Source organism: Vanellus vanellus (assembly GCF_965231255.1).
Source record: "Vanellus vanellus genome assembly, chromosome: 7".
NCBI classification, from domain to species: Eukaryota; Metazoa; Chordata; class Aves; order Charadriiformes; family Charadriidae; genus Vanellus; species Vanellus vanellus.
Genome location: NC_138912.1, coordinates 31,097,882 through 31,169,329, shown reverse-complemented (window position 1 = coordinate 31,169,329; position 71,448 = coordinate 31,097,882). Strand labels below are relative to the sequence as shown.

General features: G+C 41.6%; 3 protein-coding genes and 1 long non-coding RNA gene across 4 annotated transcripts in view; 3 read left to right on the top strand and 1 right to left on the bottom strand.

The window, feature by feature from the left end:
* Positions 1 to 3,892: 3,892 nt before the first annotated feature.
* LOC309674525 (uncharacterized protein) lies at positions 3,893 to 7,104 on the top strand (the record flags this gene model as incomplete). Its single annotated transcript, XM_082486589.1, has 3 exons — positions 3,893 to 3,953; positions 5,620 to 5,682; positions 6,998 to 7,104. 3 exons carry the CDS (start codon positions 3,893 to 3,895, stop codon positions 7,102 to 7,104), a joined length of 231 nt encoding a protein of 76 aa, XP_082342715.1.
* Positions 7,105 to 14,944: 7,840 nt separating this feature from the next.
* On the top strand, positions 14,945 to 18,449 carry LOC309674625 (uncharacterized protein). The gene is made up of 3 exons (XM_082486712.1): positions 14,945 to 15,176; positions 18,061 to 18,123; positions 18,268 to 18,449. Exons 1-3 carry the CDS (start codon positions 14,951 to 14,953, stop codon positions 18,363 to 18,365), a joined length of 387 nt encoding a protein of 128 aa, XP_082342838.1. The 5' UTR covers positions 14,945 to 14,950; the 3' UTR covers positions 18,366 to 18,449.
* Positions 18,450 to 21,427: 2,978 nt separating this feature from the next.
* On the bottom strand, positions 21,428 to 51,980 carry GLUD1 (glutamate dehydrogenase 1). The gene is made up of 13 exons (XM_082486452.1): positions 51,472 to 51,980; positions 39,500 to 39,580; positions 38,604 to 38,659; positions 37,654 to 37,717; positions 35,911 to 36,005; positions 31,236 to 31,415; positions 29,356 to 29,493; positions 28,258 to 28,395; positions 28,053 to 28,133; positions 27,068 to 27,191; positions 25,748 to 25,839; positions 23,437 to 23,499; positions 21,428 to 22,796 (listed from the first exon to the last, which is right to left on the bottom strand). Exons 1-13 carry the CDS (start codon positions 51,905 to 51,907, stop codon positions 22,677 to 22,679), a joined length of 1,668 nt encoding a protein of 555 aa, XP_082342578.1. The 5' UTR covers positions 51,908 to 51,980; the 3' UTR covers positions 21,428 to 22,676.
* A 16,819-nt stretch (positions 51,981 to 68,799) lies between these two features.
* LOC309674302 overlaps positions 68,800 to 71,448 on the top strand; it is a 9,150-nt gene continuing 6,501 nt past the window's right edge. Inside the window, exon 1 of the long non-coding RNA XR_014269381.1 lies at positions 68,800 to 68,922. This is a non-coding gene — a long non-coding RNA (uncharacterized lncRNA). The remainder of the gene's footprint in view (positions 68,923 to 71,448) is intronic.

Below are 71,448 nucleotides of genomic sequence, written 5' to 3'. Positions count from 1 at the left end.
GTGTTCACGTTACTGATATGCGAGAGGGTGCTCAAAGATGCCATAGAAGAGGTAGGAAAGGAAAGGAAACCAGAACAATTTCTAATTTCTCTGCAGTGCCTTAGATTTAACTCACAGCTATTTGGGCTGCAGCTTTGGAGTTGCCAACTGGCTCCAGAGCCGTGGGTCACGGAGTCCTCCTAGCACTTAAGGAAGCAGTTCTGGGGTTTTTTGCCCCTAACACAAATGACTGCTCATCACAGAGAACAGACCGAGAAAGTGCAGAACGCAGAGAAAAAGCCCAGGGAGTCAGGCATGGGCGAAGGCTGTCGGTGAGACAAGGTACTCGCTGGAGGTGAGCAGACAGTGCTGCTGGCGATGGTCACGCTTTTTGACATCTGGATTCTGGCCAAACAATGTCAGTGATGTGCCCTGACATTACCAGGTGGGATAACTTTTGGAATAGCCTGAAATTTCAGGGGCACCCTGGCATACACAGCGTGGTACCCACCCCAGATGGCCTTAACCAAGATTTCCGTCTGCAGCCTCAGCAGATACCGAGAGCTGAATGGAGTAAAAGTCCAAACTAACTTTCCACCTGTAGATGGTTTGATTTAGGACACATCAACTGATGCAATCAAAAACCAGGAAACCCATTTGGAAAGAAGCAATGCATAGGAGGAACAAGAGTAGAAACTGTAGATGTACTTTGAGGCTGGAGCTTTGGGTAATACTGTGGAGACGTCAGGAGACAAGGAGCACACAGGCCGTAGTGTTTTGGCATTTAGCTTTCAAAATACACCATAATGTCCCGCCCCACCCCTATCTTTTCTTGTCATGAGACAACGTGATTGAGAACTGACAATGGCAAAATGAACAATCCCACAATACTTGCCCGCCAGGTCCATCAAGTGATGATTAGATCCTCTCTGAAGGTGGTGACAGACTATTGAAAAGCATAAAAAAGTCAAAGCAAAGGCTGGGATTCGTGAGAAGGAACAACTTCTTGAAAAAGCTTGTTTTTTCACCCAGATGTTCAGGATAGCGTAGATACTGCATTTCAGAAGACCACACGTTTGAATGCTGGCTTTCTTGAAAATGTAGCCACGCATTTCCCAGGGCAGCCATGAGCGTGTAGAACTCCCGCTGAAGTCATGGGAAGCGCTGATGCCCAGCTGGGGCATCCAGCTCATCACGAGCTCAAACATTTCCTGTGACACTTGCAAGAGGCCCATGGAAACCCATCATGGATACCCAGCATCAGGCAGTGAAATGTCAGTCAGATGACCTATAGCTTGGACCAGGACAGGAATGAATTTAAAGCCATATGGTTAGTTGGCTTAGTTCATTGATCTATAATTAGAAATAAGTTACTATTTTACTTTTACTGTTCCTTAAATAGTCAGTCTCAGGAAAAGCTTTCAACCGTTTCTCTCATGATATTATTCTCTTTAGAGGCCAAGAGAAGGTTAAATTCTTTTGAGAAATAGTTTTTTACAAAATCCAGGAATAGATCTTATCTAGTTTAGTAGTTTCAATATTCACAACAGAACAAAATGAAAACTCAGGCATAAATTGCTGCAAATTTCTGAGCAGATGACATTAAAATCCTCAGTTTTGATCAGGTCAATCATCCTTTTTATATCTGAGTGGTCCAATCTACATCAGTTCAAAATGCTTCATGTTAGCTTTAAAAAAGTAATGTTAACTCACAAAGTGAATAAAGACGATGCAATACATTCCATTAACTTTCTGAAGTGGTTTTGTAACTCTGCAAGCCACCTGATGCACAGACTATTTGTCCCATCATATGGGAAAAATACATACTATACCAAAGGTCCTTTTCCCCTCTGCTCTGGGCTGCATTATAACAATCACGTCATGTCAGTTTGCCGGGAAAGTGTAATTGGCTTTCTTTGCCTTTTTTTTCTTGGAATCAGGATAATGGTATTCGTGCTAAGGATAGGATTACATTAGATGGGGAGTCACGCTGCTATGCTAACAGTGGTGTAGGTTTTACTCACGAATTCACGGTACTTAATGTTTTGAGCAGGAGGTAAAGCAAGCAGTGGCACAGATCAGACACCGTATTGAGTCCAAAGTCTCAAAAAAAGCTCTCCACTTAGAAGAAAAATAGTGGGAGCTGGGGTAATCTCGGTAGGCATCAGAGCAGAATTAGAGCACAATATTCACCTGAACTGCTCAGGAGCCTCTAAAATGTTGCTATAATGTGGTACGTGTTTAATGCTCGGTGCAACTGCGCATCAGTTTGAAATGTTCTCCCAAACTCCCGTCCTCCCTTTCGGGCAGAATACCCCTGCCAGCATCAGCGGGACCCTGGAGCTGAAAATCCAGCAGCAGAAAAGAGCTGGGAGGGCAGCTGGAAGGTGTTTGCCGCTGGAGCCTGGGCACGTCCTCTCTCGAGCCGTGACAAGCTGTCTGCTGGGTGCTGGAGAGCCTCCGCCTTCCTCTCACAAACACTCGGCACAAAGTTCATGGAGGCAGCAGCGGTCTGGCTAAGGGGGCTGAGAACGGCTGAAATCCGCCTGTTTGTGATGTTTTTGTCGTTGCTAGGTTCTCAGGTTTGGGCAAGAAAGATAAGTAGGTCTATGTTAGTGGTTTTGTCCAAAAAATGCCAGAGCCCCAGAATACTGGGTGTCTTTTGTCTGAGTTTTTGCAAATCCAACTAAGAAAATCATCCCGAAAAGGAAATCAGCAAGGAATTGAAAAAGATACCTGATGTGAATGTATAATGAAAATGCTAATTGACCCGTCGAGGGGGAAAGAGAATTGCTGTTTGAAATAATAAAGGAGCGGTGCCAGCGGTGCAAAAGTTGAAAAGAGCTCTGTGAAATGACAGACTGAACAGGGGCCGCAGAGGAATGCGTTTAACCTTGTTTTCTGCTGCTCTTCCTCACTTGGGTACTAATGAAGTACTAAACTTATGAGCACTGTCACTTCCCACCCTAGTTTATTGGCGGCATCTTGTTCTCGTGCCCGTTTCTCAGCAAAAAAGCTTTCCCCAGGCAGACGAGTACGGGCACATCTGAGCCGAGGTGCTTTGTACCCTGGAAAATGGCGATGAGGAATCCGAGCGGCACATTTTAAACATTATTTCCGTGCTAACAAAACCCGTAATACAAAGCCACAACAGGAGAAGGTGGTTTTGTTAACTTGGCTTCTTTTTTTCCCTTCCCCTGACAATTGCTCGCGCTGGCACTGGTTACCTGCCGGACCCAGGAAAGGCCTTCAGTGATGCTGGGCTTTTGCAATCCGACTTGAGCAGGCAACTGGAAAGGTGACCAGATTTGCAGTTTCTTATAAAAATACAGGTAAATGATTAGTCTCCCCATCTAACAGTATCCCACCAGACAAGAAAAGGGGATCGTGATTAAAACCGCTAGAAACTGGAAGAATTTTGGGCTGGTTTCTATCCTCGGGAGGTTCAGCTTTGGGGATGAAGGAAGGAGGAAGAAGCCGGCCCGGCGGGGATAGAAGTTGGCCATACCCAGGCACTGCCACTTCAGTAGTTTTCCAGCACCCTTTACAAGGCTCAGTTCAGTGGCTTTTCTCTGTCTGTGATGGTGGAACAGGTTTTCTTGTGGTTTTGATTTAAAAAAAAAACCCCAACAAACGTAAACAAAGACAGTGTGATGAAGCAGAAATCTCTACCTGGGCACACCCTCTTATTGGGGAGGGTAAATAAATGGCTTTTCTGTGCGTATTTTCAGCTCTCATTCCTCACATTCAAACTCCACCCATTGTACCAATCACCCCCAAAAGCATCAGCAGGTCTCCTGGCACACGTATAAAGCCAGGACAGGCCAGGACACCCCTCACTTAGTGTGCTATACATCTCCCGGCACTTAATTTTACTGAAGCAGGGGCGCATTGCCAGGCGTCAGAAGCCGCGATGTCGGGTAAAAACTTCCAGGGACTGAAGGAACAGGCTGAAGGTGCAGCAAAAGATGCTGGTAAGAAGGATTTAACATCGTTTATAGCTGGGGGAGGTGGGCTTAGCTGCTGCTTTTGCTTACAGAAACCACTACTAGCTCCATCGGTGCTACCAGGGCATATCTTTTCCTTTTCTTTCATTTCCTGGGGCCAAGTTTTGGCCATCGCCTGGAGAAGGCCCCAGGCTGGCCACAGCTCTCGGCTCGGCATCAGCAACCACCTCCACCCACCCACAGCTCCCTCAGCGGCGGCTGAGCATCATCCAACCTTTATCGCTCCCCAAACTTGATGTTTTTAGAGCAGCGAAGCCTGTCCTGGTAGCAATAACCTTTTGTATCTAGCATTTATGTTGCACAGGGTGGTCCTTTCTCGTGCTCTGCAGAGGTCTTTGAACTGCTCTCCTTTTAAGAAGTCGGAGTTAACCTTAGATTAACATTTGCTACTTGGCCTGACCATCAATGCCTTCTGGTAATAACTACATTGATTGCAATGGGCTGTTTGTAATAAGTAGTGCAAGTATGTTTCTGTTATATTCTTCTCCAGCAGTTGCAGGGTTCTCCAGACTTTGCAGGGTTTAAAAAAAAAATCTGTGCACACATTTCCATCATACAACATGTGCCCATGTTGTAGGGCCAAGCTCTATATTATTATTAGTGCTCGGCACTGAAAACCAATTTTTCGATGCAAAGTATAATAGCTTTTCCTTTAAATGAAGAATCTCAATATGTGTATATCTTAAGCTAGCGTTTTATAGTATATTCCCTGCGGTGTTTGTGCGCAGCTCATTCCTAACAGGGTATAATTTGTATCGGTCCCGGATTCTGATCCTGCAAACACTTTGTTGTATAGCTGAAACATGTGCGTAACCTCACTGACTTCGTTGGAGTTACAGTATGTTTCCATACATCTGGGAATAAATGTATAGTAGACTCAGAAACATGACAGTACAGCCTTCTGAAAAAAAAAGTAGTCCTTGCTACATCCTGAATACATTCATGCCATCAAGGGGTCACTACTTCTTCTAGCAAAATTATACAGGACGGCTATCGCGCTTTCATAAACTGTCTGACATCTTACAATCATAGGGCAACTCATTTTTTTAATGCTTTATATTCTGGAGTTGATCCATTACTCTTCCAGCTTCTGCTCCTCTTCTTCCTCTAGTTATATCTTATTTGTAAGTTGTCCCTTTCCCTATCCTGCTCTGTTTAATGCCTTTGTTTCCATTTTGGAAAAGGCACTAATCCCAAACGGCCCGCAAAGAAAATGCGTGCTGAATGGCCACGCTTCTCCAAGCAGAATGCACGAGAAAAATCCATAAAATCAAGTGTAGTGTAAAATAAGCAACTTGCAGCTAAATGTCATCATTCCAACTCACTGCTAATCTTTGCTTCTTTCTCTCCTCCGTATTTTATCTTCTTATCTGTCATCGATTTGCTCAGCTGACCGTAGGTACTAGGTGAAGGCTAATCTCATAGCAAACTGCTCTGGCAACACAGGTGGTTCCCAGGGTGCCCACGAGCAAAGCATACAGCCTCCACCTGCTCCGTACCGGCCTTATCTCTTGCCAGGGGCATAACCTCCTCTGGACATACAGAAAAGCCGACCAACAGAGGGAATTCCTATAAGCTTAAATATGAACAGCTGGAAACATTTTTGTTTGTTTGTTTTTGTCCTTAATTACAGCGAACACGTTGGGACAGGCTACTCAGGACGCAGTCAACCAAATTACAGATGCAAGCCAGAAAGGTAGGAGAAACGAGGTGCAAAACAAGAAGCGCTGGATCAGCTCAACGCAAGCCAGCAGCGGGCAGTGCTCATCCCCCCTCTTTCCTGCGGGAGTTTGCAGCCTGAAAGTCCTCAGTTTCAGTGGCAGGTTTTGGCCTTTTACAAACCATGTGGGAAAGCATTTTAGGAGCTGTTGCTTAAGTAGCTCCGTAGGTTTACCGGCAGATGTACCGTGATAGCTGACACCCCCCCAGCCACGGCATTCAGGTTTTGACTGCCTTTATAGAAAACTTGTGGGAGCAGCGTGGACAAAACTTTGCTCTTCTTTCTTGAGGATTTGAGAGGCATCTTGCCTCCCTGGCCCGGCAGGTAGGGCTCCGTTCAGGTCCAGCCCCCTCCGGACCTGGCGGCATTTGTGTGACATTAATGTCAAACATTAATGGTCCCACAGACAGAAAGGTGCCATCAGGAAAGCGTTGGCATCTTGTTTCTGAGGTTTTGGAAAGAAGTTAAACTAAAAAGTAAGCTCATTTCTCCCTTAATTTTAATAATTTTTTAAGAGTGAAGGGAGAATTAACAACTTTAGGGTCTAAGATATTTAATGAAAGCCAAAATGCATTGGTAATATCTCCTTAGAGCAGATACCCTCTACAGCTCCAAGATGTGATGGGAAGGAAGGGCTTGGGCACTTGTTGAAATTAGATGGGGAGGCAGCAAAATTGCTAAAATACGGCCAAGATCCCAGAGAAAAGAGAGAGGCTGTGCCCCATTGGTGAGCGTCTCCTCTCCCCTGGTGAGACCCTGCTGTGGTTTCCCACCCTGGCTGCTGTCGGGTCCCACGCAGGAGCGACCCTGTAGCTATGGCCCACAGCTGAGCACAGCTCTCGCTGGTGGTGCCTCAAATACACAAGCTGAGGGGAAGGGAACAGAGGGGGAAGCGTCCTTCACCTTCCCCATCACTCGGTACGGTTGTCTTTCCCGAACACCCCAGCATTCACAGCACTTCCTACCCCAAAGCACCATCCTCCATCAACCAGGCCACACGTACACCAAAATCGATCTAATCCAGCTGTGTCCCATCGTTCATGTCCTACTGCTTCAGCTCAGCACCCAAAACTTCTCAGTGACCGCTCCAATTTAGCAACGCCTTACAGCCCGTCCTAAATATATCCTGCCAAACACAACTATAACCAGCTGTGGAGAACCTTTCTTTTTTAAAGATATATCCCTATATTTTTATAGTTTAATCATTTTCACGCCTCCACCTTCCATCATAAATATTAAACCATGTTGCATTTTTCTAGCTTTTGGCTTATGTTTTTTCCCTCTCTTGCAGCTATTGACAAGGCTTCCAAGACGGCGCAAGATGGGGTAGAAAAAGCAACCGGACAAGCTGCAGAAGCATTGTCTGGCCTTGGGAAAAAATGTGGATTTAAGAAATGATGCTAAATTAAGCAAACAGTATTGCATGTAAAAAAAATCTCTCTTTGGTCTGCAGTTCCCTACTCCTCTGTGTAGAAAAAAAAAAAAAAAAAAAGCTGTTTGAGATCTAGATAATTTCTTCGTCTCCAAATACAAAATTTTAAGGCAGAAGGTCCCCCCTCATCCTTCATATAGGAAAAATACATCTTTTAGCACATCTTGTAACATGTTCACAATGTTCAGCATGGCTCATAAGGCTGCAGCAATGCTATTGCCCTGCTCTTACAACAGCGCTGTAATTGTTGCTACATTTGCTGAGTGTATTTCCAAAACCAGTGAAATCGTTGGTACTCCAGGACACCAGAACATTCCTGTGATGAAACTGAGTTTCCTTCCAGTAATCAGAAGCTAAGCTGAGGTTATATTTCATGTCCGGCTCTTCATTTGTTTCCATTTGCTGTATTTTCAGATTAAGATAAATAAAAGGTATTGTAAGATTTCCACCACCCAGAAATACATCACCTTGTCACGTACTCTTGTTATTTCATTTTATTTCATTGGCCTTTCAGTGAAGGATCGCCCAATGTCTTGCAAACCTCTTTTCCTTTCTGACTCAAAGCCCAGTGAGGTCAGTGACCGTCCTGTAAGGGAGGTGAGTACCGGATCGTTTGGCAGGTTGGCAGACAGACACACGGAAACCAACAGCCCCGCTCCCCAGGGGACCCCCGTGGGAGTTTTCCTGTCCACCCCTCCACCCCCATGTCCTTTCTCTCATATGCCTGTTGCCATCTAGACTTCTTGTCAGCCACAACACGTCCCCTGTTGAATCTCACAAGGGGGGAAAAAATAAGAGGGTTTTGTCTCAATGCACACTTGCAGCAGCAACCCTAAAAACAACTGGTAGCGCTGACGTGAGAGACGGCACCCCGGGGTGCTCAGTGCATCTCTTCAATCACGGCGGAGCTGCAGCCTCTGTGCAGCCCTCCCCGGTGGCCCCGCAGGGGCGGCACGGTGGCCGTCCGCTCCCCGGGGTGGTGGTGCTCAGGGACGGAGCCGGGGCGAGAGAGGCAAGCGGGCAATCTTCTTGCCTAGGAGATGGAAATATTTATTTTAGATTGCTGCTTGCTGGGCAATCAGAGGCTGCTGCAGCCCGGCAGGGTGCCCACTTAGTGCGGTCTCTGTCAACAGAAGGCACTAATATCCACTTATTCACAGTAAGTGCTCTTACTGTGGTCTCTGGGTCTTTCTCATTGCTAGGCAATATTTCCTTTCTTTTCTTTCTTTTTTTTTTTTTTTTTTTTTTAATCCTGGTTTGAAGCCTTACCAGCCTGATTTCAGCAAAAAGCCAATCTGGGCCTCACGAAACAAAGAATAACCAAAAGCATCTAGTTTTGATGAAACAGAGCAATCCAGGCCAGCTTGAGATACCGCTAGCTCTCACCCGTTGACCAAGAGCTGTGGTTGGCCAGGGGTTTTTGGAAGCTGATCTTTGAGAATGCAGTCCTGGGAGAGACAGACTCACCACTGAACCCAAAGACCTCTACAATTCGCACAAGGACTGCACAAACTGAAAAGCCTTTAGAGGACCCCATAAGTAATAGACTATCTGTGAGCAAACATAGTCCAGGGCTTTCCACAGAGTGTCTCAATGCAATGTCCACCATCTTTTAAAGCTTTAAAAGCCTAAATATTTACCCAAGTACAAGTTTGCAGAAAAAGCATTAGACTATTGCACTCGCAGTTACTGGGCAACCCTCAATAGTACTTAATTATTTAGGGCTTTCCATGGTTACTTGCCCGATGGTGAAATATTCAGAGAACGAGCCCTTCAGTCTTGGTGATTAAGATACATGGGCTGTGTTTGTGGGTGATAGTGGTCCATACACTGGTCTCCATCACACCTTTTTTTTTTTTTCTGCAAACTCTTTCTTAGTTCATGTTACAAAAAAAAAAAATCAGAGTTGCACATTTTTGTCCAGTAAAACCTGTTATCTCCTTACATGACTGGTTCTACTCCTGCTGCTTTGTGGAGCACAGCCCTGACTCCTGGCGGGCTGTTTTTATGTTGCCTTATTCCAATCACAGGTGATGTCTTCAGTGTAACTACAGCAGTTGTCGCTGCTCTCTGGCCCAGTGTTGGCAGCAGCACTGGTAGGGGCTGGACTGCCTGGCTGGAGGGACCACTGCAGGACATCCACTGAGTCAAGAGAGGAGAAGGACCTTTCTCCATCCGTCCAAGGAGCACCAGGAGGCAGGTCCTGACTCCTGGTCCCCAGCGCAGGGATGCCCTTGCTACTTCAGCACCAATCCCAGGAGCTTGATGAGAGGATTTCACATCTGTTTTTGTCCCGAGAGCAGATGCTGTGCCATCCGCACCCGTGAGTCTGAGTCACTTGCTGGCAAGTGTTTCCAGGTCTAAACTTTAGAGCTTTGCTCCACAAATAAGGTCACCGTGTTATTCACAGTGCTCTTTGGCCTTGGAGTATTTGGGATTGTCCCTCCCTCGTGCGTTGCGCAGGGAGCTGTGTCCCAACACAGGACCGTGCCTGCCCGTCCCACCTGAAGGCTCCAGATGTTGTGTAAAAGCAAACTGGACATCCTTAAAGCTCCGACCAGCTCACGTTCTGTCAGGCCTAGAGACACTTTAAGTTATCTAACACCTGAGTTCTCAAATTTCCTAAAATTTGCTTCTGGGTGTGTCCACAGCTGCCTGAGCCGCGAAATGCTGAGCAAAGGGGATTCATGTGCCGGCCTGGCTGGGCTGCCCAGTGTGAGCTCCATCTGCCCGGTGCCCCGCTCCAGTGTCCCGGAGACCTTCCTTGCGGGGGGATGGATGGACGGGGACATCTCCCCTTTGCAGCTCAGCATGGCAGGGGCTCAGGGGGCACAGGTTTTACCAGATGTGCTCAAACCAGGGCACCAGACTGCTCGGATGCCATCTTCTGCTCCTTTCTTTGCCCAAGAAAACGTGAATCCTCATTTTGGGTGAATGCTTTGAGCAATGCTCTGCGGCTTATTAACAACCCAGCCTTTCCAAAACCTGTCTTTGTGGCCGTAGTTTCCCATCACGTGGCAAAATTCACAGGTGATTACTTTTTTTTTTTTTAAATCCCCACCACCTCTCACCCAGCCTGGTGCCCTTTCCCAGATTCTGGGGCAGTTTCCAGCCCCGCGGCTCAGCTCGCCTCCCCGCCGACATCATGGAGCTTCGAGCCGGGCTGAGCTCCGCACCCCCGCACCGCCGGGACCAACAGCCTCCGGAGAGATTTGCATGAGCCATTTTCCCTTTGCTCATAAGCCCTGCCCTAATAGATGCTTCTCCTGCTTTGTGTCAGCCCCTCGGCCGCTGCTGGTGCCGCAGCAGTACACATGCACACACACACACACACCTGTGACGATTCTTTAATTTCCTTTTTGCCTTCAGATGGGAAATTACCAGGAATTTCATGCAAACAGTCCTGTTGCATAGGTAGCTACTTCTTCCCATTTAGCAACAGTTCACATCAAATATATTTTTTCATTCCTTTTCTTCCCAACTCCCAGATGCAGCCCAGGCAGCGGACAGTGCCCGTTCAGCGTTTCCAGCCCTCCTGGTCAATTTTAAAAGCTGGGAGAGCAGAGCCTGTGTAAGAGCTGGCCAGCAGAGCGCATGGCCGCTGTGATGGACCCCCCCAGGGCCCGTCCGCATCAGCTCGCCCTGCCTCAGTTTCCCCCCAGGCCCCGCTCTCACACCGCGTGGCTGTAGCCGCCATTTCATTCCCCGTGCCTAACTTAGGCAGCATTTATGAAACACGGCCTCTTTTGTCCTTTATGACTAACCCTCTGCCTTTTTACCTCTTTACCCAAGTCACCCTTTTTGCAGTTAATCAGGTTCCCGCTTCCCCCCGCCATGGCACACCCCGTGTCCCTGACCCCGCAGGCTCCTCTCGGCCCTCCATGGGCTGGGGGGCTGCTGCCAGGGGGCTTTCCTGGCCCTGGGGCTGACAGATGGGACATGGACAGGACAGAGGATGGGACACGGGTGGCTGCTGCAGGAGGCCAGTGGGTGCCGGGAAGGACCTGGAGCCGCGGCCATGCCAGGCCTCATGGAGCACTCGCTGCTCCGTGAGGATCCCACGGAGAAAACCGCTCACCGTGAGACAGGGCAGCACATCTGCATGAGGAACGTCACCTGCCCAAACCTAATGCCAAGGAACATCACGTTGGACCAGCTGTTGCTGCGTTGGATGCTATTCTCCACGTGCCGCTGGTACGCACTGGGGGTGACGCTGCCGCGCCGGCTGCATGTTTCGACTGCGTCGCGCCATTATGCCACGACCTGAAAAATTGTCAGGTGCCGCCCCCAGCCCCTGTCCGGCCCAAAGAGCAGCAGCAGCGAAGGGCAGCAACAGGGCAGGTGACATGGGGACCCTCAGCAGGACAGGTGATGAGGATGGAAATATTTGACACGGTTATGTCTGTGCTCTGCACCGTTCCCCTCACGCTCCCAAGCAACCGTGGCCGCTGGATTAATGATGTTGGAGGGCACATCCCGGCTGCTCACTGGAGTCACCGGTTATGAACGGATCTATTGTCCGTGATGTTGTCTGGCTTCTTTTTGGAGCTGCCAGCACTGTCTGCTCCCAGAGCCTGTGGCGGCAGCGGGTTCACTGGGGTGTGCTGCCTGCGGGACAAAAGCAACTTTCCTTTCGTGTTTTAAATTCATCTCCTATCTGTGCTGTAGGTGGCCCCTTCACCTGAAACCTTGCAAGGTCTGACACCTAAGGGCCCAGCTGCGGGCTGGGCTGGGGTGGAGGAGCCCTTCCCCAAATCCTGCCAGCACCTGGGCTGGGGCTGCCCAGCTGTGCCGGGGAGGCTATAAAGGGGCTGTGGGAGAGGGGCTGTGGAGCTCCTGGCTGCAGACATGGTGGGCAGGTAGGAGTGGGGCATGTGAGGTGGCAGCGTGCTTTGCGGGGAGGGGGATGTTGGTGGCACATCGCGTGGGTGGTGCGGTTGCTGTGGGGTGGTTACTGTGGCTTTGCCGCCGGTGCTGTGATTCCTGTCCCCCCCTGGGTAGGAGAGGCTGAGATAGCTCCCGGTGGTGGTGTTTGGCCAGGCTGGGGTGACCGTCCCACAGCCTGCCCTGGTGGCAAAGGACGCCGGGTCTTGTCTCTTCTCTCGAGCTCTGTGTGTTTGCCCGTGCTGGCTGGTGGCTGAGCTGAGGACGTGTATGTACTTGTGCCTTGGCAGCTTTAATTCGTGTTGTCAGCAAGCTGCGCTGGCGTCGCTGGCTCTGGGCAGCAGTCCTGGGCTTTGGCTGTACCATCAGCCAGGCACGGGGAGGGGAGCGGGGGCCTGTCAGTGTGTGGAGATGAGCCCTGCTCTCGTTATCCCTGGTGCACTAATGAGCAAAGTTCACCGGGACGTGTCACTGGGCTGGGGGTGGCTGAGGGAGGAGAGGAGATGTAGCAGCAGAGAGGCAGCTGGTGGTGTGGAAAGCCACAGTGCCGTGTGCCTGCTCCGTATGTGTGGTGCGAAGTCAGGAAACACAGTTGCTGAGACATATGCTGCTGTGATGATGGATGGCACAGGCTAAGGCACTGAGTATGGGACTTTTTACAAGCGTGTGTAGTGATAGGGCGAGGGGTAGTGGCCTCAAACTGGAAGAGAGGAGACTTAGATTGGAGATATTAGGAAGAAACTTCTCACTCTGAAGTGTGGTGAGGCACTGGTACAGGCTGCCCAGAGACGTTATGGATGCCCCATCCCTGGAGGTGTTCAAGGTCAGGCTGGATGGGGCTTTGAGCAACCTGGTCTAGTGGAAGATGTCCCTGCCTATGGCAGGGGTTGGAACTTGATGATCTTCAAAGTCCCTTCCAACATAAGCCATTCTGTGATTGCAATCAAATGTAGGTTTAAATGTGTATGTGATGAAAATGCTGGTGCCTGTAGAGAACTACACCTCTTCACTGGTCTTCTATGGTTTTAACCTATATGCAGTAAAAGGAAAATATGTCCTTTTTAATGTGAAAACTGTGGTATTTTAATGCTGTATATTTTTTACTCCTGTGAGGCAATCATCACCTTCACCTGTTTGTAGGGAGTGCTGTAGTGGCATGTACTCTCCAGTGTTACAACTCAGTATGTATCCGTAGTGCGTCAGTGTCATATAATGAGGATTGTATCTGTAATTTTGTTTCCGCACTCATGTTCATTGGGAATTCAAAGCACTGGTGCTGTACCGATCTGCTTTTGTGAATGTTGCTCATGAGCTGGTGATGATGTGGCTTTTGGGGAGAAAAAAAAAAACAAACAAACAACAAAACTGTATTTGCAGTACCAGAGTGTGGGAGAGAAGGAACTGTCCTTCACTTTGCACTTAGAGAAGGATGCAGAGGGGTATTTCTAATGCCGCTTTACAATGTAAATGGTCACCTCATCGAATACACAGCCTACTGCTGACTCTGAGTCTCGCTGCCTTCACGCATCTCCGCCTGTCAGTAACTGAGCAGCAGCCGGGCAGGACAGGGAAACTGCTGTTTCCTGCAAGCAAGGCCAGCTGTGGGTAACTGAGGATGTGACAGCGAACAATGGGTGCATTTTACCGCCCGCCTGCTGTGTGATGGATTTCCATGGGTCAAATGCTGCTCTGAGTTATCTGAAATATTTCAGGGCTTTTTTTTTTTTTTTTTTTTTTTTCCTGCATTGTAGGTCAGTTCTGAACTTTGTCGTTGCCCCTTGACTTCACATCAAGGAAGACATTAATTTTAAACCAAAATTATTTCTTTCCTTCTGTTTTTTGTGAGCATGTTTTGGTAGAATTTGCTTTCGGATATGGCGAGTAATCCCTTCTCTGCTGTCAGAAGATAAAATGGTGCAGAGAAGCCCTTACCCACCCCCAGAAACACCTCCACATCATATTTAACTGACATAAAGTATGACTTTGGGGTCAATAAGAAACTGCAATGGTTGGAACAAAGCAGAACTTTTGCTGTGATGCTGGAAGGGACATTGTGGAGCAACTGTTGTTCGTGAAGTGACATGTCTGGATTAGGAGAGGTATTCCTGGCCTGGGGAACAAGGCGGCAGCTCTGCTTTTTGTGGAGTGCTTAACTCTTAGAAAACAACCCTACCTGTAACTTCTGCGCGGTTTTGGTGAAATAGTTGGATGAGCTCTTTGGTTATGCAACTTTTCACCTGCCTGCTGTGGTGGCTCAGCGCTACCCGGCCCCTGGTACAGGCAGAGGCTGTGGGGCTGCACCCCACCGGCCCCGGGGGCCACGCTGCGTCCTGCTGGTGGTTCCCATGGGGACAGAAGGGAAGGGCTCACATATCCTCTCTTTGCTCTCCTGAGCCAGGCGTTGGAAACAAAGGGTTAAAGCGTTACTGATGACACACCACAAAATTATTAGCTTCGTCTAACACAACAAAGATTTCATCAGATACTTTAAAAAGCAGGGTTAGCTCCTCCCATTTCTTTTTATAACCATGAGTTTTAAGTCCCACTGGGGAGAAAAAAAAAATGTGGGCAAGAATCATCTGAAAGTGGATACTTTTCTATGTAAGGTTTTGAAATGCCGAAGTTGATTTAAGCAATTCTTCAGTGGAGTGTTTTGCGATGCAATGTTTTTGTGCCCGCTTCACAAAAGTGCTTGCCTGTATCCCCCCCCGCCTCCTGGCATGGGCTGGGGAGCCTTCGGTGGGGACAGCTGCGGCACACACGCTGTTTACCAACTCCTCAACATGGAAAAACAAAGCTCGCATTCCTGGGCCATGGAAAAACTTCTGCTGATTAACCCACGCCCTCTCTCTGGGGAGGAAAACATAATAAACACTAATGTCTCTTCACCCTTTTATGCCTCGTATATTAATCACCCGACAAGGGCTCATGGCTGTCCCTGTTCCAGTTTGCATTTGCCCCGTAACTACTGGGAGGAGTCCTGCTTTGTCTATAAAAAGCTGCACTTTGCCAAACATTGTAACAGAACCCGATTTAGGGAGTCGCTTACCCATCCTCTGCGGGGAGAGAGAACCGAGCAGAGCCATGTTTGGGATTGGGAAGAAGCTTGCGGAGGAAGCCACGCAACAAGCTGAGAGCGCTGCGCAGGTGGCAGGTAAATACAACCCACTGCTCTCCCTCCTCCTGTGCCTTCGGTGTTATAGTACATGCCCTGCTCCCACCCCTGCAGCTGGAGCACATCTGTCTCCTGGGCATGAACGAGCTCCACCGATGATGTCCTCAAGGGTGCAGTCAGTACGTCCTGTGAGCTCCAAACCCTCTAACACTATAGTAAATGAAGGACAGATATTAACTACTGGTTTCCCACAAATTCTCCCACTCTGGCTTTTACTGCGTGGGTGTCTAGATGAGGCACTGGAGAGAGGAGGGTGGGAAGCTGAGAGGGGAGGCAGGGCTGTTTATTTAGGGCTTTGTTTCCAAACATGAACAGCCATGACAAACCTGAGTTTTGTAGCAGTGTAGTGGATTAGTTTCCTGAAGCCCTGAGGTCTTTGGTCTGCTCGGCGCTGCACAAACACACGCAGTTCAGTCAGCTCCACCGAATCGCAGCCGCTCACCCGGCCCAAAGCACCAGCGCAGTCATGGGGGCTCAGGGCACCTGAGTCGAGGTTATTCGTGCAGAGAGCCTTGCTGAATGCGCCCCGAATTTCAATAACGTGCCACTTAAATAAGCCACTGTTAGTGAAGCCTGAACACAGAGATCCACAACGGTGCGAATCCTGAAATGTTTGTGCATAGTGTAATGCGTGAGCAGCGGAGGCTGTTTCATATTTCTTTGCATGACACTTGGGTAAACGGGTATTTCGTCTGTGACTTCAAGTGCGGGAGAAATATTGCTTGCAGGTTATATGCCCAATGAAGCAAGTGGAAAGCCTGCTGCTTATTTACTATTTCTCCTTCGTCCCATTTGCCAGGAAGATGAAAGGTGCCTAATCCCAGACCCACTGCCTCCTTTTTCCAAAGTTAGTTCTTAAATCAACTATTTTTACACTGAAGCATGAAGGAGAAACACTAGGGCATGAGCAATTGGAGGGTAACCATCAATTTTTGTTTTCAAATGAAGACTTCTTCATTTTGCTTTTGCTGTACAGCAGCCCTAGAAATGCATATTTCTGGAGGCTTTCTGACATTCCTAATGTGGTGGGTTTTTTTTTAATATTGTGGAAGCATCATCTATGGCTTCTCATGCTAGAAGACTGATACGGATCTTTTAGAAGCTATATTTGTCATCTTGATGGAACTGGGTAGTAATCTTAATGTTCAGCTGATTGAACTAAGCGTTTAGGAGTCAACAAACTCAAAGAGCTCAGTTTTCAAATAGTAGCATCAGTCCTTCCCTGTCTATGCCAATCACTTGAAGCCGAATCTGTTCTTCGGACACCCGCAGTCGGAAGCCCTTTGCCTGAACCACCCCCCTCCCCATCTTCCCAGTAAGCCCTGTGCTACAGCACAGCCTTTCCAGCTGCAGTTGGGTCCTGGAACAACAACAGGAGCTCCCAGGCACTGCCCTGGCTTTGGCCACTTCCTTCTGTGCCATCAGCATGCACCTTGATGACAGGCAGTAAATAGACAGTGTGTGATGCTGAACTCGTGTCATATCAGTGTCAGCATTGCACCCGCTCCCAGGAGTATTATAAATAGAGGCACCTTCCAAATTCCCATTTTTAAATGAAAACAAAGTGTGATTTTAATGCTAGCTTTTAACTAGAACAAGATTGTTCAACTGGTGGCTGTACAGCTATTAATTACCTCATTTCTGGACTACTTCTGTTGTGCCTGCATGTGCCCTGAAGGCGCAATGCCATGAGCCATTCCTAAGTGCAGAGTGACACAACTGGGCTTTGGAAATACTTAAAATTAGCACCTACCCCATGGTTCCTGAAAGGAGGCACAGATGTAGCCGTGACCTAAGATTGCTGTGGGAAGCATTTTCCTCAGCTGTACCTTAGGAGCAGCGTAGACCACTCACCAGTTAGGAAACTGCAACAAAAGATGATGCATGGTGATAATTAGCACATCTTTTAAGCATTATAAAGTGTCCTACAAACCCAAGGTGAAATAGGCCACTGGTTTTTACAAGACGCTTAATGAAACAACTAGTGTTGGAAAGTCACTCAATTCAAGCTTGGACACCTTTGAAGTTTTAGACACTCCCAGTCCACTTAAATGTCCTTCTTCACCTCAGCACTTCTCCATACAATGTCCATGAGAAATCTGGCTTGCGCAGTCACCTCCCCCTCCTCCTTCAATGTCTGTTCTGTAGAACACACTTTTAAAAGACAGTATCTGGAGCCAGGGGGAACAAAACAAATGCAGGTTCAGCTGAAGGCTGTTAAGCTGTTTGCCCCAAACTTTTATTTTACTCTTGTGAGCAAGACATCAGAGGCTGATCACCCAAATATTTATCATTATTTTGGAGGCTGCAGTTCCTCCACTTTAAGACAATATGTTCTCTTGCTCTTCATGTCTCTAAGTCTTCTCTATTGACCATCTCCATAACTTTAAAACTAGTCTGGTCTCCTAGAGAACATAATTGTCTGTAGCTACAGGAGAAGTATTAGAGTGTACACTGAACTTTGATGTGCTGCCCTTGCAGCATGCTGCTTCCAGGGAATGAGCATCAAGCTTATGCAGGTGTTGGGAGAAATCTTTGCCAACCAAAGTGCCCAAGCCTACCCAGATGCAGTAAAAGAAGGTTTCATTGCACCCAATTCTCTACTAGGGTTTGTTCCCTGACACTGTAGGTTACACAGGTTGTATCTTCCATTATCTTCTTTTGTACCAAGACACCTGCGAAGGTGGGGAACTACAGGCAGCTTCCTAAGAGCATCTCTCCCACTAGACCAGGGTGCCCACCCTTATAGGATAATTTTTCATCTTCTAGCCCTGAAACATTTAGCAAACCCTTCTAAAATGTGATTACTGAGTTTAGGGCGAGGGTAAAGGCTGCTTGATTTACACTTTTCTCCTATTTCCAGTTAACACAGTGGGCCAGACTGTGCAGCAAGCAGTGGAACAGGCTAAGGATGCTGGTCAGAAAGGTAGGGTAATGTTTCTGTTCATTTCAATAATGCCATGTCAGTGAATACCCAGAGAAGTCCCCCAACCCTGCCTCACCCCTTCACACCAGGTGGTAAAGGGATTGCAGTGATGCTACAGTTACCTCTGCTTTTCTGTTTTAAAAGCTCTTGATGAAGTCTACAAAGTTGCTGAAACCGGTGAAAAAGCTGTAAAAAACGTAGCGAATCAAGCGACTTCGTGGGGCAAAAGCTTTGGACAATGAAGATAAAAATATAACACCACTGAAATTTTTGTAAACAAGTTTCTACTACATGTACTCTTAAATAAAGAAAATACTTATACTCTACCTGGCTTGTATGTATTCCTTAGGAATCCTTTGGTTACATGTACTAAACAAAACCAAACACACTTACAATCAGTGGTCTGGAAAGACTGGATTACTTCATAGAGCAGGCAGCTAAAGCTGTGCTATGCTATTAGCGCAGCCAAATGCTGTCTCTTTTTTTTTTTTTTTCTTTTATTATAATCTAAGGGATGGTGCGGAGCAGGCACGATGTAAAGCCAAGCACTTATTTGGTCTCTCTCCCATTTTGTCACTGAGTCGGTCATGATCGTGTGTGTGCGAGTCGCACAAGCTGAGCACCTAAACAGCCCTGACAGGACAAGGTAAGCACCTGTGCACTGCTGTGACTGCTTTTACTTCTGGTCTTAGCTGTAAAATTGCAATGAGATACTGTGCTGATGAAGACTCAAGCGTGTTTAAGGTACACATAACCACTGCACAGAGCACTGTGAGACTCTGATGCTAACAGCAGAACAAGGCATTACTGCCAGCAGAGCACTTAGCTCACCGTCGGACTGCTTAACGCTGCCTGAGCTGCATCACGGGTACCGCTTCAACAGCTCTGCACAGCGAAGTACGGATGTGTAATGCAGCACATAGTGTGGCAATGGAGTCATTTACCATGCTTGCGGGGCTCTTGTCAAACACGTAGATGGCCAGTAGCCAAGCGGGAGCTGGAAGAATGAGAACTGACCAAGCCTGGGCTGTGAATAAACAAAACCAAACCAAAAAATCTTGCACGCACATGAGAAGGGAAGAAACAACTTGCTGCTGCAATGAGTAAGGAATCTGGTATTACAGACTCACCAATTGCTAACAGTGACTCAAAGGTCACTTACTTGGCATCTTGAAATCACAGCAAGAATTATCATTGCTCCAATGCTTCTTCCTGATGGGGGCAGTTCCCATCAGCAAAAACAGATGTAGGTCCAAGTTCTCTGCTGGGATGGAAAATTATTGTTCTGCTTGCTCTTCTGTATAATAGAGATACTTTTGTGTTTAGTAGTTTGCAGGAGGCATGCAATGCCAAATGTAGTTGTGATCCTTATGAAATTCATTTGCAGCTTCAGAGTATTTACTGAGACACTATTCAACACAAACTATCTATGTAATCAGCACTTAACACTGCATGAGAGATTACAAAGACCCGCTATGGTAAGGCTGCGTGTTGCTGTAGGTAGTATGTGTGATTCCGAGCAGCTTCAACTCTGTGCTTAAATGCAAGTTCTACTGGCTGGCTCCCTGCCTACCATCCTAGCGTGCGTCTTGGTGAATGTCTTGGTGGCATGTGAGCACAAGCACTGGCAATGTCGTTAGCTGGAAGATAAAACTTGTGTGTGTTGGTACATATACGTAAAGAAAGGAGCATTGCCCAAGATATTTGGTTTAACACCTAGCTGGAGTTACATTTATAACTATACTGGGATATTTTACTGTATGTCTCAGAGCGAGTGCTTTCTTCAGCTGGGGCAAGGGAAAGGCCAGAGCTGCTTTGCACCCAAGCCTCTAAAACCACATGAACTCACAACTGTGTGAAATCTTACCGCTTTCTTCTCTCTGTTGCTGTTGCCAGGTCTTGAGAGGTATGTGCTACAAAACTTTATTTTTTCTTAACTGTCTGACTGCATTAGGACTGAGCTCAAGCACCAGGGCAGCTTCAATGTACAAGATCACTTCAGAACAGGGTTTCTATCAGAAGTAGTCTGGATTTGCTGATAGTTTGGTTCTCATGTTTAGCTACAACCAAAGAACAAATCAGCTGATGTGCTCTAATCTGACGTCAGACTCCAAGCATCAATCTCCTCAAGAATCTTAACTCTTTGATTGAAAGTACCCAGAGTTCTCCTTATACCAGCCTTTGGATGTGCTCAGATTGGTGCCTTGCAGGTCTCCAATACTGACTCTGCTCACAAGAGGTCAGTAACTATTGCCATCAAGCTGGTTGAGGCAAAATCCAGTCAATCTTGAGGGCTCATCTCTGGGTTTGGTAAAATTGTACCTGGTAGTAGGTCTGCTTTCTTTCAAGATGTCCTGAGAAGTGTTAATGTGTGGGTGTACAAGAACATAAGACTCTAATTGGGGAATTTGGGCATTGTGCAGCTTTTTCCTTCGAAGTGGGTAGGAGGTAGAAGATATCCCAGTTAGCTAGCTATGCCAGCTTTCCACATGCTCCAACAGCGAACGGGTCCCGTTTTTCAAGTCTGCACAGCCAAACTAGAGGTGCTTTACTACCTGGAGAGAAGGAAAGGAAATGTGGTGGGGGATGGAGGGAGAACAACAGTAACTTAGCCAAGTCTCCTCGCTGCTACTGCACCTTGCTTTCAACTTTGCTGCCAGATAATGCAACTCAGTTTTTATGATTCTTTCTCTTTTCAATAATACAACTACTTATTTGTGAGCTTTTAGCCTCCAAGTCTTGGTGGAAGCAGGTTACAATCTTAGTTTCATTTTACTATCTAATAAATGTTTACATAAAAACTACACTGAAAAATATGATCCAAGATACAGATCTCTAAACATGAGATCCACGCTTTGATCACAATAATTCTTTCATGCTCAAAGGGTTTTCTTTTTTTTTAATAAATTCCAGTATATATATATATATACTCTCTGCAGTTAGGTGATCTGTAGTACTTTTATAGCCCTAGATATCAGCATATATGATGGAGTAAGCCACTAATTAAATGCATCACACATGTTTATTGCTCCATGCTAACTATTAGAATAGTTCTTCACACAAATTTGAGAGGACGCAGTAAAGACCCAAAATGATTTACCAAATATGCCCAACTTCAAAAGTCTTGCTGACAGGCAAGTTCAAGAGACAGATCTGTATTAGTGAGCCCCTTAGGATAACTCGGAGACAGTATCTTATCAGTAGGCATGTAATGAATAAACAAGTGTGCTGTGAAGATTCACAGACTGATTGTAACTACAGAAAGCTATTGAATGAAATAGAAAACAGTAATACACCAGCATAGTAGGTTTGGAAAGGTCAACTTTTTTTAATAACTGCTCTTCTCTCCAGGTTATGTCATGCAGTTACAAAGTAGTTAGAAAAAAAGCATGAGTTTCTGGGAGGGACTAGTTGTCTTTTAAAAAAAACATTCATATTCATTACATAAATAACATCTGGCACTTCAAGGGGACTCCACTGGACAAAAGCCTTACACTTTAAAAACTGTGCTTGATCCAATATTGTGTTGAGGTCCATTTTGTTGTCCTCCAATACATTCAAAACTTTCAAGACCTCCTGATGACAAAAAAAAAAAAAAAAAAAGGCTGTGTGTGTTAAGACAGTGGATTAAGTTTATAGCAGCATTCTAGCTCCTCTGTAGTTCGGCCAATGATTTCTGGGTTCCGTTTCACTTTAGTTGTTCACTGAGGCAGTATCTAATTTTCAGAAAGCCTCTGAGAGGACAAGACTAAAAAAGAATTCCAAAAAACCTAAGTATGATTGCTTACTAAATTCAGACTAACCCTTTTTTTAAAAAAAGAAAACAACCTATAGTCAGAATAGTTATGTAGGTACTTGATTAAAAACTTAACTAGAGTTGCTTGATAGTTTCAGCTTATAAAAATATTAGTCTGTCACCTCTACATACTTCATGGTGATAGTCAAGCTAGCTTGAACAAGCAATAAAAGGCAGTCCTATAACAGCAGCACAGTTAAAGATAAAACATTGCCCAAAGAGAATCAGGCCTGAAGCTTTACTACAAATAAAAATTAGACTCCTATCGAAGTTAATCCCTGCTGGAGGCCCATTCTTCCTTTGACAATGCCACAGCATTGATCATACAAGGCCTTACTGAAAGTGCCAAAGCCAAAATTACATCATTAAACAAAAGTGCATGAAGTAATAATGAGCGAAGTGCTCATCTAGTACAGTATCTGATCTGAAGTCTGAGAAGTGGCTCAGGTGGCAAGACCACTCTTTCATACATAAAATGTACCATTTTGTTTTGTAGGTGAAATACCCAGAATGGCCCCCACAAGTGCAGATGAACTGTTATCTTCAGATACATACTTGTATACAATTTCCTAATCCATGGATTTTTATTGTAAAAAAGACTAGTTTGGACTGAAACTAATTGAGAATAGAATCCACTATAATGTCAGAAGAAAAGAAAATTTTGTGGTTACATGTAAACTTGTGATAAGCTTTTTCAAGAAGAGGGTACATTAACGGCGAGAGGGATGGGATACAATAATGAGCGGTAACGGCCCGTTTATGTAAAGGTCAGGCCAGCCTCATTGTACACTTTGAAGACTTTCTCAATTGCATTGACGTAGGCAGCTGTTCTCAGGTCCAGACCCAGGTTGTACTTCATGGCAGTACGCATGATTTGCTGAAACAGAAAAGGTCACATGTGATTTCTGCAAGTTTCTCCATAGGAACTACACTAGATTTTGATTACAGGACCTAGGTTAGGAGTAGAAGAGCTGCTAGATTGGTATCAGAGCTCAGATCCTTTGAGGATCAAGTCTTAAAATTTCTTGATTCCCTTTAAAAACAAGATCTGAAAGGCAAGAGAATCTTTCCCAGATCACTATATTGCCCCTTTTCAGGTCTTGGGTCCACATGTACCTCGGATACAGGGAGATGAGACAAGGTGTCTCAACTGCTCTTTGGCCCACTGCATAAAGGGATTAATCTAAAACTGCTGATGGCAAAGTAAAACACTCTTAGGTATACCTCCCAGATTAGTCAGGTAGAAAAGGACAACTAAAAAGTTTCTAATTACTAGAGCTTCTACTAGAAAATACTTCCTGATTTCATGCATTAGTCTCTAATGTTTACTATACTCAGCTAAAGTTGGCCATCCCTGGACAGAGCATAAATACCTCATACTCACAGTGACTTCCTTTATCACAAACTGTTTATCTACTCCTTTAATTGCAAAGAAATCCTGTACCACACATTCAAAAACTGTTGCAAAGCCATGTTAAGTTTTTTCCTGTAAGTACATTTACGAATGCAGTATTTACCCGGGCAGAACGTTCCATTGTATAAGCCAACCCAGAGTGGACAATGTCTTTCTCAGACGCACCCTGCAACAACAGGAAATAAAATCAGAGTTTAATTCAAAACACAAAAAGGTAGTAGTTGTGTATTAGGGACAATGACATGTTGGATTCCCATAATTACTGAAGCTTGCTTGTTCATTTTCTTCTAATGAGTGCTGTAAGAAACTAAATCGCCTTTACTGTGTTACTTGAAGAGCTAATTATGGTCAATTCAATTCTAAAACCTCAGACGTAAGCACTGAAGTCTTTTATATTGCCTAGCTTCTAGATGCACGATGCTAATGTTTTTTATTGATGTTGTAACTATTATTTTCAGCCTTCAAAACACACAGTAAGTGTTAAACAAAAAAGCTGCCAAGAGTTAATAACCTATAGAAACTCCTTCCAATTGTTTTGAAAACTGTCAGGTTTTAGGAAGGGCGCGGATCCCCAGTTCGTATGTTCAACGCTGCATTAGCCCCAAGCAACTCCACAATAACTTTGTTCCCATTAAAATTTAAATACACAAACCAATAAATAATTGAAGACAGTGATTCTAATTCAGACTATCAGCTTCAATGTTTCATCATCCTGACTGTTGTAACTTACTAATAATTTGAGACCTGGCTTCACAAAAGACATGCTTTTCCTCAAATACCAATTTGGGCTGGACATAGAAATTGCTAGGCCAGTTTCTGTGGCTTGCATTTAAGAGATCACGGCAATCACTTTAAGCCACGGAACCTATCTACCCTGCTGTTTGTTCAGCCTAATGTTTATGAAAATGCTAGCATCGGACTGGATCAGGCTAAAGTCCATTTCTACCACCTGACAGTGGCCCAAGTTTACATGCATTTGCCCCAATTTCTTCCTCACTGGATTGTTTCCCCCAGTCATTTGTCCCATCTCCTTCTGAACTTGTGTTAAAAAACAAATTGACCAACCCTTTCAGCTTCTATACATCCCTCGGCAGGGTGTTCCACTTCTTAACTGTCTGCTGTGCTGGGAACCATCTCCGTTCTTCATTCTGCTCCTCACTCCACTGGTTTTGTTTGACAGCACTGCCTTCACCCTTCCTTCCAGTTAACAATCTCTCCTTACCCATCCATTTTCACACCACTCATTCTATAGATTACTGTCTCCGCCCCAGGACTATTTCAGGCCAAGAGGACCTAGGCTAGTTCACTGTTCCATGTACGAGAAGCGTCCGCCTCTTTGATTATTCTTGTCATCTTTCTCTGAACTTTCTCCACACCTACAATGGTTTAAGATACGGAGACCTAACTGCATGTAGTATTCAGAAGGCAGATGCGCTCTGGGTTTCCACTGGGGCATCGTTAATCACTCTTACTCTCTTCCCTTCAGAACAGTCTCTAACACTGGGTTTGCTTTCCGATTACTGTGGCTTTCTAAGCCTGTGTTTTGTCATCACCTCCAGATCTTCCATTTGAATGCAAATGGATGAGCTCACAACCCATCATTTTATATGAAAATTTCCCCACTGTGTATTGCTACACATTAGATAATGAATTTTACCTGACATTTCTTTGCTCATTGACTCAGTCCTAGAAGAACATTCTACAATTTTTCAGTCAGCTCTTTTCTATGTTACAGAAACAGCGCAATAAACTGTCTGTGGTGTGGGATCTTGCCGAAAGTTGTTTGGAAATCTAGGCAAACTATATCAACAAGATCTCCAAAACAAATTCCGGTAATGTTTGAGGCAGTATTTCCCCCTACAAAATCTCTGTAGACTTTGATAGCTGAGGTTCAAAGAAATTATGGAATCTATGTATTTATTTAGCCAGCAGAAATATCAAGTATTTCACAGCAAGCAAAAGCATCAGGAAAAAACATGGGTTTTTAAGTTTTAATCACTGGCCTGCAAAAAGAATCATTCCCTGCACCCTCCCCAGTAAAAAGAACTCACACGATTTGCCTAAACAATGGAGATGATAGTCTGTCGCTCTGAAAAACCCCACTATGTAAACATCAACATGCAATCTAACACTAGTTACAAATACAAAATTCATCTGCAATACAGCTGTAGCTTTTTAATGATATTGGAGTTATTTTGCATGGGCTCAAGTAAAAGAAAGAAAGAATAGCTTTACTTCCAGTATTCTTACACAGTTCAGATCATTTGCTTGCTTTGTTTGGCCATCAGGCTACCTGTGACTAATGCCTTGCCTGGGGTAAAACGCTCTGTAATAGCTACAACGGTAAAATTTAGATTGCAGTTATAGTATCATAATACAGCTACAGTAAAAGAAACCCAACAGCAACTACTTACCGATATCCTATCCTGAAACTCTGCTGTAGGCACAACTGGAATAGTTCCACCATGTTTCCCAAATTTTCTTTCCAAGCTTTCCTGAACAGACACTAGAAAGGAAAAAAATCAGAGGCAAGGTAATTGACAAGGAAAGGCATGTGCTCCCTAAGGAGCTAAGCCCAGGCTGGGGGCAAAGGGAGTCATCTTATTTTTGTTTTCTAAGAAAAGGGAAAGATGTTGATTTATCTGTTTTTACAGGTCTCCAATATTAGCAGCAATATTGCTATAGTACAGTCACATGGCAAGCGACTGTGGATTTACTGATCCCACTTCGCTAAACTCGTAAAGCTGATAGAGCAATCTGGATTAATTTTCCTAACTTATTAGATTGCATTAGACAAAATATTTCCTGAAGTTAAAGCAATCAATTATTTCCTATTGCACTTTGCATGCACACTACTTGCTAAGAAAGAAGTACAATGTGGAATTTTTTTTTTCCTTAAAACATGAGAAGTGCTTTGGTATTTTGAATTGATACTTATTTTGCCTTAATTCTTTTAATTTAATTAGTATGCTTTCCTAAACAACATCACAGAGTACTTCAGATGACACAATCTTGAAGTTAAGAAAGGGATTTAAATTAGAATTGCCATAATCCTCAACCACTTCAGAAACACCTTGAAAAGGTACCTTTTATGAGAAAATGTCATACTAAAAAACATTCAGATGTATGTTTAGTCAGGTCCTATGTCCTGAGATTCTCACGTTTCCTACAGAGTATTGTTTAAAATGGAGTAATATCCTGCAGTTCATCTCCGTTAAGCTTTCTCTCTTCATGTAATTGGTATTCTGGCCCAGAAACTGGGAAGCACAGAATGGCCCTAAGTGGAGCTGTAGGCCATAAGCAGATTTGCAGTGCCTGTACCAATTATATTATTGTCCTTTACAGAAATCCTTTATTGTTGTATGTGCAGAACCATACAGTTGTCCCCTCAAACTTAGAATACTTCTCAAATACCAAGTGTACAGCTGAAAGACATTTATTCAGAAGTAATAAATATTTCACATAAGTGGTCCGAGCTCAGTATTTTCACAAAACTGAGGAAAGCATCACTTTATGAATTAAAAGATAACTGAAAAAGTATGCATTTAACTTAAGTCGTTAGAGTTGCAAGTCAATTGACTTATCGAGTCTTTCCTACTGTTCAGTATGCAGCAACGATAGCCCTGTGGGAAAGCAAGGTGAATTGAAAATACTTTTGTATCCATTTCTCCCGCAGTTGGTGCTTGCTAGTTCAATCTATTAATTACACAGTGAAAGTGGAACCAAACACTTACTGAGCAAGTGGTAGTTTGAATCCCTTTCATATTTAAAAGTCAAGCGGCCATAGCTGACGTGGTTCAAGTTTTTCAGCCACTCAAAATAGGACACCGTTACACCACCAGCGTTCAGGTAAAGATCCTGCACAGAAATAGTAAATGTCTTAAATTGTGACCATGTGATGAAGATGGCTGTACTGCATTGAGGAAAAGCAAGTGTATTACCTACAAAGTAGTACTTTATACTGCAGTACAGAAGACAATCCAGTTGTTATTCTTGCTTGACAATACTTAACCTCTTCTGCAGTCCAGGGATTACTTCTACTGATTTGGACAGGGATTTGACTTTAGAACATGTGAAGTTCAGGTGTGCTTGACTGACCACTTTCATTTACTTTAGTACAAGTTTTTAATCAAGGAAGTCAGGGCGTTCTTAGGCCATCTCAGTGAGTAAAGGCTGAAGATCAGCCACTCTTTCTAGCAGTATAACTTGACCAGGACACCCTTGCTCTAGGAAAAGTGTATCGTTATACCTGGATAGGTCATGTTCTTTCAAATTACCACTGTAGGCAGCATTTGCACTATACAATCTATGATACACAGTTCTGTCAGAGCACCACCCTATGTTTACAAACAAATTGGCCAGTGTATTTACTCTGCCTTCTTCCTTTGCCTAATGGACTATTTTATTGAGCAAATGTCAGCTAATATTCCAAAATGCAAAGCTACAGATTTAAGAGCTAATTGTGCATTGTTCTCTCTTCCAAATAGGTAGCCTTCATGTAATAGCTATCTTTGGTCATTTACAGTTGCAGTGAGGTCTTTAAGTAATTACTATCAATCTTAAGCAACATTGACACCCATTTCCCAGACATCAGTTGTTAAAAACAGCTTTGAGAGAATGAATGGCTATTAATAAAAATCTTCAATAAATAATGTCTTGCTCCAATTTACAGAAACATTACCCTTATAATGAAAATCAAAGGTCATAATAGAATCTTACAGGGATAACCATGATATTCCGCTCCAAGAAGATTTTGTCAGCTTCAGGAGTCGTAGGCCCATTGGCACCTTCAGCAATAATCTGAAAGGAATCACAGCAGAGTAAATCAGAGAGATATTTTAGTTTCCATCCACGCTAACTATTCAATACCAGTATTTAAACAGGTTTTCTCCACTTTCCTTTGCATTTGAACTCTCCAACTTACTTTTGCTTTAACCTTGTGAGCATTGGCCTTAGTCAACTGCTTCTCGCTGGCAGCAGGGATGAGAATGTCGCAGTCTGTTTCCAGAATACTGCCCTCAAGCGTCTGTGCTTTAGGGAAGCCCATGATTGTCCCGTGTTGCTGTTTGAAGGAAACAAACCAGGGTGGTTTTAGTGTGTGTGTACTTGTTTGAATTCCGTCCCTTCTTATAACTTTCAAAACAGAAAGAAGGGAGAAGCAACAGTATTAGAAAAATAGCACATAACGTAATTCCTATCTTTGCTTAGCTTAGGCATAAAAAGCAAGCTACAAAGCTTCGATACCAGTCCAGGTTGCCATGATTGAGGCATAACTGCTCTCTGGCCAAAGACACTAATAACCATTTGGGCTCTGGAGTATTTAATTCTTTTGATAAAGGGGTGACAACGACATGCAAATGCTCCCTTTATAAAAGATGACACTTCAATTAAGCCCCTTATAAATTCTAAGTGGGAGGTGTATTTTAGTGGCTGTCCCCTCAAGATTGCTTCACTTGGAAACTGAAATAAAAAGACCATATCCAGTTTTCATCACAAACTACATATTCAAGCCACACTTCCAGACAGGCTTCCATTTTTTCAGAAACGTCCAATAGGTAAGAAGCAGCAAAAGTGCACTTCGAAGTCTTAAATCTCCATATGCTTGTGATTCTTAATCAGGAATCCTTTAGGAACCTCCTTGCCCTGGTTCCTTGATACAGCCTTCTTAGTTTAGTTATAAGAAAGGCAAAACAATAATCAATCCAATTCTGAAACCAAAGTAATTAGCCTGAACACATGCAAGCCTTGCCATTTTTCTGAGAGTCGGGTCAAAGTGTAAAAAAAAAAAAAAGCATGGTGTTATAAACCGAAGAGGCAGCCAAAGCCCCAAGATCAGTTAGTGTTAACCACCTGCATACTGGGGATAAGGAGAAAGCCACGAGAATCAACATTTCTAAGCCATTTTGTAAGTACTCATTGCAGCGTGATTTAAAAATCACAAATTAACACCCATCTACAGTCATCTTATGTGCTTGCAAAACTGGCAAAAATTAAAGTATTTCTGCTCAGCCAAGTTTCATACCAATTTGTAATCTTCTAGTTCCTTTGGGTCAATTCCATCAGGGTTCCAGATAGAACCATTAAACTCTCCAACAGCAACGCACTTTGCTCCAAAACGATGCAAGTATCTCATAGAATGCAAGCCCACATTACCGAATCCCTGAAGGTGGAAAGAGAAAGGGAAAAGTAGTTAACCCTTCAGTGAAAATGATGATTACTGCTAAGGCTTATATAGCTTTGAATAGCTTTAAATAGTTTTTCATCTATTGGCATATCTTGGCATTAGTTGATGTGTATAGGAAAGATGCGTTCTGTTCTCGTCTGAATACCATTGTAGAAATGATGCGTTGTAGCCAACACTGTACGGTTGTGCTATATTTTTTATACTAGAAATACAGAAAGGAAGCGTAAATGCTACTATGAAAGTATCAAAACTATGATATCAATCAACATAGGAACATTATGTGTATCTATTTTATAACCGGCACCATCTTAGGGGGATTCGTGGACTTTTGTATGAATGACTACATTTGCAGGCCAAGTAATATTCTCATTTAATTTGGGTAAAAGAGGCTTACAAGTGTGAAACCCACCCCACAATGGAAAGCATTAGGCAAGAATATCATTAATTCTTCACATTAAGATATACAACCTAGTAGGAAGCTATATAATTTCTAACACATTCTGAAGTGGTCCTGTACAAAACAGATTGCCTTAATTTAAATGTTGATAATCTTTTATTTAATTAGCATTTTTTACATCGTTACTGCTGTAGAAAACCTAATTCCGGGCCATTGTTTAACATTCTGGAAACAAAGGAACACACCTGGCAGACCAAAAGGTCACATGATTCCAGTCAAAAGTTTGTAGTAAGATTCTATGCTGGAAAAAAGCTGAATATGAAATCCCTGTATAACATAGCTCCAATTATACTTAGGATTTTTGCTTATATATTAGAAGCAAACTTCAATATAACATTTTGTCATGTATTCGGTCTCTGCAACACAGTATCCTCATTTACCTAGAAAAATCTTCAGCTATTCTTATGGCGATATTTTCAGCCTAAGTTATGCTTAAGTGCTTGCTGGTTAGCCTTCTGCCAGGCATGAAAATGCCAAAGTGCAGGAAGATGAGTGTGCTGCTGGGTCCGTCCAGGGCAAAGATGTTTGTTTCAACCCACTGCTTAACTAGAGGACAACTTGGAGGTTACGATTACTCTGCTATTGCAAACCACCAGTGCATTGATACTGAAACCAAAAAACCAAAGCAATCCCTCAAATCCTCAATCTAACATAGTGTTCAAAGCTGAACAGAACACGTTCCTTCTTTGAAATTTTAAGAATGATAATGCACATTACTGAACATCAAAACCCTTCAAAATTCAACTACATAAATCCTGAAGTCTTATGAACGCCAAAAACGTATGTTCCACCCTAGAAATTTAGAATAAGGTATGGGTTTCTACTTTTCCAACTGCTCATTCCATAGTGGAACAAGAACATAATCCCCAATTCCTTCTTTCTCTTATTTTTTTTATTACAAAACTGTGCAACAATTTTGTGTAGGCAGAAACAGTGTCACAGCTTATTGAAAAATGCGCGATGCCTTAGTTTAAAGAACTCCTGTAATAGTATTTCACTTTTTTCTTTGTAGCCTATGTTTATAAGGACTGGAGATTTGGCTTTGTGCCTGTAGAGTGTAATTGGAAGTTCAGTTTTTATAAAACAGTCCAAAATAAAGGGCACCTATGTTGCTTGAGAAGCGTTTCTGAAGTTTGACAGTAAAGGTTAACTTGGAAGTTGTAAAACCCTAGCAGGATTTATTGCTACAGCCCTTTTTAAAAGCAGCTCTACTGGAAGTTTGTTTACGACTTCTTCCCTGCAGTTGAAGGAAAAAAGTTACCTGAACAGCAAATGTTTTATCCCCAAATCCAGGAGTCATTCCTAATATACTCATATATGATGCTTCATTGATGAAGTTTTCAATTCCATGGAAGAGACCACGGCCAGTCGCAGATATACGTCCATGGATCCCACCCTGGCTGATGGGTTTACCAGTTACACATGCGTGTGCGTTAATATCCTGTAAAACAGTGAAGGACTTGTGAGCTGTGGAATTAATCTAACAGCTAGAGCAAGAAGTTTTGTATTTTTTAGAGATAAGGGAAAACAGGAATCATAGGAGTCAGAACATGATATGGTTTATATACATTTAGCTTGTAAAGATTATTTCCTTCCTGAGTTTGTGTGAACACCTTCTCAGAAGCACTCTAGTAGACGCCAGGAAAATTGCATAATGCAATATTGGATATGCTCTGTAATTTTTTGTAGTATTTAAGAGTATATGTTAACTTCAGTCTGTGGTTAATTAGGATGACATCCGTGTTGCACTGTTAGCAATGAGCAGGCCTTCAACAAATCAAAAAACTTTGAGGGACGTGTTTCTCAAAATTGGCTCCTATTACAGCTGTAACTTCCATCATTATTCTTGACACTTCCATCTTTTAAAGGGCCCAGACATATCCTTGGACTGGTTTTTAATCATCTTTAAACAGTGTTTAGTGTTCTTTTCTACCAAATTCAGTTATTTTGAAACAACAATACAGGCCTAATACCTTTCTGTTGCTGTTCTCAGAGGAAAATCCACTACGAAAGTCATATGGAAAAAGTCAGACAAGTATTTACTACTTTTATTCAGAAAAGCAATATATACAATCAACCCTCTATCATTAATTTGGTGGCAATACAATTAAATTTTCTATATGCTAGACACTAGCCAAGATAAAATAGACTACTTAAAACCAGAGGTAATTTTTCAAATTGAAATTAATAACTTGAAAAAACTTCTTCCAAACTAGACACTGTTTGGGCGTCCCTCTTCTGTCACCACTCGTTCCCATGCTCCCACACCCTGGGAACACACAGTCACACAGTGGCTTGGCATCCAACACAAGCCAAAGAGTAGGGATGAAAGGGAATCCACTGAAATGAGTCTGCCAGCAGCCGGATGGGTTCCTATTCCACCAGCCACACATTCACTGGGAGGCTCCCTCCTCTCCATCGCTTGTGCCAAATGCATTTGCATGCCTGTGGCGTGAGTACAAGATACTTGGTGAGAGGAAGGAAAGGAGCAGACAAAAGTAAGGGGAGGCAGAATGGCAGGAGGTGACTAGAGCCATGACGGAAAGGAAAACTATTTATTATTTGAAAATGATAGTGAGTTAACCATACAAAGCCAAAAGTAACCCCTCTTTAATAACAATAAAAGCGATGCTGGGCTTGCCCCAAAATTCCTAAATCAGTTTCCCAAAATGTAGCTGCATTGCTCTCATTAAGCTGTATGCTCCCTCTGGTGGCATACTGACTATAAACAAGATCTGTGGTGGTGTTCTGCTAGGAACAAGTTGGCCCAGCATTTTGATGTATTTCTAGGTTTTCGTTGTGTTTCAGATTGAAACTACATTATAGCCTTCATGCATTCACAAAGGAGGACGTATGTTGTATAAATACTTGAAGAAATACAGCCTCCCAGCATACATAAGTATGCATTTATTAAAGTCCCTTCACATGTCCTAGAAGTCAGTTGGATGTGTCAGGAAGTACAGAAGAGGGGAAAGGATGAATTTAACCAAAAACTTTAGCCATATATAATTCAGTCATCCAGCAACTTCAGATGGATTTTCTGGAACAGTTAACATGGTAGTTATTAAAGGCTTGCATGGTTTGGCAAGAAAATGGAGCATGAGGTGAGGTCAGGTTCGGGTCTTCTTGAAGCCACACATACAAACCACAGTCAATGTCAAAGTCCTAAAAACTCTGGTTTTAAGTCAATCAAAAAAATGTTTAACACATCTTGGGACAAAAAGAAAGACTGTGGGTTTTACAAAGAAGCTTGGAAAATGGCTTATGGCTAGCAATAAAGACTCTTATATTAGTAATAATAGTCTATGAACTTAGCTGGCGAAGTTCAGACGCTGAACTTTTGCTTGTCTCTTAACCCCTTTCCATGCTGCAATAATATTCTCCTTGTCTCTCCAGCTTCCTGGCTCTTTATGTTAGGTTTCAAGCAGGCTTCCCCTATCTGTTTATATGTGTTATTTGGCTTTTCCTTTCCACTTCAAGCTCCCTGGACACATTTGTGTGCAACCACACTGACTCATCAGGTCTGTAGGTTTCTCACCGAAGAGTTATCTTTCCACCCAATTGAACATAGTCCCTTGCATAGCTTCCATCTGTTTTCTGAATTATGGCTAGTTTCAGTTTTGTTCAGTGGTCATTTTCTTCTCTTAGTTGCCTTCCCTCCTTCCCCCATGGTTACTTTTATGTATCTGGTAGTTCCTTAATCACCTTTGGTTTTGTTCTTGGTGTGTCAACCAGATAGTTATCTGAAACACCTTCTCTACACACCAGCTTTGATAGGTTATTCCACTTTTTGCAGCCTTGTCGGCGTTCCCACCTTCCTTCTCTACCCTGGTCATTCTCCACAATAGCTTGTAAGTTCCGCTATGGCTATAGTTCTTTCTTCCAGGTAGAAACACAAGCAATCCAGCAAAATTAAGTAAACCGATTTAATTTTTTTCCTTATTGCAATTCTTTAATTGTCTTTCCAGAAAAATGTACCTAAATCCTCCCAGTTTTTTTTATTCTTTAAGAATAAGATACTGCCATGCAGAGAGGGCCTAGGAACAAAGGAAGCTGTTGTAGCACAGTTCAAATCATATTTTCATCCTCAGTAGTTGTTGTTTTGTTTTCTTTTGTCACTGAAGAGTGTGTATGTGTAGGACTATACAACAAGCTGAGATGACAAAGTGGAAAGAAGAAGAAATTCAGCCATTTAAAAATCTTCTCCTGTAACAGTGTTTAGTTTTCCACCTATTAAAAAACCTGAAACTTCTGTATAAAACTGTATGGGAACTATCGTCAGATACAGCAAATCTTAAAGCAGGTCATGTGCTGTCAGCCTTCTGTGTCAGTTGTAATATAGCAATGCTGTTGCATCACAGTGAAATACGCGTTTTAGTGCAATGAGTTAAACGGTAAAACTTAAAACGCTTTGAAGCAGTAGTTTTCTTAAATGTTGGAATTTTAAGTTATGACCGAGGGATCAAGTTGCCACTCTGCATGCTGAAGTCTTTTTGAAGTCATAATTTGTTTTTTTTTTTTTTCTCAGGGTTAAAGTTTTAAATAAAATATTTACATTTACATATGTGAATAACAAAAAGCAAGTAATGTTTTATACTGATATCCCTATCTAACAGAAAGCTCTGTGTAAAAGTGATTTAACTCAACTGATCAGCATGCCACAGCCTATTCCTCAAGCATTCCTTCCCCTCTCCCATAAGATACCTTAGATTGTATTTCAGATCTAGAATAAACTGTGCCATCCTCTCCTCCTATTGTTAAAGGCATTGGACAGCACAAGACAAGTATTCTGCTAAGAGACTGTCTCAGGAAAGCCAGGCACGTCTTGAACAGACGTGCCAAAAAGAAGTAAGTGTTGGGTGGCTCTAATGCCTTATTACTGGGGGCGCGCAGCCCGCTCTGCTTCTGAGGAGCTGCTGGAAGGGACTGCAGAAACTGAAAACAGTCTTTCCAATTCAAAAGGAGCTGGGATGGGCAGACATGTGATACCTTAGCATATCAACACGTTAATACGAAGCTATGGCAAGACTCCTTAGCAAAGTATGCCCTGCTGGGGTAGCAGAAACAATGTCTAAACGAGAAGCTAGAAAGTTTGGGTAGCACGCACAGTAGAGCCATAAGAAATAAGTTGTCTGTAATACATTTTTCTTTAGTCCAACCTGTCAAAAGTATACAACAAAAGTGTTTGGTCAAGAGTCATGTTTTTGGTACAGTTAAAACAGGTACGAATAGCCCCAGCAACATAAGGACAAAGGCCAAATTAAGTACTAGTTTTTAAAAAACCTTCAATTGTATTGCCTTCTGGGCAATAAATTGTATCAGTGTCCTTTTGCTTTACCTTTTGGAGAATTTTCTGAAGTTTATACTGATTACTTGTTACTTTTAGGTCACCACAGAGAACTTTAATACTCTTACAGGTTATACCAATGGTGCAAACTTAATTTACATGGTCTCTTGAATGCACAAAACCTGAGCATTTATTTAATAACGCTTGTAAATTTAGGAGCCTGAAACGGCAAGATTTCGGTACTTTAAGACTACACCAACTATTATGAACTAATTGTTTAACAACTTTAAATTAGTAATTATAATACTAATGAAAAACAGAGGGAAACAGTAGAAATAGAAACCAATTTTAGGCTAAGTATGAGAGCTTTAAAACCAGTGTATTTTCTTTTTGCTGAACACTTGCAGTCAGTGTTGTCTCAAACTTAAATTAAGCTTAGTATAAAAACATGAACCTTAAAGCTATTTTTTAACTGTACCCTAAAAACCTCATACCAATTAAGTTGTTACAGTTTGCAAGACTATGTTTAGATCCACATAATTAAATAAAATTATATGATTGAGCAGCATGGCAATAGATTTCTAGATAAAAGGATTCCTGCAAAGACCAAGAAAGCTCTTCTACTTCAAAGCCTCTGCTCAAAACTTACATAGTGTCCTATGGTACTGGCATAGGTGTCGGCAATCCAGGACATCTCCCTCTCCCCTGTGCTCATATCGGGAGCAGGCACATCAACACCAGGTCCTGTTGGCAATAGTGAAAACAGCTTTTAAGGATCAAACATGAATAGTTATCTTCAACCATTATTCCCTTGGGAACTGTGCAGGGCTTGGCAGAGAAGAGCTGTTTTCCTGTTTAATCCTCAGTTTCTTATGCAATCAACAGATCCTTCTGGATTCAGTTGAGTTTTAGATGCTGTATCATGCATTTGTACAATACTGTCAAGACCTCCAACCTTTCACACAAGCCATTCAGTAAAAATAGTGTCTGTCAATAAAAACTCAGAGTAAGATAATGCATCAAAAGCATATTTATATTTTTATTTTTTTGTTGATAATTTCTATAACAACAGGCAGGGTGCTATCTAGGTACGACTTCTATACACCATGACGTTAACTGGGTTTTATTTGCATTAGAATTCCCTCTTTGTTCCTGGATGAGTTTAAAAATTGAAGATAGGCTGCTCCTAGTCATTGCACTGTAGCACACACATGTGATTTTACCCCTCACTTCAAGAAAGAGACATTACATCTTTCTTGATGAAATAAACCTTTGAAAGAACTTTCACACATTTGTTGTAATAAAAGCAAATTCTGTCTGTTTTTAATAGATAACTAAAAATAGTATTTGCCCAATCTACTTAAGATCAGAGGGACTTGCTCAGCAAGATTTTAAATGCAACTCTGCCTCTACTCACTTCTTTTTTCTAATTATTTTTAAAAGGTTTGTGAAAGCTGCGTAGCACCAACCATAGTGCCAAATAGGATGACAAATTTCATCAAACCATTTTAATTGTCACTGAACTAACAATCACTATAGCTGGCAAACAGTACTCCCCTAGTCACGTGTAACATCAATAAGCGTGTTTACACAGAACCTAATTTAGATGAGAAACGCTCTGGCTGAAGAGCATGGATATACATTCCCAGGGGCGGTTAGACACCAGGAACACATGAGAGACCTTTAACTAGTTACGGGCCTCATTCTTCAGCGGAGCAAGAACCTCCTCCGGGTAAAGATCCTCCATTTAATTACAAGTCGAGCTAGTAACATTCAGCTTTCTTTGGAAGAGACTTCCAGATAGCAGCTCCAGACAGCAAGGTATGAGAACAACTCAGGGTTGGGAGTCCGAATGAAACGCCTACTAACGTTAGACCTGGGGTTCTGTTACAACAGGCACCTATGCTTCTCGCCTATCGCCTATGATTCTTTTGCAGCCTGTGGTTGCCATGGGTGAAGCCATCAACTTTCTCTGGGGTGGATCTTCTATTTCCTTCCTCTGTTTCCTCAGATATCTGCCAAAAGCCTCAACTGAGACTACAGGAAACAGTAACAGTGAAGAGCTTGATATTAGAGATTAAAATTGCAACAAATTCGGTCACAATTTTATAATCTACCTCTAAGAGACATGTGATTCATTTTGGATCCTGTGAGCTCAGCTTTTGTGGCTTTTCATGGCAGAACAGCCACCAGATAAAAAGTTCAGACACAGTTCCCTTTAAAATGCACTAAGATGCAGTGACTCAATTCTTTGGCTCTTTGCTGAAAGTTCTATACCCAAATTATTTACAGCTCTCAAAAATACGGTTATTCAAGGATACTATCTAGTGGATGCTGCCAGTGCACAGTAAAGCAGATTCCTAAATTTTAATAGTAAAATTGTACAACATACCAATAAAGCCCTTTTTTGCCAACTCCATGGTAAACCTTCTTGTGATCTTTTCTAATTCATTGTCCTGTAGAGAAAACGCAATAAATATGACAAGAAATCATTAGTGTTCACAAATATTTGCTAAACTTATGACCAAACATCAACAGACGCCTTTTTCTTTTAGAAGAAAAGATAATTCGTATATTTATAGAATTTGTATGCCGCTCCCTAACAGACCCTTGGTACTCAGGCAGCACAAGGAAACATTCGGCTTTCTTTCCGTACATTCTGATCCACAACAAGTCGTGAGTGTGGCACAGGAAGAACCACCTGTGCTTGTGGCAGAGATTTCCAGCAAACAAATCTGATATCCTATGTGTGAGAGATTTATAACCAGCAACAGCAATAGCTGGCCTGCCGGTTGTGTAATCAACACAGTAGAACAACTTCACACAAATCCGTACAGGAGTTTTGAGCTGACAGTTTCTGTTACGTATTCTAGTATGCCTTTCTGTACAGGTTATTTTAATTAGGGCAAGAAGGCAAGCCTGCAGTAAACTTTTTATAAGCCAAGTTAGTTATTCACACTGGAACATTGCATAGAAAGATTTAATGGAGCATAAAACTATTTGTTAAAATAAACAAAAACATTAACTTTTTTCTAAGAGTAATTTAATTTAAGCCTTTATTAACAGTATTGACTTAAAAAAATTCAGGTGCCAAAGTATTTGTAGTCTTCTGACTTTAAGGAAAAAAGTAATAAATTAAATAGTTGAAGTATTCCACCTCCGAAATACACACCTTTAAAAAATTCCTTTCCTACCTATTGCATGCACAAGCTAAATTCAGCCTTTACAGAGGCAGAAGTGGCAGGACGTTTTAAGTGGTCAATAACGCCCTTAGAACAGCTTTTTTAACTGGCTGGCTTCAGTACTGCAGGTAACCGAATTTTTATCTATGATTAGGCTTACTGTGTAGTTCTTGGGATTGATCTTGACACCAGCCTTTGCCCCACCAAATGGCACATCTACAAGAATGCAAAGGAAAATAATTTTATTTTTTCAACAATAAAGGTAGAATGCATCAATAATATGTGTGAGGAATTATATCTTTGATTTTAGCAGTGAATTTGGTTTTGCCACATTGAGGGCTTCACAAGCGTAAGCTATAATCTCATCTAGGTACTCCTATAAAATTGGAAAATTCCTCAAGGGCAGCTTGAAAATAGCCTTGAAACTCTGAAGTTCATTATTTACATTTTCTATGCTTCAAGCTCTTGTACTTGGGACTTGTAGAAACAGTAAGTTTTACAGTTTATATTTTACTGGTTTAGCTTAAAAATTTTACTTTGGAAGTCCTAAGTGAAGTGCCTCTATATACGTTAGTATTTTGTTTTCTTATACATAACGTGCGAATTCTCTCTAAACTCCCCTACGATTTAGCAGCTGTGTATGCGTTATACTTCTTTATGACCCATAAAGGAATTTTATCCTTCTCTCTCCACAGCTCCCCTGCCTGAATCCTTTACAGCCTCCATCTGTTCCCCCTAAAATTAGCCCCCTCCTAATCCAAGTTTGTCATACTTTGATATGAGTTCAAGAGCAGTACTTTTATGGGAGGGGGTAACTAGCAGAATTTGGACTTTTCAAATGAAAATGTGACTTTATTCGAAGTATCTACAGTAACAGCAGAGGGAATATGTATTGTTATTTTGGTCACTATACAATTTTTTTCCCATCTTGCTACTGATTTTAACGAGAGATTAGTGTCTAAAACTTAGTTTAATCCTTTAGATGCTTTTCTGTAAAATACGTCAGTACTGATTGAAATTAACGATGGTATCCTTGCTTGAAAAATTGTCACTTACCAACCACAGCACATTTGTACGTCATTAGAGATGCTAAGGCTTTCACTTCATCCACACTAACATCCAAACTATAACGAATACCTGCAAAAGACACATGAGAAAAAAAGGAACTCACTGAACAACTTCACAGGTATCTATAAATTGGGAAAGTTAACTCTAGACCAGCCACCTATAACATGCAAGTATGCAATTTATCAATTTATTTGTTTTAAGGCTTAAAGAACAATCCCCTATTCTACTTAAATATCTATCTTTTGCTTAGCAGAAATTCAAGACTTCAGCAATTTTCTGTTAAGTACTTTAACAGGAGTACTCAACCTGGGAACAAAAGTGAATATTGCTTGGGAGGAAGATGAGCCAAGCTGATAGATAACTCAGAGTAGACTTTTTGAGAGGCTGATAAAGCTTATCAGCATCCCTTAAGAACTTTAGCTTTGGATTTCATTTATTGTATATACAAGATGAACTTTATTCCTGAATATAATTTATCAGTAGAGGTTATAACCAAGATCTCTTTGCTAGAGTAAAGCAAGCTCCTGTTATGAGCCTTGCAATACGTTGGCTGTGGTCCAACAAAAACGTACGTAGCTTCAGAGCTCTGGCTACTAGGCACAGCCACGTAACAGACAGCAGCGAGTCATTCCACTAATTCAAATTTGTTCCAAACATTTTGATGGAATAACTCTACCCCAGCATGCTTGTGTGAGCAAGGCCACCCATCCCGCACCCACGTGGAAGCCAGCCCACACCTGCACGCCCTGCTCTGAGCCATTCGGCAGAACTGCAAGTGCGTGCTGACAAGTGGCCCAGATGCAAATTGAAATTGTTGTGGCCTGAAATCAGCTTGGATGCAAAATGGGTGATCCCAGCCATCAAGGCAGTTCAAAACTGAGCAGAAAACGATTACGCAAAGGTAGGGAGATCTGTCACCTGCCTGACTCTTACCAGTCTTCTAAAAAATGGGTTGTGACCACCCAATGAGTTGATCGAACTCAAAGTTAAAATTCATGTATTCTGGAGGCAGTTGCAGAGTAGAAAATATTTAACCAAACTGATAGGGCACATGTACAGAACTACAGAAGCTTAAAAATGACATTTAAGATCAACACAGTGCCCAAAGTCATGTGGCCACAGCAAAACAAACCCCTACAGCTCTATGTTAGCTTCTATCCAAGCTTCTCCTACATCGCCAAGCATATAACAGAGCCGTGCAGAATTTATTATCCCCACCTCTACCCCCCAAAATCCTCGACTGTAGGTTGTGCCAAGTTGCACGGTGGTTTGTAGCAGGCACAGAGTGTCCTTTAGACGCTAGGTACAAGGCACCACAAATTTCCTATTATGTAAAGAGAAGACCATATTCAGGTCCTCAGGAGTGAAAAAAGGCCAGCATGCATTATCCAAACTAAAACACTCTGCTGCTATGAAAGCCATTCCTGAATGCTCTGGAAACAGTCCCAGTTTCAAAGGAACTGAGTGCTGCTCAAATAAAGCTCAGGGCCAAGTGGCCAAGTGCTGCTTTCTTATGCGAGTTCAATCAGTAAAAGAAAGTCCCATGCCTCTACAGAACAGAATTTAAATTTAGTGTGTATATGGGGGAAGGGTGGTTTCCAAAAGCAAACTAACTAGTTTCTGACTTCGGTAGCTGTAAGGTGTTAATGTCTGGGCTTTAAAGAACCTCTCATGGGGAAGGAACGTTTGAAATTTAAGTGGGATCTATCCGAGCCCAACAGACCAGTCAAAGTTACGACGTATGTGTTCTTTTAGCACTTCTTACTCTGATCCTTCAGAGGAGTGAGTGGTTATCCTTCTGTCAGGCCCTGAGCAGGAACAAACACCACCTTTGGCACTGACTGTCCTGCCTGGGGACACTGTTCCCTCTTGGCTGAGCAGGTACTCCGGGGACAGGTCTCATCTGAGCATTGCTCAAGCCAGCCAAGCCTGAAGCCCCCATCCATGCCCCGCGCAGAAATGAACTCTGCCCCTCCACCCCCAGCTGAACTAGGTCACCGTGTATTTATTCAACCCATATATTTATTCAACTTCAAGTTGCGTACACAAAGCAGTTTTGGTATAACTATACTCCTGCAGGCACACAAAACGCTGTTTATTGATATAGGGAAAGCAGCAGCGGGCGAAATAGTTAGGGATAGTTGTTTTGTACAACTTTAACAGGGAAGCAAAATATAAAAGGAGAGAGCGGCCTCTTCTGCACATCACATCGAAGATGGGATCTGAAAAGGTGAACAAGCAGCAGTTTAACTAGAAGACTCACACGCAAAGCAGTTACGTTTCCAATTTCCTTGTATTACACTCAAGGGTGACTATAAACTTTACAGTAATAAATATTAAACTTTCATACCAAGGGAACTAGGCAAAAAGCCCCAAGACTAACAAAGTACTGAAAGGCTTTCAGCCGAGATGCCCATTTGTTACCCATGCACATACACCAGAACAGGGAAAACTTGTGGACTTGAGGCTGAAACTGTCGTTTCCTGGACAGCTTCACATTTTTGAGCAAGATCTAACTTCTTTTCTAACCTTTTAAACAGCTTTAATTGAAATGGTTTGTCCGTTGGCTTTATCTTCCTAAGTGGGAGACTACTCGATTCTGAGTCGTGCTGACTTCACTCACCACCTTGCTCCAGTTTATCTGCTAAAAACTTTCATTACAGTGTCAGGCATAGTTTAAGGTGTGGATTCCAGGTTCCCTGACAGGTGTGACAATTTCTTCCCCTTCTATGGCATGAGCAGATAACATTTAAGATGCGCTAACACTTCGTTCCTTTTCACAATTTGGCCAGTTACCATTTTGCAGGAACTGTAATTACTCCGCAGGAGGCCCACCTCTTGACAGGGAAGTTATTTGTGCTAAGCTGTTAGGACTGATGAGAAGCAGGCATCTGAGAATGCTGTACATTCCATCTGCAAGGGGATGCACAAAGATAAAAGACTTAATTTCTATTCTATTTGGACATCAGTGAAATTTAGTTTGACAGCTTCCTAACTTGGCAGAAGGAGAGTATTGCCATGCATTTGCATGGCTCTTTTGGCAGTGTTACTATGCATTCAATAGCCTCGGTCTAAAAATGGACCTTATATGCAGATAAAATACTGTGTAGTTTGGTTTTTTTTTTAAAAAAAAAAAAGATTCTTAATACATAAGCAAATGAAAGTCACTGCTACCCAGCAAGATTATAAGTTTTTTAAACCCTGGCAAGTCCCACGCAGTAAGTCTCTGGAAACTTGTGACTTTTACAGCAAACTAGCTACAAAAAAGAGTTTGAAGAAAGCCTCAAGTTACAGTATGACTCACTGCCATGGAAAATACTTTTCACTGGAAAACATACAAATTCTTGTTCTAGTTGAGAACTCTCTTTCCTTGCCACACCCCAAAAAGTTAAACAGTATGCTGAAGGAGACTTTGTTTTTCTATGCACAAGACCTTTAGATGAGGAAATGTTTTCGTTTTAATTTTATTACGGGTCAGTATAAAGAGAAGGCTTTATCACCACATTGCAAAGTCTATGCTTTTAAAGCTTCTTTTTTATGATCTGTATTTTGGAGATATTATACTTCACCCAGCTACCTCTTGCACTGAGCCCAATAATTGTTTTGGCCAAAGTAAAATTTTCTCACGGTTTAAGCTTAGCATCTTAGATAGATGCTATTGATTAATTTTCACTGTTCCACATGCAGGCAGTAAAGCACCTGAAATACCGTATTTTTAAAATAAATGTCAAAGTAGTAATTATCAGTAAGACTGTATTTTGGATTCTATAATGATAGCCGTCAATTACCATTTTAATCAGCAGGTTTGTACTAAGGAGTGTACTAGCAGGCACGTAACAAAGATCTTTATTTCAAAGAAGACTCGCTATACATCCTACTAGATTTTACGCTGTAGAGATTCCAGTGTGTTCCGTGATGTTCAGCGTGTTTATTATGCTTCCTTAGAAAACATGGTGTACAGAACCCCCAACTTTTCAAGCATGATTACTGCCTTTCAAGTATGCCTGAAAAGTCTACATTTAGAAAAGTTAGCGTGATTATTTCCTGATCTTCTAGTGCAGTGATCTTAAATAGTAGTATCTACGTATGCCCTGACCACTAATGAGTGTGAAGTATTCAAAGACAAGTCTCAAAACTAAACAGTTGCCATAGCAACAGTTCAGCGCAAAACACTTGGTAAACTACTCCTCCCGCACTAAATATCTTGCAAATCTTAGCAAGTCTCTCAAGTTCCCCAGAACCTGGAACAGACTTGCATCTCAGTCTGAATTATTAATACCTAACCAAGGCTTTTGTCCTGGTCTGACTTCAGTGTTTTCTTCCAGTTATGATCATCTTTTGATCTTTGAAACTAATTAGGGTCCTTTACAGATGACAATTCTTGTTAAGACCATGCATTTGTTCTGCTCACCTCTGCTTGCACAATGCTTGCTCATCAGAACGAGGGTTGCAGGGCAGCAGCTATCCTACACTATCCATACAGCTTAGAACTGGCTACAGCCGTATGAATCTCCCAATTAGCAGCACTGGATTCTGCAGTGGCTCCATGAGATGGTTAACACCTTGCCTGACCCTGCCCAAAGGCTGACATTACATCCAGAACCTAAAGGAGCTTCAGTAAAGATGCTCACCTTGTTCAAACTATTCAGTAAAATCCCCAAACAAAATCCATAAATCAGCTCCAGCATTTAGTGTAATGCCTTGGTTCCTTAATGTTTTAACTCTGGATCATGTCTAACATTTTTATGCAGATGAAGTTTGGGAAGTAAGCAAGTGAGGCTGTAATTATGCTGCTATCATACTCTACGTAATCGTTGACACCTAACAGAGTAGGAATCGATGTTTCAAGCAATCCTTAGGCTCTTTCAGAACAAGTACATTTTTCTAAATCCAGAAAAACAATCCATCCTTCCCTATAAGGAAACTGTTTAGCCTTATTTAACCATTTGGAAAGTGTGTTAAACAGCACAATGACAAATTCGTAATCATTGAAGACTAAGAAATTCCAGACAAACCCAACAAAGCAAGCTGAGTAATTCAGTGCTGAAAAACAAGAACACTCCTAAATTCAATTCATTAACTGCCAAGAGAGGAGATAAAAATATTTTTCTCTTCCCACGCAGCATTAGCCAGCTATAACCTAAGGCAAGAAAGACATTCCCCTACGGACACATCCCACCATTCTGATTTAACCAGAATTATCTATCAGCAACCATTAAGGTAGTCAACCAGACAGAATACTTCAGTATACCACCTCTTGTATACTTTCAATGACCTGTACTTATAGTTGAAATATGCTTAAACACATACACATATATGTTTATTTCATTCCAAGCAGAGAAAACCAAGAACATTCTCTATTAAAAGAAGACTGGTGGATTAGTAAGATCTTGTGTTTTAAATGCAAATACAGCAAATTTAGTACACTACCAGGCAAGCACATATTACCTGAATTCATGCACTTAGAATACGGTATAAAGTAGAGTCTTACCTATAGCACTACCTCAGCCCTACCTAAAGGATTAGGTTGCTCATGAAACTGCACTCACACGGCAGTAACAAGGACTGGTACAGAGAGATGTACCAGTCCACTGTAGCACCACTTCCACACAGATATTAATACCATGCGCATGGGTGTGTGCAGAGGGCGGAAATAACACACGAGTTGGCCCTGGCTAGTCCAAATGCCACAGGAGCCACTAAACAATAAGCAAGCCACCATAGTGCTGACATGAAGCAGGCAAATTCCACGCTCTGCCTATGAGTTTATTTCCCAACAAGATGTAGCTGTTGCAATTCATGCAACAAAGAATGCCTGCTGGGATGACCCAGAGAACAGGAGGGAGACTATCACGCAAGAGATTCCCCTCCTCGCTCTCTCCAACACGTGTTTATCCAGAAAGCCCAATGCTGAGAGAGGTATGATCTCTCTATAAATAGACAAGGAGCCAACAGCGGCAAGGGAAAACAACTATTTAAGATCAAGGACAACGCTGGCTACTGCACAAACAATACGGGCTGATTATATGAAAAAGCTGAGACCGAAAAGATTCATAGCCAGAAGTGCAAGGCATAGATAGCCTTCTGCAAGAACATCAGAGGTAAAAACACAAAACAGATAAGTTTCACTGAGAATTGCAACTAGTTTATTAAAGTACAGCAAAAGCATAGGACACCCACTCCTTTGTCCTGTTTTTTTTTCAATTTTTGATTTAAATATGTATCCACTGTTGTACTAATTGTAAAGTTAGGTATGCTCTACAATATGAAAACAGAAACCTATGAAAATAAAGTACTCATATAAACTTTAGCTGTAACACAGCAAGTGTTGTTATCACAGTCAAGCTAATTACTTTTTTTCTGTAAAACTCTCATATTCTTTTGAAGTTAGATCAGTTTCCATGGTTTATTTCAAGTTACAGATGGTCTATGTTACACTTCCATCTGTTGCGTGGTCCCCAGGGTACATTTCCACGACTTACCCTCTAAGACCCCTGGGCCAAAGGCACAACCTCAGAACTTTCAACCGTGCATGACTTAATAAAGCAAAGCCACAATACAACCTCAGGATAAACAGGGCTCTGCTGAAGTGAAGATACCTTATAGCACTACTTCTTACTTCCCTCACTTACTAAGGGGAATAAACAATGTCACGGTAGCTAAGACAAGACATGGGGTTGCACTGGTCCGACTATTCCATGTGTAAAGCTGCTTCTTTTGCAAGTGAGGTTAGCACCGTGATGCACGTATACTGTTTTAGACAAGGTAATGTGTACAACAAAAGCTATTGCATGACTGGGCACTGAGGTTAGCGTCAGCCTCAGACCTCTGCAACTGGAAACGTGTGGCAAGGATAGCATGAAAAAAAAGTCTTCTTAAGCAGTAAGAAGCTCATTAACATGAAGTCATAAGTCAGGTGAGGACGAGAGAAATCCTGATAGGCAGAAGAAAAGCAGCAAAAAGCAGAAGATAGGAAAGTTTTGTAATGCCGAATAGTTTCTTCCACTAACCAGCCAAAGCAGCACCACACAGGAAATCAGATTCATTTGCCTCCAAGTTGACTGAGCAAATAAAGTAAGAATCATCTGTCTTCATATACAGATGGTGAACTTTGAAGTAACATATGACAAAGTTTTTCAAAATGCCTATGTAAGTGAAAGTCAGACTAAATGTAATCTGGAACTAAAGATGGTGTTAAAGCCTTTTGGAACTGTGGAAGCCATTGAGACTTGGTTAAGGCAATTTGGGTGAGCGAAAACAAAAGGTTAGGCTGTTTCCCAACTCTGATTCACTTGGTTTCATTGATAACAGACTTGTTGGACAGTCGGTTAACATGAAAAGGCTTTAAAAAGTTTTAAAACCACTTAATAGCTTTATCCCTGCAGTAAATACCGCCTAACAAACACAGAATCACTTCCATACCACTAAGCAGGTAAGAACTCAATAACCAATGTGCAAATATGAATAAGCTTATTTTCACCAATCTGTTCTCTGAAACTGACCTATTAATGAAAACAGCCGTCAGCAACCACATGAAAAAGCAGCTTAACCAGTTTTATACCTTTCATAGAACTTGATAAAACTATTTACAAAGATTCCTTACTTTAAGTAGGAACGGCCAGAGCACTTTTCAACAGTCATCTGTATTCAGCCATCTCATTTCCTGTACCCTGGTTGGTTTGGTTTAGTTCTTTAGGCAGCTGTCAGTGCAGCGAAGAAGAGCAGCTGTGGTTTCCTGTTAGTGCTGGCCACTAGCACGCAAGTCACCGCAGGAGCAAGGGAAAGAGTGATCTGACCCACAGCATTACTTCAGCTACCACGCAGCATCAGTCCAGTCATACAAATGCTAAGTTTGGATCGTACGCAACCGGAGTTCCAACACACAAGAAAAACTGCTTATCTGCATGTCCTCAATGGGATGAGGAGGCTTCTAATTAATCTTCCTCTCCAGCAAACGGTTACGTTGCAGAAAACGGGAGTCTTTAAAACCCAGACTCGCGTGCTGGACATACTGCCAGGCCTACCACTTAAATGGGTATATTCATGATCGTTTCGTAAAGATTCCTAAGGCAAAGAAGAGAAGCACACCAAAAGAAAAAGAATCACCACCTTCTTGAGTTGCAAAGGTTTGCAACCCCCAAAGTAGAATTAAGGATTCTTTTCTACAACAATTAAATAGGTAAGCACCACAGGATGCAACAAGAAATGCTGCTTCTGGGTTCTCTCAATGAGGTGGGAAAACCCCACAAGATATAAACTGAAAAGAGAGCATGTTTCAGCACTTAGTGCCAGTTTTCCTGTAAAGCTCTTCTCTTGACCCAATGAAGAATCACTGGCACTACCTTGTAGTGACAACTGTGTCCTACACAATCAAGCTGACTTGTGTTTCTACACCTGTTTTGGGGGAAGAGAGAAGAATAAGCCATTAAATAACTTCCTGGTTTTATTAACTATGCTTTAGACTGTTAGAACTAGGGTATTAAGAGCATCATAATTCTCAAACAGAAATCTGACAGTCAGGTTTCCCACCAACGTGTAGAATGCCTATGCAAGAAATGTAAGAATGGTCTTGAATCTTCCCTCATCCAGCCCAACCCATGTGGTCTGCCATTCCGTTTCTGTATCAAGCCGCAGTCATCCATCCAGTCAGGAGCCTTATTTTCAAATCAGGTCTCTTCTGGCATTCACTCTGCTGAGTTCTTTCTACTTGCAGGCAACAGAGAAGACAGCAGAGAGGAGGTACAGAAGGACTGGCAGTCAAGGAACTGCTGCATTTCTACTGGCAGGTATCATCTGCAGGCACATGTAAGTTTTAAACTTGCTTCATAAAGATCAACCTCACATTAAGAAGTTTGGAACTTTCCAGATTTGGGCTGGATTACTAAGGAAGGGTTGAGGTTTCACCCTAGAAGAGAATGAGCAGGCAAAGAAATTAAAGATGACATCTGTGACAGAAGGAACATAATCTAACTGCTATAAAGGTAACCTGAAAACATTTAGTAGAAACAGAAGGTGCTGCTAAAGTGCAAATAATTCAAATGTTTATTTAGTCTCTGTTTCCTCAAGTAATTGAGCTCTCTCCAGGTTTAGAGCATTTAAATCAAGATTTTTAAAATTTTGTTTACAGTATAAATTCTTCATTAGTTCATGGTTAAATATGTAAATGACCTCACAAACAAAAACAGTATACAGAAGTAAAATACAACCGCTAATGAGGCATTTTCGTATGGATGTATAAAAAGAAACGAGGAACAAAATTAAAGGAAGACAGCCTTTAAAAGACCTAAAAACATTTGTTTTCCTGCATTCCATACTTGAATCTTGAAAGTGCACTTTGATCATATGTCTAATCTGCATGCAGAACAGTATTTAATATTCTTTAAACAGCATCTTATCCTTCAGCTTACTAGTAAGTAATAAATGGGCATACCATGTACTTTTTCTGCAAATGTACTTAAAAATGTAAAGCCAAATTTTATTACAATTGATGTAACATGTAAACCCCAAGAAATACAAGAGATGAGCATTTAAAGTACAATGCTCCTTAAAAGAATGACAGAGATGACAACACATCCCTACTTGATAGAGATTACCTAGCAGTAACTAAAGGCTGTCTCTTTCTTAGTAAAGAAATACAGATCCTTAAAAAAAAATGGTATGGGTAACCTTATTTTATCAAACTTTACTTTTCAGTAAGCGCGAAGTTAAAGTTCACAATTCTGCCTCTGAAAAGATCTGGAAGCTGTGTTCCTCCTGCTGCTCTGCAAGCCTTTGAGGTACCAACCCACCCCTTCTTTTGAAAGGTGGCCTTATGTCCCTTGGTGTTTCTTGCCGGTGTGAATAACTTGCATTGGACTCTGGACTCCACACAGTGCGAGACACTCACTTCAGCAAGTTTTCCTATATCCACACTATTATGGAGTTTGAGTTGTATTTCACCGGGCTTTATGATTTTTTTTTTTCCCCTGTGGAATTCACCAGGCTTCTAGTTTTAAAAAAATCACTTTTAGAAAAAAAGCTCAAGTTGTTGCAGCATTTCCAGTAGATCAAATGCACCATAACGGTAGAAATATCTTTACCGCCCCTGTTCTTTGCAGTTTAAGTAGGAATGTTCTACTTCCTCCCACCTTTTTTCATAGCAGGTTTCAAGCAGTCAATCTACACTTACCACAGTCCCATTTAAATTTACTACAAAGCCAGATCTGTCATCTGATAGTGAGCAAATTCCTAGAGAGCATTAGAAGGTGAAATCCATTTATGATCACTACGCTGAAAAGAGTGGAAAGGAAATATCATTTGCAATTCCTTCCCTAAATCCACGGGGGGTGGGGAGCAGCACAGGAAGAAAAGGACAAACTGTTGAGACTTAGTATTTTCTTTAGCTGCCATTTCCAACTGCCTTGAAATTTACAATTGTAACTTTCCATAAATGTTCCAGTGTTTGCTCCAGTGTCAGTGCAGGCAGGCATAAGAAATGCTGCTGAAAACCAAGAAATTCTGGCCAGGGTTTAGAAATGTAGGTATCAGAACAGAAGGTAACCAATCACCCAGCTGATGTTTTTTGTTCACATACAGAGTATTTTATAATTCTTTGTTGTGAAAACTTTAATGCCTGCAGTTCTGGGCAATACTAATGTGAAATATTAGAAATTATATGTTAAATACTATCTTGTTACTTCATTTGCCACTGAACTGCATTTTGTTATGCAAGCCAGGATCTTAAGAGTACCAGGCTGTACAGAAATGGACTTCTTGTAAGCAGCAGAAAAAATAACTTAACCTAAGCAGTAACAAAACAGAAGTGTAATACCTATCAGTATTTTAAAAGCAATTATAGAAATGGCAGAGAAACAGTAGCTCCACAAAGAGTAAGCCTCAGCCATGCCCAACTTCAGCTCCAGCCAGTACTGATGCCAGTAACTCTTGTTCCAAGTAATCACCAGAAATTATTTTGAGTCAGCCTCTTTTGGGTAAGAATTAAACATGTCACAGGACACTCACTACATATTTGATTTTGGAAAGTTGGAAACCACATTAACAGGACAGATTATCTGTGCTGCAAAGAGAAAAATTCCCATGTCGTATATAAACACCAGCTGAACTGATTGTCAAGAACACATTTACCTAAGAACACCCTTTCTACTCTATTCTGGAAGTCAGAGGTCTTCCTTGATAAGAAATCACAAAAAAAAACCTTTGCTTTCTGTCTGCAGCCATCCTTATTTACCACAAAGTTGGTCTACGCTGAAAAAAAATAAAAATATTTATAGACTACAGAAGCTCTGTTTTGAGACACAGTCCTGGAAAGGACTCTAATACTTAACTGCCCACAAAGACCAGAGCTCCTGAATAAGTCATGCTGAAGGACAACTGTATTTGTTTTTCAGGGAAATGCCATCTATCCCGGACTCAAAGGGAGGGCGATTCCCCCGGGATCGGAACCGATCCCGCGCGAGCTCGGCTCTGCTCAGCCCCAGCGGGACTCACCTCCCGCCCGGTGCCTCCGCACCGGCACGTTGTTGGTCTCACCTACGCCAAATCACCTTTCCCAAGAAAAAAAAAAAAAAACAAAACCAAACACTTCTGCCTCTCCCCGCGTAACCAGCCGGTAACGGGGAAAACTCGTCACTTTTCCCTCTAACCGAGCTTTCCCGGGTGAGCGTTCCCGTTTCCCCAGGGCAGCAGGCAGCGCCTTACAGGACGGCTCCTGCCGCTGCCGGGGGCTCCGGAGCAGACGCTTCCAGCCCGGAGTTTTCCAACCCAGGCCGCCCAGCTCCCGCTCGCACCCCCCGCCCTGCCTGACGCCGGGCAGGACGGAGGGACGCCCGGACAGGGGACAGAGGGAGGCCGCTGCCTCCCGGGCGGCAGCGGGGAGCCAAGCGTCGGTACCGCCGGGGAGCGGGCCGGGGACGGGCAGGGCAGGGCAGGGCATGGCCGCCGCGGGCCGGGGCGGGTCTCACCTCCCTTGCAGGGGGTGCGGTGCTGGCTGTGCTGCGCCCGGTAGCCCTCGATCACCTCCCACTCGCCGTTGTCGCGCTTGATGGGGAAGGAGACGCTGAGCACATGGTTGCAGGGCTTGATGATGCGGAGGATGCCGCGGACGCGGTGGCGCCGGTCCTCCATGCTCTCGCGGGTGCGCAGCCCCTCCACCAGCTTGTCCTCCACGATGCTGGCGCCGCGGTCGAAGAACCCCTCCACCATCTTGAAGAAGTTGGGGTCGTCCTCCTTCTTCGCCGCCTCGCAGTAGTGCCGCCGCGGGCACCGGCCCCCGCCCCATGCCGCTACCGCCGCTGCTCCCCCGGCTGCCGCCGCCGCCGGCCCGCCCGGCTCCGCACCCGCCAGCACCGAGCCGGCGGCCAGGCGGGACGCTAGCAGCTCCCCCAAGTAGCGGTACATGGCGGCGGCCGCCGGCGGCGCTTCCGCTGAAGACGGGAGGAGCGGGGTAGGCGGTGGCGGACCCCGGCGCTGCCGCTGCTGCCGCCAGAGGCGCGAGGCGCCGCCGCCGCCGCCTTTAAACGGCCCCGGGGTGGGGGAGGAGGTGGGAAGGGGGGAGGGGGGGGAGCAACGGGGAAGGGGGGGGGGCTAGAAGGGGGGCGCGCGCGGGGTGGGGGGGGTGGGGGTAGCCCAAAGGAACACGCCGCGCCTCCCCACTGCGCCTGCGCACCACCCTCTCCGCCCCGCCCCCGGCGGGATTCGCGGAGGGGAAGGGGGCGCGGCGCGCGGGAGTCTCGCTATGGGCGGGACGGAGGGGGTGTGGCGAGCATGCGCGCTCGCGCCGAGGCGGGGGAGGGTGTGCAGCCCCCGCGCCCCGCCCTACAAAGCCGTCCGCGCCCCAAGCGCTTCCCTTTCCTTCTGCGGAGCGGCTGCTCGGGGCGTCCCCCTTCCCCGGTCGCCTCCCGCACGCTCGCGGCTGCCGCTCGCGCCGGGCGACCGTTAGCGGCCGGCGTTGCTGGGCGGAGCGCTGAGGTGCGGCGGGGCGCTCGTCAGTTTCTGCCCCGCTGCCCTGCGCCGGGGAAGCGCCCGCCCGTGTCGGTGAAGAACCCGGGGCAAGTAGCCTTCCCTGAAGGGCAAGTGCGAGGCTGGAGGTGGCTGCTGGGGCCGCCTCTGTGCCTGGCAGGGGTGCTGCAGGGCTCCAGGTGAGGTGAGGGAGGCCGGCCTGGCTGTCGCATACTGCCCTTCTGCTGGGCAAAACCCGCGGCCTCTTGTACCGCCAGTGCGAATACAAGTAAGGGCGCTTCCACACATGGCAACGTACAAAATTCTTCAGGGAAAGCGCAGTTTGCGTGAAGACCCCTTTTGAAGCGAGCTTGTGAGCTTGTTAGGAAAACCTGGCTTATCCACGTGATTAATTGGTTGGGCTGTTAAGGCTTCAAGTTAGTACCTGTGTCATCTGCTAACACTGCTGCTTTGTCTACTCGGGTGTTACGTTGGTAGTGTGTCACCTCCTACTGGGCCTTGGCCCAGTAAGGGGAGTTGTTTGCTATGTAGCTCAGGCTTTTGAGTACATACGTAAATGATGTTTTAAACTGTGTAAGAGCTGCTTTTAGGGCATGGGAGAGACACTGGGTTGCAGCATTTTTACCGGGTTTGTTTCAGAAGGAGTAAGTAATTTGTTCACTTCCTGTAGGGTTGGTCTGCTAATTGGAAAATACAGGGTGGGTTTTTTTCTGTTTAGGTGTGTGGGAGACCAGTGCCCTTAGGGCAGGTATAACTGGCAAGTGGCTTTCTCTCTATGGGCATCTGTCTAACCACTGCAGATGTACAAGGGCTGTGCTGCAGGGCTTGTGGGAAAGTAATTTGTCAGCAGGAAACTTAGTCACAGACTCTTTTAATACACACAAACTTTTCAGGCAACTGATACTGAAATTTTAACTTGATTGCATGTTTCTCTATCCTAAGATTCCTGAGAAGTTGTCATAAGAACCGGTAATAAGGGGAATGGTTGCCTCTTATCTGTAATGAGGATGGTTTATAACCATAGTCTTGATATGGTTGTGATATGGATAGTATGTGATATGGAAACAAAAGCAAGGAAAGAGCTTATTCTTTGGCCAGTTTGTTATTTGGATATTCCCACAGGGCTTCAGAAACAAACTTACTGATTTATTATTTTCTGTCCATGCTGTAGGTGGTTCATAGACAACTTCTATTTTGGTGTTTGTTTTCAGTTCACAGAATTGCAGTGTTCTCAGTGGTTGTAATGGTTTTGAGCTAGTATTTGATTTCCATCATCTCCAGGTTCTCATTAGCAGCTGAACTTGTGTACAAGGTTTTAACTTCTGTAAATGTGTGGGAAAGAAGGCAGTGAAAGATATTGTGGCAATTAGTCCTTATCAGCTAATTATTTTCACCTGGTTCTATAGGTTATTTAGAATGCTATTTCACACACACAAAGGTTGAATGAAAAATACGTTTAACCAGTTTGTTCAAGTGTGTAGACTTAGGTCAAAATAAGGTTAGCATGCTTAGCTGCTATCTCGCCTTCAGCTGTGGCATCTCTAATTTATGAGCTTCACTCAATTATCAGCTGCTTGCAGTATCAGGCTATGTTTGCAGTACACATTTGTGAATGTATTTGAGACTGTGTGGGACATGACTGTGTGAGAAGAAAGTGGATCACTCCATGGGTTCAGTCAAATAACTGTATTTGGAGTAATGGCAGCACCATAGCAGCCTTCTTTTCTAAACAAGACTGGATTTCAGCAAAATATTCAGCAAGCAGTGCTCTGAATGTGAAGAATAACTAAATCAGTATGTTAAATTTCTTAGTCTTTAAATAGTGTAAATGAAAAAATAGCTAAGGATTTTTGTTTGCACATTTTTATGAATGAAATCATGTGTGCAGTGTGCAGTCACTTTACCAACCTCAGCAGGCCCCTACCATGTTTTTACTTGTTTCAAATCCCTTGGGAAGGCAAGATTAACCACACTGCTTGAGGGTATTCAAGAAAAATAAGAACAGGAGTCATATGCCCATTCCAATATTCTTATACAGGATACAGTGTATTTGTCCGAAGAAATTAAGTCACATGCTTTAGAATGAGTTTTAGCAGGTGTGAAAGTGGTAATTGCAATAATAAACAATTAACTATCTTCTTTGTTCCTGTATAGCATGTGGCGTGCCATCGTAAGATTCACATTTGACTATGATTAGTGAAAAAAATATCCCTTGGATGGATTAAAAGGTAATTTTTTGTCTTCATAGCCAGAAGTTTCACTACCTCTGTCAGTTGCATTTTGAGTGTTGGTCTTAGGCCTGCATCTAAGAAAACTTAGTACCTGTGTGGAAGGGAACTGTCTGCATGACTCATGGACTCTGCAACAAAATCATATTTGACTGTATATACACGATAGATTGGTATAAGTTTTTATTTAAAACTTCTGAAGTATAGTGAGAGAGACAAGATGATTTATTTTCCTAAAATGCTTCTAAAATATCTTTATATATAATTTTAACAGATTATTTTTGTTATATACAAGAACAATAACAAAAACTGTATTGTGCCTTCCTGAAGCAATCCACAGTTTTAAGGTGTAAATTATCAATTTCATAGCAAGTGGAGTCAAATTTATTATGTGACAAATTTTAAAGTTTTATTGAAAAAAGTGATCTCAGACAGGAATCAAGTACTTTTGGCTTTAATCAGTGATATTATTTGAAGTAGCTATTTGAGAATATGTAGGTGACTAGGATAATCTTTTTCCTATGTCTAACATAATGAATAGTGGTGTCATAAATGGAAAATATTTGTTTATTAAAATTAAAAGGTCAATTAGGTTCATCTTAGTGGTTTTTGCTGAAGTTTGTCAATTTGGCTAAAATGTTGCTAGGATGTACTGGTACTGGATTCTCTCAGAAGCTAGGATAGCTATCCCCAGTTTCCGTCTTAGTCTCCTTACTAGCTCATCAAAGTAAGAGAGAGAGCAGAGAAGCTGGAAATTGGGGATCCTCACAAGGCTCTGAATGACTCTGTCCCTTGTCTGACTAAGCCCCTTTGAATCCAGGGTAACCCTGGGATTGCCTCCAGTTCAGAGGCTCCAGAGTCTGAACATCCGTTAAACAACATGCTCAGGAGGAAACTTGATTTGTACAGTGGGCCGAGAACTAATTCTTTTCGGTGGTAAACAAGCTTTCTTCTGGGAACAGGAGTGGATTTTGAAATACTCTACAAAATGGAATTACAGTTGTTTCAGTAAGCTTCATTTTAAGCTGTCAGCTGTATCACACAAAGTGTTTTGCAGTTCTTAACCTTTGCTTAAAGATTTGATTGAGATAAAGTCCAAATATTGGTAACACTTACATGTGGAGATATTTTTTTCCTAGTGATTCCAGAAATAATGTGGCAAGCTGTAAAACTGAGGTTCTAGCCCAATGGGATAATTGAGAATATTGTACAAGTCAAAGCAAGTTCTTGTTCCCCTTTGAATTGCCTGTATGAGCAACTATGTTTCCTTTCCTCATTCACCAGAAGTTGCAAAAAAATGCTTATTTTTTTGGACTTAAGTGTTATGCTGTATTTAGACCTTGGTAGTGTAACTAAACCCCAGTTGAAGCTGAGAGCTGGGTTTGTTGTCTTACCCCAAACTGTTGCTGAAAAAAAAAACAATTAGCCTGAGTTAACAGATCTGTGGATGATTAAATAATAGTTACTCGGAGAATGGGAGGGTATGAATCTGTCAGGAATACTAACTGTAGTCCTATTCATATTCCTCTCAGTTGAAATCCTGTGTGTGTCTGTTAAATAGAGGGCATGCAGGTAGGCAGTAGGGCTTCACAGTAATCCTACTGCATTGGAGCTACCTGCATATTGTGGCGAAGTATGTTAAAATACTATCGAATAGCAATCTAATTCTTTTGCAGGTCTAAACTTGAGATATTCTCAAGTTTTATGGATTGTATTTTCCACCTTCACAGTGCTTTAAAGTGAAACTTCATGTATAATTATTTTTGGCATGGGATGTGAAAGTAGAGAAGAGATGTCTGTTTCTTTATCTGCAGGAAAATGTACCAGCATCCAGTCTTCAGAATAATGGGGGGAAATGTTGACAAAGCATGTGGTCTTTTAAATATGTATATTTTTATAAAATGAATACACTACAACTTAAAGAATCTAAGGAGTGATTAATTTTAATTCTGAATTTGTGAAGAAGTTATACTCTATTTATCACTTAGACCCAAATCTAAGTGCCATATTTCTTGATTCACATTTCTTCCCTTTTTATGCAAAGCCAGTACATGATATAACAGGGGTGAAATGAGAAGTGTGGTGCAGTTGTCTAGCTTTACAGTGTTGCTAGAGGGCTGGCTCTGTAAGATGCTGTTACAGGCAGCATGTGAATTAGGTGAATCCCAGAGGATGACTTTAATTTGTGACCTGTCTATATAAGCACTTTTACAAAATGAACACTTGACTAGAAATCTTCGTTTTGATCATCTCTTTACAACCAATTAGAGACTAAAGATGTCAAAAAGGCATTTCACTGGTAGCGTAAGATATCAATACTTAGACCTACTGGTTTGGAAACTAAGTGGGAACCAGCTGAATTTAAAATTCTGATAAAGACCTATGAATCCTTAACTAAGGTCCCTGAGATAATTTTCTTTCCTTTATAGATAGCTTCAGCTGTGTTCAGCCATACCAAAGCTGGAGAACAGACCAGCAGGTTTTTTTTATTTGCTCCTTTTGCTGTGATACAAATGAACCTGAATTTGGTGGCTTTCCAGGCAGGCTGCAGAAGTCAGATTTGCACATGCTGCAGATCTGAGATGTGGTTTCTATAGTGCTGCAGAGTTGCAGAAAAGATATCTGGATTATTTCCTGTTGAGATAAAGACTTAAAGCTTCCAATACTTTGTGGTATTAGTGATGAGATGCTTAGGTACCTGTGGTCTGATTATTTAATGTTATTTTTATGTATTATTTTACATTAAATTCAAGTATTTTCATGATTGCTGAATTCAAGTATAAGCTGCTAACATCTTGTTCATATAGAAAGAGTAACTTTTTTGCCTGTCTGTAGCACTATAAAAGTAGGGAGTGAAACTTGTAAGTGTACAAGTAAAGTAGGAAGTTGGTAGGTTTAGCCTCGTAGGGACTTTCTTTAGGAAATTCTATTCTAAAGTGCAAGCCCTGTTTTCTGTTTTTGAGGCACTGCTACAAAATAACCAGTAGCTGAGCAAAATAATAAATTCATTTAAGCAATCATAAGATTTTTTACTTTGTCAGACTTTCTGCAACAAGAACTGTTCTTATTTTACAGTTCTGACATTAGAATTATTAAGCTGTTTTCCAGAATGTAAATTTGACAGGGATTCCTTATTCTCTCAGTGAAAGGTCCTTGAAAAACCCTCAGTAAGAGGACTAATCTACCAACACTTCAGAGCATGTGTCAGAGGGCAGTTTTCTGAGCTTTTAAAATGTTAATAATCCTGCTGCAGAAGTCAGAAAATATCGAATGAATTCTGATAACTACATTGTGAGTAAATACAGTTTTGATTGCCATGAAAAGTGGTGGTGCTTATGTTTATCAGCTTTAAAGAGCGTCTGTCTCCATCTGTTTATATTGTTGCTGTGCATGATGACTGAGGTTGCCAACTGGTTACTTCATCTCTGTGACAGAAGAGATATAAAAAGCTCTTCATGTATACAGGAGATAATGTCCTCATCTCTTGTTTAGACAGTCTATAGATATTAAAAAATTTTCCGTGCTGTGTTTTGGTACCATTACTGTCAATATACTACTAATAGGCATAAATAGATAATACAACTGAGAAATATAAAATATGCTTTTTTTGTAACACTTATTTCCTGTAATGCCTCTTCTTGTTTTCAGATGAGTAGGCCAAAAAGTAACTTTCTCTGGAGCCTGCAGCTCTGATCTGAAGCTTACTGAAGTCAGTAGCAAATTAATCTGATTTCAGTGACCTTTCAGCCAACATGGCTCTTCATGAAATGCTAGAGGCTTTTGCAGGTCGATGTGATAGCTTTTCCTTTCTCAGTTCCTCTATTAGTGAGAATCTGTTAAAGCAGCTGTTTTGTGTCTTTATAGAATAATCTTTAGGTTTTGCTTGGGTTTTCATCATTTCTAGTTTAAAAGAAGAGGGGGATGATACAGTTATCAGACCCAATATTTTTGAGATTACCATCAAAATGTTAAATGTCTTTGCAATTAGCTCATATAGAAAGCTAGTTATGGGAAAGCTGACAGGTATGCAGGCATAAAAACCTTCACAGATTCACTGAGAGCAGGCAAGCTTTGTTCCCTAAATAGGGCTGGGAGGGAAAGTACTTTAGTCAGCTTATTTCCTGGAAATTATACTATTTTATGGAGAATTGCTCTCTATTTTAGTCAACACAGCAAACAACAAATAGTAGAAAGTGTGGTTTGCCAGGAGTGAGCTAAGAATTGTTTGAAAGTAACATTTACAATTTAAATTTATGTTTTTTACAACTCTTGGTGGCCTTGGCTGTTTGGCTGAAAATTATACCTGAGATCTTAACAGCCTGGAATCACAGCATCAGAGGCTGCAGACCAGTTTTTTCTTGCTTTAGTACTCAATTGACAATCAGAGGTTGTTGACATAAACAAAGTGCATATTGTTTAAATAACAAACATTAAAGCTCTTATGAACTAGGTAATACTAGTCTCCTGTAGTGCTTTTGTTTGCATTTCTGTTAACAGAATCAATTTTATCCTCTTTCACTTTGGAAGACTGTTTATAGCAATCCATATTGTTAAAATATGTTTGAATGCTTAATCCTTTGTGAAAGATGTTGGTGGATGAAGCCCAGATGCAAAGAAATTAGGAATTGCCTCTCAAGTTTGTTGGTACAATTGAAACTGGCATTGTTCATCAGAAAAGTCCAGGAGTATATTGGTGTTTTTTAACACACTATGTATTTCCTAAAATAAATAATAATAAAGTCACTGGTTATGTTGGATACTAAAAATGTGTGTGTGTTACCTTAGTCATCTTTCACAGACCTCAAGATTGTTCATGATGCCCACTGGATGTGGAGATCCAGTGCAAAAAGTCACTGTTATATAGCTCATCCCAGAGGAATCTCAGAATGGGAAAATAGGTCAGAAAAAGAAATTATTTGTTTTAAATTAAATTGTCCCATGTTGAGCACATTTGAACAATTTTTTAAAACACTGTATTTAAAAAGTTAGGGATTTTTCCAGTCCTTTTGGTCTGTCTTCTAGTTAGAGGACTTGGTGTATCATTTATGTCCTTCTGTGGAAATGCTGGAGTTCATTAAAATCCCATGTTATGTATGATGTTTAGGTGCCCACATGGCAATCATGGTAAATGTATAGCCATGCAGTGCCAGACATAAGTGCCAACTTATGCAGTTGCGACAAAACCTGCACAGACAAAATTTGTGTATCCTGGAGTATCTTCTGCAGGCATTGTTGCTGTCACTTACTTGGTGCTGGTGTGGGAGAAAGGGACACCTTAAGGAGAAAGGGTGGGGTGGGCCTAGTGGTGTCCAGGGATGTGAGGAGCATCCAAGGGATATCGGCAGTTGACATGAAAAAAGTTGGCAATTGCTGCAATAAACCCACAGAACTGCCATAAAAACTGATTTAGATAAACATTTCTTTTCATTAACAAGCTGAAGATTTTGTGCTAATTAAGTTTTTCTTGATTATTATTGTCTAATCTTGTCACTGTTGGCAAGATAGCGTCTGTTCTACTCTATCTTCTACTTTATCTGTTCTACTTTATCTTCTCTGTTTTTTTCTTCTGAAAGTCACTAGGTTGAAGGTAAGCTCATTTTGAAATACTTATGAGGTAGAGCATCTGCACATCATTGGTAACAGATTTTCTGATTTCAGGAGGACTATTATATTGCTGCCATCTGACTGAGTTAAAATAGTCATGGAATTTGTAAAAACTTATGTTGATTTCTTTTGTTTTGTCTTATCACTTAGATAAGCTAGTGTTTGTCTTTAATTTAGTAAAGGAAAACTAACTGGCAATCTAAATGTATGCTTTCAGATTGTTCAATTGTCGTTAGAGATCAACTTTCTTGAACAGAGTGTATGCCATATGTTCATCTTGGGTTATATTCTACATTAGCACTGTGACAGCTAAATAATTTTAACATTGGGCTATATAAGCAGAAATTGAGCTTCTTTCTCATGTTACAAATACTTCATGAAGGTAATAGAGGAGAAGGAAGGAAGAAGCAGCCAGTCTCCTTCACTGTTCTGTTCCCCCTGTATACTTTACGCCTCACCTAACAGTGAACCCATACTTATAGTGCAAGTCCATTAGTGTTATTTAGTTTTGGCTTAATTTATTCTTGTTTATTACATGGCTAATTCACTGAAGGTTATTTTAAGTCAAAGAAATTAATGGGCCTGTTAACTAAAAGAAAAAAGATATCTTATTTGGCAAAGTATTGTACTCTCATCACCTTTTTTTTCTCCCAGAGTGTATGAGTCTTAAGGTCACATCAGAATATAGCGCACTGTCTCAGGACAAATTTTAAATAATTCCTAATGCTTTGAAAATTAAGGCTTAGTTCTCTGGGTAGGTTCTGCACAATACATATGGTAAGAGAAAACCTCTTTCAAATAGTGTATCAGATTCAAGAGCTAAACAAAGCCAGTAATACTGGGTGCCCTGTGTTAATACCAACTTGTAATAATTTGATTATTTTATGCTGGTGTAAGTCAGCACCTGAGACTTCAAGTAAGGAATACAAGCATTTGCTGAGGGCAATAAATTTTATATTGCAGGAAGAGAGAAAAATCAGAGTTACAGAAATGGGATAACCAGAGATGTTGAATGTTAAAATCTCAATAGGTAAGCTGGAAAGTTGAGATAAAAAGGATATTTTTGTGACTTATCAAAAACGCAAAGGATTACACAGTGGGGAATGATAATTGTTTAATGTTTAGAGTATGAAAGATTGGCACAGAGCGAGTTCTCCGCTTGTTTCAGCTTACTGTGTGAGCCAAAGTAAATTAGTTAATCTTTCCTAGCCTCAGTTCCCATATGAAAAACAGAGGATAATTTATTCCCTACTTAAACACGTGGGGAGGACAAATGTTACGTATCATTTGGAACTGAGCTGGCGATGCAAACTTGTATGGTCCTCATATCTGAATGAATATGGATCAAAAATTACAGAGCATGGATAGTATTTATTCTCAATGAGAAGCTCATGGAACTTGCTTTTCTAGTTAACTGATACAGTTTTTCTTTCCTGTCAAACTTAAGTTTTCTCATGAAATACAGGAAAGTCTTAGATTGTCCTCTAAGTGATAAGTAAAATACTTCATCTTGAATGTTTATCCTTTATCAGAGCATATTAAATTTACTCAGTTTTTTTTTTTCCTTATTAGGAGCAGAAACAGTGAGCTGTAATGGAACTACAGTTCATTTACTTTATGTTGAAGATAATGAAAAATGCAAGTTATGTAGGATTTTCCAGGTTCTGTTGGATTAAAAGAATCCATAAAAATTAGTGAGAGAAATAAGCAGAAGTTCTCTCGGAATAACAAATGCTATCTGTAGCTGCCTCCATAAGCTACTTTAATTTGTCAGTTTAGATCAAAGGAGTGATTGTCAAATACATTACATACATGTTATTCCGGCAGATTTTATTTCAATTATTTCCACACTGTATGCTTAATGTGTCTGAAAAATCAGTCTTTCAGCAAGCCTTCATCCAGCAAATTGGATGATGACAGGTGAAGAGAAGGTAATATAACTTGACCTCTGACTATATTTGGTTATAAAACTTTCTAAAATGCCAAGTAAGGTGAAATTACTCAACAAACAAAGGAAATAGATACTGGAATTGGCATGAGTTCTTTGGGAATATGCCAGTGAAGATATGATTGTGCCTTTTTGCTGAGGATGTCAGATCAACTTCTTTAAAGCAGTGTAGTTCCTTGAGCTTTGTCTTTGTTTTTTTTTTTTCTCCCATTCTAGATCATAAGAGAATATAAAATCTGGAGATTAAATGGACCAAGGTGACTTTACCAGATCTTTAACTGCATGAACTGCTAATTCTAAGTGACCTGTTGGGAGTACAGACATTGCAGTTTAGCTGTTCCCCCATCTTTCTGTGTACAGCAATGTAACCCCAGTGGACAGAGCTCAGACTTCTCAGGGATGAGACTTTCATTTCTACAGTAGGATAATCAATCAACTTCAAACCCCTTATTACATCAATGCTTGTAAAGTACTATTAATCCTAAAGATCAATGACAAGCTTTCTTCCAGCAGTACTACTCTTGACATCTAGTTCTTGACCTGAGAAGTCAGTATTTCCTTCTTAGGCTAATGGTGTTAGATTACACTTGAATTATCATGAGTACTGTTTCTAGTATGAAGTGTAGTGGCAAATTTCTATCGTGGAGCCTGGAACCAGACTGGAAATCTAATCTAGTGTAGAAAACCTTAGATAACTTTTAAATGGGAACAGCTTCAGTCCCCACTTAACTGTATTTTGATTCATACAAGATGAGCAGTGAAATAGGTCAAAACCCAATCTTTCAAAGTCTTAAGTAAGATTTTCCCTGCCCCTTTCTAAAATACTAACTTCTGCAAGAGTGAGGGGTTTTTTTGAAAGATAAGTTTGAGTCAAGACATTTTTTATGGTCTTAAATGTTATGTTTACAGTCTTAAGAAGCTGGGCTCTGATTGGGGAGGGAAAAACACCACCCTTGTATATTGTGGTACAGTGCAAATGGCTTTGCATTGCTCAGCAGTGGAGGATACTACTGATGGACAGCCTGCCTCTCTCCATTTTTACATGCCCAGTGAAAATCTGAGATGCCCACTAAACAGTGTGTCATTTCAGGGCTACTTGGAGAATGGTATCTGCATAGAGTAGTTTTCAGGATCAGGGCTTCAAACTTAAAGACCTAGATTTAAAATGTAAGTACTTGTATTCTAAACATTGGATTTCCCGAGTTAAAGGGATAGGCATAGCTAAAGGGACTTGACAGCTGGTTCCATTTGGGATTAGAATTTTTACTTCCTTGAGAGCTGAGTAAAACTTACTTGTTTGCCAAACTGAGAAAGGAGCATCAAGTAACATCATAATGTATAAAAGAATTAAGAACTGTGTAATCCTATTGTGTAGTTCTTAATTCTTTTATACGTTATTACCTCTTTCCTCTTCAATGTTTGCCTTTTTTTAATAAGGAATACAATTTAAATGGACAATGCTTTAGATGTTTTTCTTCCCAGTTTCATCAAATCAAGTACTTGCTCTTGCTTATTTTGTGAAGATTAAAGCCTTCCATCCATACCTTGTTACTTACTAATTTTTTCTCACTATGATGTGACTATTCTGTTTTCTGCATGTTTTTTTTCTGTTGCAGTTCATAATATATTGTGTAATATATTGTAATGTCATACAAGTTCCTGTTGAGAAAAGCTTTCAGTTAACAAGTTAGTATTTTGGTTTTCACTTGTCACTGCATACCTTGCATTTAATGAATGAATACTGTCTTTATTTTGTGGAGGATGCCTTCAATCTCCCCTTTACTGAGACAGCTGGTGAAAGTGGTCACCAAGCCACTTTCCATCATTTATCAGCAGTTCTAGCTAACTGGGGAGGTCCCAGTTGACTGGAGGCTAGCAAATGTGACACTCTTCAACAAGAAGGGCTGGAAAGAGGATCCAGGGAACTACATCCCTGTCAGTCTGACCTCAGTGCCAGGGAAGGTTATGGAGCAGATCATCCTGAGTACCATTGCGTGGCACGTGCAGGACAACCAGGTGATCAAGCCCAGTCAGCGTGGGTTCATGAAAGGCAGGTCCTGCTTGACAAACCTGATATGATAAGGTGACCCGCTTAGTGGGTGAGGGAAAGGCTGTGGATGTTGTTTACCTGGACTTTAGTAAAGCCTTTGGCACCATTTCCCACAGCATTCTCCTGGAGAAACTGGCTGCTCATGGCTTGGACAAGTGTATGCTTTGCTGGGTAAAAAAATGAGTGGATGGCTGGGCTCAAGGAGTGGTGGTCAATGGAGTTACATCCAGTTGGCAGCCAGTCACAAGTGGTGTTCCTCAGGGCTCAGTACTGGGGCTGGTTCTGTTTAATATCTTTATCAAGGACCTGGATGAGGGGATCAAGTGCACCCTTGGTGGGTTCACAGGTGACACCAAGTTGGGTGGGAGTGCTGAACTGCTTGAGGATAGGAAGGCTGCAGAGGGATCTGGACAGGCTGGATCGATAGACCAAGGCCAAGTGTTGGGTCCTGCACTTGGGTCACAACAACCCCATGCAGCGCTACAGGCTTGGGGAAGAGTGGCTGGAAAGCTGCCTGTTAAAAAAGGACCTGAGGGTGTTGGTTGGCAGCCAGCTGAATATGAGCCAGCAGTGTGCCCAGATGGCCAAGAAGGCCAGTAGCATCCTGGCTGGTATCAGAAATAGTGTGGCCAGCAGGAGTAGGGCAGTGATCATCCCCTGTTCGACACTGGTGAGGCCCCACCTCAAGTACTGTGTTCAGTTTTCGGGCTTCTCACTACAAGAAAGATGTTGAGGTGCTGGAGCATGTCCAGAGAAGGGCAGTGAAGCTGGTGAGGGGTCTCGAGAACAAGTCTTATGTGGAGAGGCAGAGGGAACTGGGGTTGTTTAGCCTGGAGAAAAGGAGGCTCAGGGGAGACCTTATCACTCTCTGCAACTACCTGAAAGGAGATTGTAGTCATGTGGGGGTCGGTCTCTTCTCCCAAGTAACAAGTGCTAGGACAAGAGAAAATGGCCTCAAGTTGCGCCAGGGGAGGTTTAGGATGGATATTAGGAAAAAATTCTTCACTGAAAGGGTTATCAAGCATTGGAACAGGCTGTCCAAGGAAGTGGTTGTGTCACTATCCCTGGAGGTATTTAAAAGACAGGTAGATGTGGTGCTTGGGACATGTGGTGATTTTGGCAGTGTTAGGTTGATGGTTGGACTCAATCTTAAAGTTTCTGTCCAACCTAGGCAATTCTACTCTATGGTTCTATGTATTTTTTAAATCTGATTTCCATACTGTAAACTGAATCTCCATTTGTTGCTTTTTAGATTTGTGCTGACAAACGTGATAGCTTAGCATTTTGTTTTTATGTATTTTTATTTATCTCAGATTTTTCTTCTGCTTCAGTGTTTCATAATGGCTAATGTGAAATGTTGCCATATTTCATTTAATGTTTGTTGGTATGAGCTCATGGCTTCTAAACTGCCGTTAATTTGGATGGTATATTAGTTTTAGCTGCAAGATAAAGCTTTATATGTATGTAGTATAAACATCAGTATAGTTCTTGCAATGAGATGTCAGGTAACTCGGAACACTAGCTAAAATACAACAAATGGATTGCTTTTTGAATTCCATTCTCTCTGGTCAGTTGTAACGGTTACTAATCTCTGGAGAAAGATAATAGATCGTATGTTTAATGTAATAGCTTTGTTTTTCTGCTTTATCTGCTAATTTAAAAATCTTTTTAAGTAAGCTCACATAAACAGATCTTAATGTGAAATTTATGGGAAGGACAAAACCAATATGTATTTACTCATTACCAGTTACATGCTCAGTACTACAATAGCTGATTATTTATATTCCGTGTGCTTCCTAATCCAAGCAAGTAAAATCTGGAGTTACTCAAATCGTTAGCTAAATATGTAGAATAGTTTGATATGGATTGGATAGCAAGTTCCCTGTATTTTCTCATCTCCTTGATTAATCATAATTTATTTTACCTCTAATTTTCCTTTTTCAGGTTGGTACAGAAGGTAAAATTCACCTGTGTGCACATGAAAGTAAGGTAACACAAATCATACATAGTTGTAACTGTAAAAGTATGTCAGTTGACGTAGAATAAAGGCAGGTTACAAAAGAATATTCGGAGCTACTTTAGTACCAAACTCATTTGTGTATGGGAGCATTAAACCAAACTCTTCTTAAAGATACATTTCTAACACTGACACTGCCATTTGTTCTACGTGAAAACTTCCTGCTAGTGTTTTTAAAATATTTTTTTCTGAAGACTACTGTGACTTTATCTTTGTATAGCAGCTCATATGATTGTGTGTATAAAAATTACACTAGTAGCCCCATTGGCCTTGTGTACGCTATCAGTCATATTGTTTCTATCCTAGTAAAGATCAAGTATAGAACTTGCAACATTTGCAGACAGAAATGTATTTGCAAACAGGATTACAGTTCCAGTATACAAAGTATTAAATAAACTATGAGGTGAGCATTTGTTAAAGCTAGTTCTTTCCTCATTTTATTGAATTATGCTTGAAGGCAATTTTTAGTTTTACTTCATCTTGGAGCAGCTTCTGTATGAAGACAATGAATAAATAGATGAACCTCTTTAGTTTCCATCCTTAACCCTTCATACTTCAGGAGGTTTGAAAGTTACACAACTTAAAATTTCATGGTCCTTCCACATTTTTGTATTGTTGGTTTTGTCAACATAGTTTGGTAAGATTGATCATCTAGAGTATGAGCTTCTCTCTGAAGAAAGGTGCTTTCCTCAAAGTGGGTTCCTGATGTGTGAATGTGTTAAGTCTGCATATACTTGGTTGGACTTTCTTCCAAAGCATATGATGGAAGACCTAAGGTGGGCAGAATATTCCCATGCATTAAAATGGTGAGGGGGGTAATAAATTATATTGAAGACTTTTCAGATTAGTTGTGAGTCAGGCAGATAGGGCTGATTTCAACCCCTTAGTGTAATACACCTCAAAAATGAGGACTCTGTAGTACTGCAAGTGATAAAATAATTTGTAAGAGTTACTGAATGAAAGACAACTGAGTGAAGGAACACAACAATAGTCACATTAGCATGGTACAGAAAATAATTGAGTTATTACCTGTAACAAAAACAGTGAAGAAAAGGATGCATCTTTACTGATGCAACGTGGATAGGTACAAGGGTTTTATCAGAGGTTATGCTGCTGTGCACTAGTCCTGTGCACTGACTTACAGCAGTACGGGGAGACCCAGTATGACTTGTAGCACCACACCTTGAGTTTTTGGATTCGGCTTGAAGTGTTTTCCAGCAGCTGAATTACCATGGAAAAGGGTAGATATTTTACAGGCCATATAAATCATTGTTTCAAGCATTTTATTCACAGATTTTGTTCAATTGTGATTATTTCATTTAACTTCTATGGGTATAGTAGGATAGACATTTTGATCTACAATTTTTTTTGAAGTATAATCAATCAAATTATTTTGAATAACTAGTCTAAGTACATTGCTGCCTCAAAGTCTGAGAGAAAAGTTGCCTCTTTGAAATAAGGAAATTTGCATCTAAAAGGCACCTTTGGCTCAGTCAGCTGTGTTGATAGTTACTCAGTGTCACCTGTTCTCTGTTAAAGCTTAACCAGTTCGCTAAACTAACATCTATCTAAACCACTGAAATGTAAAGGCTTATATATTAAAAAGGTCATGCTAATTTCCTTAATGTATCATATCTTAATTTTTTGCTAGGTAAATGCTAAAGGACTCTAAACTTTCTTTGTTTCCAGAAGTTTTGCTGTAGTTTTCACTAAATTAAAATACTCCTAAATTTTTACCTTGATTTTTCTGCAGCGTTTCAGTAAATTAACAACTTTACTCCTTGGCCATAAAACCTGTGAAAGAGTATTTGCTTGGCTGACATTCATACAGTTCTATAAAGAAGTTGGTAGGTATGTTGCTTCTGTAGCCCCAATAAGGAGAAAACGTGTGCAGTGAACCATCTGTGATCTTTGTAGTACTATTCACTATTGTATGGAGCCAGCTTGGTCCAAGTCTGAAGGTTAGAGTTCCTTAAGAGTGCTTTATCTCAAAAAAAAAAAAAAAAAAAAAAAAAAAAATCTTAAACCTCTCAACTTCTAGACAGAAAAGGATATCTTTTCCAGTTGTTAAGGCTGAAGGGTAGTCTTGGGGGGAGTGGGGTGGGGTTTAGTGCGTGCAGTAAGAAGATCCTAAAATAACCTGGAAATTTCTTTGCATTTTCAAGAATAGAAATGCTAGTGATTTGGATATAAAAGTCAGGGCTGTCATGTAGTTGACATCTTTCAAAGGTTTTATTTAAAATGCAATGCTCACATCAGAAGCATGTGTTACGAACTTCCCTTTTGAGACTTTAGATTTATAGAACTTTTATGTGAAGCCGGCTTTCATCTTCCTGAGATATGAAAGTATTGGGGAGATCACCTATTTAGTATAATGACAGTGGCAGTTACTTTGAACCTCACAAAAATACATCAATGATGCCACATGAAGGATGTAGTTGCATACTACAGATAAAACATGTAGAATGTGGCTCTGGGTGGGGAAAGACTAGGAGAGGTCTGGTGCTATAGGTTCAGGCCTGTCAAAAAAATACTTCCTGTTGTTTCTGTTTACAGGAAGGTTAAATATTTGCTCTTCTGGAGAGATCCTGCATAAACACTGACATGGTAAATGAACTGATTGAGCTATTGGTCTTGTGGGCTTGTATACCATCTGGCTGCTTCTGGAGCTGCTTGTGTAGTTTCTAGTTTTACACAGCCTTGGAGCATGTCTTGATCTGGTGGTGACCTGTGTGCTCCTAGTATGGCTTCTTTGAGTGGGTGGCTGTTGTTTTTGGTTTGTTTTTTTTTTTTTTAGTTAAAAAACATCTAACCTGAATTATTTAATGATGCTGACAAATTAAAAAATACTCCACTTTCCTTAAATGCAAGAGGAAGTGTATCTTTTGTTAAAGTCTACTACTGGCACGTCTACTTATGGTGGAGTGTGGAAGACATTTTACTAACACTAGTAGATTACTGATTTATTCCCCCTAAGTAGACCTACAAATGATACCTCTTCAATGCCCTATCTCCCATAATACAAAAGCACAAGCACAGCATAATCTACCTACAGCTGTTGTCCAAATTGTTGATGATACCCATTTTTGTCTGAATATGCAGTCAGCATCCAGTGTTTTTGATCGAAACTTCATCTTTTTTGAGTGAGGCTTTTGTAAAGGTGAGAAAAGTATTGGTGGCTTTGTATTTTAAATAATTTTTTCTGCCATAGTGTGGAAGCCGCATACAATATGGGAGAGTAAATTCTCTTTCTCAAACCACTAAAGCAACTGGAATTGAGAGAGCAGCCTTTGATGTACTTGATTAATATTATAATGACTGTTGCACGATATGATAGTGATGTTCTGCCATTTGTATTACTAAGTCAAACTGAGAGCTGTTCTGGAAATAGATTTTACAGGAATCCATTAAATCAAAGCCCAGAGAATTGTTGCTCAGTTCAGAAAAAAGTTCTATGCTCCTCATTCGTCAAAAAAATCCAGTTCAGAAAGCAGAAAAAACTTTTACAAGAAGAAAATAAAAGCTCATGCTAGCCTGATATCTTGACTTTTTTTTTTTTTTTTTAATCTTCCAATCCTAATAAATCAAATCTACAGGCAGTTAATCTGGTGGAAATAGGGCTATTATGACCATGTTAATTTGACCAATTGCCTCACATTCATGTTAGGTCCTGTATTGTTTTATCAACCTCATCTTATCAGAAGATTTAAGTCCTAAAATAGATCTTCATTGGTAATGATACCTGTGGATAATTTTCTGTAGACTTAACCATTTTTCTAAAAAAAGCTGTGATGATGTTATTCTAATATTGTGAGTTTTTTGAATGTGCTGAAATATCTGGAAGAATATGTTTCTTGACAGAAGGTATAGCAGTTTAGTACTTTAAAAAGTCTCAAAAATAAGGATTTGGGAAATGGGTGTTCTTCAACAAAACATGCCCAGAACTTTTGTGTATCTTTGACCTTTTACCTTTATCTTCCCATCCTAGTTAAAAGGTCACTGTTCTTCAGAACTTTTAACTTCTTTTGTTTGTAACAGCCACTGTACATTCATATCTCCTTAATTATGTGGGTTTATGTATTGCAAAACAAAAATCAATAAATAGCATTTACTTAAAAGGAGATCTCGCAAGGCACAAAGGCAGATAGGAAAGTATTATCAAGTTAATCACAAAAGCCTACTACCTTTACTCCAATTTTCAAACACAATGAAGACCATCTCAGTGGCTGAATTGAAAATGTATTATCAGTGTTCAGAGTTTTGCATCATTTGCTTGCAAAAAATAATCTTTTTAAAATAATATGGCTGATGAAACTGCGGAGTAGATGCCTCCATATGATCTAAGCTTCTATTTACAGAATAAATGTCTATTTCAGATCAAAGAAATTTTTTTTCTTTTAGAGCACAGCTCTAGAAGCCATGGGCATTGATCCTGTAGGCTAGTAGGTACACATTAAATGTTAGCAATGACATTTGATTGCTTCCCTTAGTTATGTATTTTAATAGTTCAGTAATAGTTACAAAGAACAACTTTGTTTCTAGTCTTTTATTCAGTATTTTGATTTAACTTTTGAAAAGTGTCGGACTGTATCGTAAACTTCTCACAGCACTGATTTTGGTTTAAATTACTGATCTCCCTGCTTATGCTGCAGGAATATTTAGGAAGATTTCTGTTGCAATGCCTAAATCATAGGCATTCCATATTAAAAAGTGTTTTGTTACTGAAAACACTGCAGATAAGGAAAAACATTTGGATACATGTTCAATGGCTATATATTGCTGAAAACAGCTTTTATGTATTTGTAAACCAGCTGTACCTGTTTTGAGGCCAAATGGTATTGTAGTACTCTGGTAATAGTCAGTGACAAGAACTAAATACTGAATGGATTAGTATTGCTGCTATTTAACATAAATAATAACTACTAAAAAAAATTACTTTATGGTCAATAATAATCTGTATTAAGACAGCATTTAGAGGTAACTTTATACGAATTATATACTTATAAAATAATATATATTTAATTATATAATATATATTAATATATTAGTTTTATATACATATACTGCTGTAGGCAAATAAAAGCTTGTGATTTTCTTTAATTTAGATACTGACTAGCAGGATTCTTGCTGTAC

Excerpts from the sequence above, each read along its gene's own strand:
- LOC309674625 (XM_082486712.1), top strand. The coding sequence starts at position 14,951 with ATGGCTGTCCCTGTTCCAGTTTGCATTTGCCCCGTAACTACTGGGAGG. Across the intron at positions 15,177-18,060 it reads GAGCGCTGCGCAGGTGGCAG|TTAACACAGTGGGCCAGACT; the intron begins GTAAATACAACC and ends TCCTATTTCCAG. Across the intron at positions 18,124-18,267 it reads TAAGGATGCTGGTCAGAAAG|CTCTTGATGAAGTCTACAAA; the intron begins GTAGGGTAATGT and ends CTGTTTTAAAAG.
- GLUD1 (XM_082486452.1), bottom strand. The coding sequence starts at position 51,907 with ATGTACCGCTACTTGGGGGAGCTGCTAGCGTCCCGCCTGGCCGCCGGC. Across the intron at positions 36,006-37,653 it reads GGCAAAAAAGGGCTTTATTG|GACCTGGTGTTGATGTGCCT; the intron begins GTATGTTGTACA and ends TATTGCCAACAG. Across the intron at positions 29,494-31,235 it reads ATAAAACATTTGCTGTTCAG|GGATTCGGTAATGTGGGCTT; the intron begins GTAACTTTTTTC and ends TTCCACCTTCAG.